The following is a 72,089-nucleotide window of genomic DNA, read 5'->3' on the forward strand; positions in this document are numbered from 1 at the left end:
ACTGGGCTCACACTGCTCTTGGCTGTGATCCTCCCCCCTGTGTCCTTGAGTGCACACACTGGGCTCACACTGCTGCTGGCTGTGATCCTGCACTCTCTGTGTCCATGAGTGCACACACTGGGCTCACACTGCTGCTGGCTGTGATCCTGCACTGTGTGTCCTTGAGTGCACACACTGGGCTCACACTGCTGCTGGCTGTGATCCTGCACTGTGTGTCCTTGAGATCACACACTGGCCTGTAACCCTCCACAGTGTGTCCTTGAGTGCACACACTGGGCTCACACTGCTGTTGGCCGTTATCCTGCACTGTGTGATCTTGAGAGCACACACTAGGCTCACACTGCTGCTGACTGTGATCTTGCACTGTTTGTCTTTGAGTGCACACACTGGTCTCTGATCCTGCACTGTGCCCTTGAGTGCACATACTGGGCTCACATTCCTACTGGTTGTGATCCTGCACTGTTTGTCTTTGAGTGCACACACGGGCCTCTGATCCTGCGCTGTGCCCTTGACTGCACGCACTGGGCTCGCACTGCTGCTGGCCCTGATCCTGCACCGTGTCCTTGAGTGCACACACTGTGCACACACTGCTGCTGGTTGTGATCCTGCACTCTATGTGTCCTTGAGTGCACACACTGTGCTCACACTGCTGCTGGCTGTGATCCTGCACTGTGTGTCCTTGAGTGCACACACTGTGCTCACACTGCTCCTGGCCCTGATCCTGCACTGTCTGTCCTTGAGTGCACACACTGGGCTCACACTGCTGCTGGCTGTGATCTTGCACTCTGTCTCCTTGAGTGCACACACTGGGCTCACACTGCTGCTGGCCCTGATCCTGCACTGTGTGTGTCCTTGAGTGCACACACTGGGCTCACAATGCTGCTGGTTGTGATCCTGCACTCTCTGTGTCCTTGAGTGCACACACTGTGCTAACACTGCTCTTGGCTGTGATCCTGCCCCCTGTGTCCTTGAGTGGACACACTGGGCTCACAATGCTGCTGGCTGTGATCTTGCACTCTGTCTCCTTGAGTGCACACACTGGGCTCACACTGCTGCTGGCCCTGATCCTGCACTCTCTGTGTCCATGAGTGCACACACTGGGCTCACACAGCGGCTGGCTTTGATCCTGCACTGTGTGTCCTTGAGTGCACACACGGTGCTCACACTGCTGCTGGCTGTGATCCTGCACTGTGTGTCCTTGAGTGCACACACAGTGGTCACACTGCTGCTGGCTGTGATCCTGCACTGTGTGTCCTTGAGTGCACACACTAGACTTTGACCCTGCATCGTGTGTCCTTGAGTGCACACACCGGACTCCCACTGATGCTGACCCTGATCCTGCACTGTGTGTCCTTGAGTACCCACACTGGTCTCACACTGCTGCTGGCCGTTATCCTGCTCTGTGTGTTCCTGAGTGCACATACTGGGCTCACACTTCTGCTGGCTGTGACACTGAACCATGTGTCCTTGAGAGCACAAACTGGCCTCTGATACTGTACCATGTGTCATTGTGTGTACACACTGGGCTTGCACTGCTGCTGGCCCTGACCCTGCACTATGGAGTACATTTACTATTATTTGATTCAACCAAAGCTGCTGTAATGCCTGAATGGGAGAGAGCTGGACAGGGGTAAGTGTACTGAAGTCTGGTGTTCTATCTCTCTCCCTAATGCTTTTTAGGTGCCTTTTGTCAAACACACACTATAATGCAAGGCTGTCTGGCTGATTTCTAGCATAGGTGTTGTTCTTGAGGGATACCCTTCCCACATAAAAACTATTTCATGACACACTTTATAACTTTTCCCACTTTGTAGCAGTTCTGTATAATGCGGTGCACATCAAAAGTTCGAAAGGTTTTTAGACATTTAAACAATGATCCAACGGTAAGACTGCCTCGAGGAGGTATAAGTTTGTGTCAGAAATGGGCATCCAGCAATGTTAGTCGATAGGGATTTGCATCAAAACCTACTGGTGGGTGCACACGAACACCCGCAGAGCATTAGTTTGCTTTATTTTAGGACTAATTCCAAAGATAGAAACGATCTTGCATCATTTCAGGTGAACCTGCCCGGTGCAAAGTCTGCTTGTGTTTAAATGCTTGCACTGGGCTCACACTGCTGCTGGGGATGATCCTGCACTGTGTGTCCTTGAGTGCACACACTGGGCTCACCCTGCTGCTGGGGATGATCCTGCACTGTGTGTCCTTGAGTGCACACACTAGGCTCACACTGCTGCTGGGGATGATCCTGCACTGTGTGTCCTTGAGTGCACACACTAGGCTCACACTGCTGCTGGGGATGATCCTGCACTGTGTGTCTTTGAGTGCACACACTGGGCTCACCCTGCTGCTGGGGATGATCCTGCACAGCTGCCGTCACTGGCAATGACTTAGATCTCAGTCTATTTATGTTGGTGATTAGTGACACACCTAAAACCTCATGCCAGCTCATTTGTTGTTTATTTCATAATGATGCTTGGGTCACTGCTCCCCCCCCCCATCCACCCTGAAGTGTTCTCTTTCACAATGCCTACAGTGTCCCGCTGGCTGCATCCATCCGGTGTCATTAGTACATTTACACATTAAAAACCATCCTCCAGGCATTGCCACTCCTGACGAGCACAACCAATCAATAGCTTCAACACAATTTCATAAACTGGCAAATAAGTGAGTGCACTTTTAGCCTTTAACAAGCATTCAGGCTGTCATTGAAGAAGCAAAAAATGAGAGGAAAAGATTTCTAAAAGATGGTTCCTCCCACTGAAAGGAATGCATGAATTCTGCTTTTTATGAAAATGTGGATTCTCGGTTGAAAACATTTTGGCACACTAGTGTCTGTTGACAGTCCAGAGTGTGCTAAATTATTTTATTTGCATTTACGTACGTATACAAACTTTTACATCCAGGGCCTGTAAATTCAAAGCCATCAGTGGGCCTGCAGTCTACTTTTATTTCATACAGTTTCACTCTTGAGATGGGCCATTCATAGTCCATATGGCAGGGTGCGTTGTAATTGAAAGGATGGACATGTACTTTTAAGTTTTACATATCCTGGTAGTGAAAATCTCCTAAATTCATTTTTCACTACTGTGAGGCCTACCTCTTCGACAGGATAACCTTGGTTACTTAAGTACATTTCATAAGTGAAAACTTTTGCTTGGGAACAGGTAGAAATGTCATGATTGGTGTCTAAAGAATTAGTAATTTAAAATCCTCTTTAATGATAAAGTTGAATTTATGTCACAATTCTGGAAATACCACTTTTAGAAAGTTGGTATTTTCTTGTTTTAAACCATTTGGAGCTGTGGCCTATATCCTGGGTCACACCAGTAGGGGTAGGATAGGTGGCAGTTACCCTTGTGTATTTGCCATGACCTACAGTGCTCACGCCCATCCTGAGCCAACGCTTGCTCCCATTGCAAGATGGCCACCATTAACGAGCCTCCTGTGATGCTTGTGTAGTCTCGCAAGATTGCGCTAACTCTTTGTGGCCATCTTGAATCCCGCCATTATATAAAGGCTCCTGCCCAGTCTCCCTTGGCTACCCCAACAAGTTCTGAAGAAGAGGACAGCAAGTAGGAAACCCGCTTTGGGTGCTATCTTTTCTTTATTGAGTATGATACGCTTCCATTGCTGGATTGTTAACTGAGTGCTGGAACTTAGGGAGTCATTCAAAGGAACAAAGGCTGTGAATGCAACAGCTACTTCTTCCTATGATTCAGGTACTAACTTAAGAGCCAATTCAAAGACAAGGAAATCATATCTGAGTTATTGTGTGACTTTTACACCGGTATAGGCTGGGTTCAAACAAGACAATAGACATTCATGTGAGAACTTGCGTGTGTGACGTTATCACTGAGAGCTTGAGTAAAATGTTATAACACTGCACCTTGATTACTGTATTACGACTGCTCCTTGTATTTAGGTTTCTAGATGCTGTAAAATAACTGAGAACACTCCTGAGATGCCATGAGACTCATGAGATTCAGATTGATTGAATATAAAGGTGAGAAAAATACATATATTTGATGACCTCCCAGACACCACTGCTAGAACTATGCATATTGGTACTGAATTGGAGCTGCTACGAGATGTGTGTATTTGTGAGTATATTCTCTTTCAGGTATCCACCCCCACAGTACCCTCCCTAATTCCCTTCCCCCGCCTGGCCACCCTGATACTCAGTGCTGTTCCTAGTCAGAGTCGGAGATGGCGGAAGGAGGGCTTCTGGGAGGTTCTGATCCTGAGGATCCAAATTTCTGACAGTATTCCTCCCAGGCAGTGGTCCATAGGAGGACTGGGTGCTGTCAGGATGGGCGGGGTGAAGCTGTCACCTACCACACTTGCATTTCAAAGTGGTGCCTCATCACATCCACAAAGGACTTCACACTAGTCTATTGTCACCCCAGACATCCTGGGTCCAGGGCAGGGAGGAAGAGAGTTCCAGAACTATCTGTGTGAGGGTGGCGGGAACACAAGAGGTTTGTCCTACTTCAAATCTGGTACCAGGTGTAAGTATTGGACCCTGACACCCACTCTCTGTACACTCCTTATCATGTGTTACCACAGAATATGGACTGCCCTGCTGCTGCCAGAGGACTGCCCTGGTGTCTGAAAAGGAATACTGGACCTGCTCCCATCGTCCCAGGCTACCTGAGTGACTCCCAGGGTCAGTTGGCTGACCTCCTGCCTGAACTACAGAGACACAACAAGCTCCAGAGGTCACTCTGCAGCTGCACAGCAGACCTGCTGCAATTGGCCCTGCCGGAACCTGCAGCTGGGCTGCCTGAACCCTGCTGGTCTCTGCACGAGTGAGTCCCTGATCCCCAAGAGGTGCCACCCCAGGCCCTGGGCCCTTTGTTGGCATCAAAGTGCACTCCTCTAGACACAAAGGAGAAATCCAAAAGTTTTGGGCTCTTCACAAACACAAATGGGCCCATTTGTGCTGAGATCTTGCATCCCGCGCTGAACAGCCGTGCAAAGCTCCAGTGAACCAGACTCTTTGCTTTACAGAAACAGTTAGTGACGACTGGCAATGTGAGTTCTGCACTTTGTGCAACAGCATCACCAACCCGTGGTGACCATCAAATGAAGCTCCGGCAACAAACATTCCCTACGGCAGACAGTAGCAACACCCGGCCTGCTCTTTGTGCTACAGTGACAACCATCCATGACACTCGCTTTGCACCTCTCGGCTTCCTTCACTGGGAACTGGACTCTTCATGCCGGACATTAAGAAGGTAACTTTTCCAGCAGGACTAATAAGGTCTCTGAATCCGGCATGCATTACATCGCTATCGGTATGAACTTGTGACTTTCCCCTGGTCTACCACAACCAAATAACCACGAGTGGTGCTTTGTGCTTTTAGCTGCTATATTTACCTAAATATTTGGAATTGCAGAGCTCTAGTTCCACTGGATTGGATTTTTGTTATTTTGATTTCAAACTATTTATTCAATTGTGCTGTTGGTGTTTTTTTCTTGTGTTATGTTTTCACCTTATTGCTGTTTGTTTGCTGCATAAATACTTTACACATTGCCTCCAAGTTAAGGGGAACTGCTTTTGTGCCGTGCTACCTGAGGGTTAAGCACTGGTTGATTTAGGGACTTTTGTGGGTCACCCTGATGAAGACTGTGGTTGTTGCTTGAGTGGGGCCCTCCCTCCCTCAACTAGAAAACAATATTTCTCACAAAGTGTAATGCAAAATTACCTAAATTATGCTACATTGCGCAACATATTGGAAATTTCACCAGGGCCTGCTCCATATGACATACTGAGTCAGTGAGCAACAGTCCATGGACCTGATCCGTTCCTCTGTGGGGTGTGGGAGGAGCGCTATTGACCTCCAATATTTTGCAATATCCTTTGAAGTGAGCAGCAGTCCCAAACCCACAAGAGTCTGCTCACAATGTGTGTATCCTTCCTCCATTATACCCAGGAGCAGCATCTTGAGGGAAAGATGTATTTACCTGTCAAGTTTTGCAACAAAACTTTGAATTCCAGGACGAGTGCTGTTGGATGACATTGCAATCCTGTGTCATATGTAGAAAATCACCGACTTGTAGTGCGCATTCAAGGGGGTTTGGGAGAGGCCTCTTCCCCACTTTCACAGGTGTACAATTGTTCTCCTTGGTACACCTCTGTCGGGTAGGCACACCATTTTGATGCAAACCCAGGTTTACACGTCTCTGTTAATCTGGGTTGGGGTAAAAATCCATGGGTGGATGTAGGGAAACGCTCATGGTCCACCCAACGCAAACTAATGCAAGGCAGCACTGTGTGCTGCTTTGCGTGACTTTGGATTTACTGAACCATGCAAAGCTACACAGATCAAATTTGTGTGGCTTAGTAAATGTCAAAGTAAATTTGCATCAGTACTGCACCACAAAAGTGACACAACCCCAAAGCAAAACCTTATTAAATCTAGGCCTAAATTTGGAGGTGGAGCTTTATACTGGGTTGGTCAGGAGTCTGACCTCAAGTTCTGGTATTTCCCTGGATGAGTAGCTCACACTGACGCGTTGGTGTCGCCTGCGTGGGCAGGGATATCTTAGGGAGTGCGTAACGCGCCTTGAGACCTGATAGCACTGCACGCAGCTGATGACGCGTCCTCTCACCCTGTGATGCGCTATCAGCTTTTTGGCGGGAGGTTCACAGACTCCCACTGTAGGAAGTGTCATAGCACAACAAAGGACCTCCTCCCTCACCCCACATTTTATTTCTCATTTTACCTTTGTCCTGGGGAATGTCCTGAGAACATCCTTCCCAGGGATTCATTTGCGTTTTTTAAAAGACAATACCACAATCCTGACTTGCAGATTTTTTTCTGGCCAATGCCAATGCTTTTTACTAAGTTTTTCTTCTTAAACCCTCTCCTGCAGTGGTTGGAATGCACCTTTTTCTGTGTTTGGAGATCAGAGTCACAGAAGAGGCAGAATGGTGATCGCTCAGAGTCCTGGGTCCTCCCTCCTAATTCAGCAACCAGCTTGGACAGACTTCCACCTCGCCAGACTTTGTTCGAATCCATTTTCCTTCGTGTAAGATTGTGAAATAATGGTTAAATCTCCATGTACCACCAATTGTAAGTCTGCATTTTCTTACACAAACATATATATAGCATTTAAAAACTAATTACACCAGTTATTTGGTATCGCAGAAATCCCAAGTTGAGCCCGCACCGTCTTTTCACATTCTCTTCTGTAGAACGTGATTTCAATGCTGTGTGCATGTTGTGTGTCTGTGTAAAGTGCACTGTGACCAGCGAGGGTGTCCTCGCGCTGCAGCACCAGCCTGGGTATAAGGCACCTCAAGTTTAAGATACTGCTGACAAATAGTTATATAAATGACACGGACACCCCGTGCAGTAAGATTCACGTCACCCCAAGGGACATATTCATGAGCGGGTCTGGGTCGTGTTTGCACCATGCAACATGGTACATGTGTGTCGCAAACCTTGAAGGCGATTTATAAACCACGTAAGGCCACTGTGCATGGCCCAAGTGGCCCGAGTTGCGTTATAAATCTGCAGTAAAGCAACGCAGCGGAAATCATTGCGCTGTGTTACTCTTCTCCGCGAAGGCATTAAATGAGCATTGCGGTGGGTGTTCCCACGCAACTCCCATGGATTTTGATGCAAGAACTGATAAGCCTGGGAATGCACCAAAATGTACCGCCTTCCCAGGGGAGGCACAACGAGGGCAAATATTTTGATTTCTCCTCATTTGTCCTCTTTCTGTGTGTGTTGCATACTGCAGCACCCATAGAGAGAGGAATATACTTCAAGGTCTTGTTTTGTGAAGGAAGGTGTCTCTTCCTGAACAAAAACTATCCTGCATGCAATGGAGAGACCCTTGCACCATGGCGCAAGCGTGCCTGCATTGGCGCCAGGCAGCCAAATGTGTGACATTGCATGGGAAAGGCAGGAATGCACAGTATCAACTTCGAGATGGCGCATTCCTGCTCTTCCCTTGTCACGCAGTGCAGCGAAGGAGGGTGACTTGCTGCACTAATTGTTTTTCTCAAGAATATGCCCCCAAATATGTAACTAAGACATCCCCTTGAGAACGATGGCGCTTGTGCAGCAGGTGCATTAACCCAGGAAGCTGCTTTACTAGCTAGTTACACACGGCTCAGTGCGACAACCTCCTGAGCTGCCTCATTGGGATTGCAGACTGTAACCTGTAGGTGGCGCAGTTTCCGTGACATTTCCACATAGAGGCCTGCGTCCAGCTCTTTTCATACAGCACAAGGAGACCCCAAGGCTTGGATGGATTTCAGGGTTCAGCATGATTGTTTATTTTTCAGATTATGATGCACCCTGCCTCAATCTGGCACTAGTGGTGGCCTCGTCTCTCCTGAGCCACTCACATATGCAGAATCTTTACCCCCGCATGTTGCACCACCTTTGCACTGTTAGGATTGATGTCAAAGGTCACACGCACAACCTCCTCTTCTCACAGACAGATCTGCCTCTCGCCACAGACCTCGGTTCAAGAACACCTTGTCTGAATTCACAAGTCCACAGTCCACCAACCCTCCCAGCATGGGGTCTCAGGGATTGTGTTGCCCCATTAGAATTAAGACAAATTGTGTAATATCTCGTGTGGCCCAAAGTGATCACTGCAGCCTTAAACCTTCCCCTCAAACAGCACCTCCTGGTCCTAGGAGTGAAGTCACGTTTACCAGTTCTACCCCCTGGAGAAAACACGGCTGGTCACCATTACCAGTTCTACCCACCCTCCACTGGTGCCCCAGAGCAGAGAAGGCTGGTCACCATTACCAGTTCTACTCACCCTCCACTGGTGACCTGCAGGACAGAGGGCTGGTCACTCTTACCAGTTCTACCCACCCTCCACAAGTGTCCATGGGGAAAGGCAGCTGATTGCTATGACCAGTTCTACCCACCCTCCACTGCTGCCCTAGAGGAGAGGGCGCTGTCCACTATTACCAGTTCTACCCACCCTCCACTGGTGTCCTGAAGGAAAGAGGGCTGGTAACTATTACCAGTTCTACCCACCCTCCACTGGTGCCCTAGAGCAGAGAAGGCTGGTCACCATTACCAGTTCTACCCACCCTCCACTGGTGCCCTAGAAGAGAGAGGGCTGGTCACCATTGCCGGTTCTACCCACCCTCCACTGCTGCCCTAGGGGAGAGGGGGCTGTCCACTATTACCAGTTCTACCCACCCTCCACTGGTGTCCTGAAGGAAAGAGGGCTGGTAACTATTACCAGTTCTACCCACCCTCCACAAGTGTCCATGGGGAAAGGCAGCTGATTGCTATTACCAGTTCTATCCACCCTCCACTGGTGACGTAGAGGAGAGAGGACTGGTCACCATTAGCAGTTCTACCCACCCTCCACTGGTGTCCTAGCAGAAAGAGGACCGGTCACTATTACCAGTTCTACCCCACGCTCCACTGATGCCCTAGAGGAGAGAGGGCTGGTCACTATTACCAGTGTTACCCACCCATCACTGCTGCCCTAGAGGAGAGAGGACTGGTCACTATTACCAGGTCTACACACCCTTCACTGGTGACCTGCAGGGCAAAGGGCTGTTCACTATTACCCGTTATACACACATCACTGCTGCCCTAGAGGAGAGAGGACTGGTCACTATTACCGGTGCTACCCACCCACCACTGCTGCCCTAGAGGAGAGAGGACTGGTCCCTATTACCAGGTCTACCCACCCTCCACTGGTGTCCTGGAGGAAAGAGGGTTGGGCACGATTACAAATTCTACCCACCGTCTACTGGTGTCCTACAGGAGAGAAGGCTGGTCACCATTACCAGTTCTACTCACCCTCCACTGGTGACCTGCAGGACAGAGGGCTGGTCACTCTTACCAGTTCTACCCACCCTCCACAAGTGTCCATGGGGAAAGGCAGCTGATTGCTATGACCAGTTCTACCCACCCTCCACTGCTGCCCTAGAGGAGAGGGGGCTGTCCACTATTACCAGTTCTACCCACCCTCCACTGGTGTCCTGAAGGAAAGAGGGCTGGTAACTATTACCAGTTCTACCCACCCTCCATTGGTGCCCTAGAGCAGAGAAGGCTGGTCACCATTACCAGTTCTACTCACCCTCCACTGGTGACCTGCAGGACAGAGGGCTGGTCACTCTTACCAGTTCTACCCACCCTCCACAAGTGTCCATGGGGAAAGGCAGCTGATTGCTATTACCAGTTCTACCCACCCTCCACTGCTGCCTTAGAGGAGAGGGGGATGTCCACTATTACCAGTTCTACCCACCCTCCACTGGTGTCCTGAAGGAAAGAGGGCTGGTAACTATTACCAGTTCTACCCACCCTCCACTGGTGCCCTAGAGCAGAGAAGGCTGGTCACCATTAACAGTTCTACCCACCCTCCACTGGTGTCCTGAAGGAAAGATGGCTGGTAACTATTACCAGTTCTACCCACCCTCCACAAGTGTCCATGGGGAAAGGCAGCTGATTGCTATTACCAGTTCTATCCACCCTCCACTGGTGACGTAGAGGAGAGAGGACTGGTCACCATTACCAGTTCTACCCACCCTCCACTGGTGTCCTAGCAGAAAGAGGACCAGTCACTATTACCAGTTCTACCCCACGCTCCACTGATGTCCTAGAGGACAAAGGGCTGGTCACTATTACCAGTTCTACCCACCCTCCACTGCTGCCCTAGAGGAGAGAGGGCTGGTCACTATTACCAGTGTTACCCACCCATCACTGCTGCCCTAGAGGAGAGAGGACTGGTCACTATTACCAGGTCTACACACCCTTCACTGGTGACCTGCAGGGCAAAGGGCTGGTCACTATTACCCGTTATACACACATCACTGCTGACCTAGAGGAGAGAGGACTGGTCACTATTACCGGTGCTACCCACCCACCACTGCTGCCCTAGAGGAGAGAGGACTGGTCCCTATTACCAGGTCTAACCACCCTCCACTGGTGTCCTGGAGGAAAGAGTGCTGGTCACTATTGCCAGTTGTACCCACCCTCCAGTGCTGCCCTAGAAGAAAGAGGATTGGGCACGATTACAAATTCTACCCACCCTCCACTGGTGTCCTACAGGAGAGACGGCTGGTCACCATTGCAACATCTACCCACCCTCCACTGCTTGACCTACAGGAGAGAAGGCTGGTCACCATTACAAGTTCTATCCACCCTCCACTGGTGTCCTGGCAGAAAGAAGGCCGCTCACTATTACCAGTTCTACCAACCCTCCTCTGATGTCCTAGAGGAGAAAGGGCTGGTCACTATTACTAGTTCTACCCACTCTCCACTGATGTCCTAGAAGAGAGAGGGCTGGCCACCATTACCAGTTCTGCCCGCCCTTCACTGGTGTCCTGGCAGAAAGAGTACTGGTCATTATTACCAGTTTTACCCACGCTCCACTGGTGTCCTAGAGGAGAGAGGGCTGGTCACCATTACCAGTTCTCCCCACCCATCACTGCTTCCCTAGAGGAGAGAGGACTGGTCACTATTACCAGGTCTACACACCCTTCACTGGTGACCTGCAGGGCAAAGGGCTGGTCACTATTACCAGTTCTACCCACCCTCCACTGGTGTCCTGAAGGAAAGAGGGCTGGTAACTATTACCAGTTCTACCCACCCTCCACAAGTATCCATGGGGAAAGGCAGCTGATTGCTATTACCAGTTCTACCCACCCTCCACTGGTGTCCTAGAGGAAAGAGGACTGGTCACCATTACCAGTTCTACCCACCCTCCACTGGTGTCCTAGCAGAAAGAGGACCGGTCACTATTACCAGTTCTACCCCACCCTCCACTGATGTCCTAGAGGACAGAGGGCTGGTCACTATTACCAGTTCTACCCACCCACCACTGCTGCCCTAGAGGAGAGAGGACTGGTCCCTATTACCAGGTCTAACCACCCTCCACTGGTGTCCTGGAGGAAAGAGTGCTGGTCACTATTGCCAGTTGTACCCACCCTCCAGTGCTGCCCTAGAAGAAAGAGGATTGGGCACGATTACAAATTCTACCCACCCTCCACTGGTGTCCTACAGGAGAGACGGCTGGTCACCATTGCAACATCTACCCACCCTCCACTGCTTGACCTACAGGAGAGAAGGCTGGTCACCATTACAAGTTCTATCCACCCTCCACTGGTGTCCTGGCAGAAAGAAGGCTGCTCACTATTACCAGTTCTACCAACCCTCCTCTGATGTCCTAGAGGAGAAAGGGCTGGTCACTATTACTAGTTCTACCCACTCTCCACTGATGTCCTAGAAGAGAGAGGGCTGGCCACCATTACCAGTTCTGCCCGCCCTTCCCTGGTGTCCTGGCAGAAAGTGTACTGGTCATTATTACCAGTTTTACCCACGCTCCACTGGTGTCCTAGAGGAGAGAGGGCTGGTTACCATTACCAGTTCTCCCCACCCATCACTGCTTCCCTAGAGGAGAGAGGACTGGTCACTATTACCAGGTCTACACACCCTTCACTGGTGACCTGCAGGGCAAAGGGCTGGTCACTATTACCAGTTCTACCCACCCTCCACTGGTGTCCTGAAGGAAAGAGGGCTGGTAACTATTACCAGTTCTACCCACCCTCCACAAGTATCCATGGGGAAAGGCAGCTGATTGCTATTACCAGTTCTACCCACCCTCCACTGGTGTCCTAGAGGAAAGAGGACTGGTCACCATTACCAGTTCTACCCACCCTCCACTGGTGTCCTAGCAGAAAGAGGACCGGTCACTATTACCAGTTCTACCCCACCCTCCACTGATGTCCTAGAGGACAGAGGGCTGGTCACTATTACCAGTTCTACCCACCCTCCACTGCTGCCCTAGAGGAGGGAGGGCTGGTCACTATTACCAGTGTTACCCACCCATCACTGCTGCCCTAGAGGAGAGAGGACTGGTCACTATTACCAGGTCTACACACCCTTCACTGGTGACCTGCAGGGCAAAGGGCTGGTCACTATTACCAGTTATACACACATCACTGCTGCCCTAGAGGAGAGAGGACTGGTCACTATTACCGGTGCTACCCACCCACCACTGCTGCCCTAGAGGAGAGAGGACTGGTCCCTATTACCAGGTCTACCCACCCTCCACTGGTGTCCTGGAGGAAAGAGGGTTGGGCATGATTACAGATTCTACCCACCCTCTACTGGTGTCCTACAGGAGAGAAGGCTGGTCACCATTGCAAGATCTACCCACCCTCCACTGGTGTCCTACAGGAGAGAAGGCTGGTCACCATTACAAGTTCTACCCACCCTCCACTGGTGTCCTGGCAGAAAGTTGGCCGCTCACTATTACCAGTTCTACCCACCCTCCACTAATGTCCTAAAGGAGAAAGGGCTGGTCACTAATACAAGTTCTACCCACTCTCCACTGATGTCCTAGAGGAGAGAGGGCTGGTCACCATTACCAGGTCTACCCACCCTTCACTGGTGTCCTGGCAGAAAGAGTACTGGTCATTATTACCAGTTCTACCTACCCGCCACTGGTGTCCTAGAGGAGAGAGGGCTGGTCACCATTACCAGTAATAGCCACCCTTTACTGATGCCCTAGAGGACAGAGGAGTAGTCACCATTACCAGTTATACCCACCCTCCACTGCTGCCTTAGAGGAGAGGGGGGTGCTCACTATTACCAGTTCTACCCTTTCTTCACTGGTATCCTAGAGGAGAGAGGGCTGGTCACTATTGCCATTTATACCCACCCTCCACTTCTGCCCTAGAGGAGAGAGGGCTGGTCACTATTACCAGTTCTACCCACCCTTCACTGGTGACCTGCAGTACAGAGGGCTGGTCACTCTTACCACTTCTACCCACCGTCCACTGCTGCCCTAGAGGAGAGAGGGCTATCCACTGTTGCCAATTCTATCTGCTCTCCACTGATGTCCTGGAGGACAGAGGGCATTACCAGTTCTACCCACAGTCCACTGCTGCCCTAGAGGAGAGAGGGCTGTCCACACTTACCAGTTCCACCCACCCTCCAGTGGTGGCCTTGTGAATGTTCCTCTCACACACACATCCCCTGGTCCTGGGGGAAAGAAGGCTGGTCACTCTTACCAGTTCTGCCCCCTCCACCGGTGTCCTCTTGAAGCAACCATTGTCCCTCCCCACCCACACAGCCACGAACCTGCAGCAAATCTGGAGCCTAAAGTGAAACCTGGAAAGAGCTCGAAGTACAGGAACAAAACGTGAAAAGTGTGTCTGAACTGAGAAACGGAAAACACCTTAACAAGAATGAGCCCAGGATACGTGGCGGGTTTCCAGAGACAAGACACTGGATCCCAAACATGTCACTTCTTCACAAAATGCCTAAAATGTGTTTCCTTCCTCCCCCTTCAACCAATCAATTAACCAAGTATTCTTACAGCGCGGCAACTCACCTGTGAGGGTCTCGAGGTGCTGGAATTGCTAACTGCTTTGTGGTGATCTGTCCATTCGAAAAAGCCCGCTGTGCTTGCAGTACCCCCATAATAAGTGTTTGATGATGACACCGCCCCTCCACCTCTGTAAACCGTGCCCCTCCCTTTTGAGGGCAGGTCTGCCCCTCACCCTGGCCTTGGACCTGCTGATTGATCTGCTGGTCACATACTAGAATCAACCAGATCTACAGCATTGACGGATCTAGAAATCCATCCAGTGATTGGTGTCTGACCTCATGGTCACAGGTCCAAAACCTGGTGGATCCACTCAGCGTTTCGGCTTTCAGAGGTTGATAAAATGAGTACCACTGAGGTGGGTAACATAAACAGAACTAGCAGCTATAAAGAACCTGAGTGGCAACTGTGTTTTGCACTCTATGTTTTAGAGCAAGATGTGCCTTTGCACCAACAGTTGATGAGAGGATGTATTTAGTGCTAAAATATAGTGATAAATGATGGATTTTCAGTTTGTGTAATTTTGCTGGAATTTTACACACTACCCACAACTAGAGTCATACAAAAATAAACTACAGCAAAAAAGGAATTGTCGAAACTTCAAGAGAACTAGAAATGTAAATAGGTTTGTGAAGCACAAAATCATCACCGACTGGATGCGGCAACTCCTAAAGCAGAAGGAAAACAGACAAGAGGATCTGGGAAAACAGGAATTGTTACAAACCCATAAAGGTAATCCCTTTAAAAATAAGCAATGCTGTCACAATGCCAAGGCTTGCCTCTGAGGCAAGTAACAGCCTTGTTCCCAAAATACCACCCCAGTGCTCATTAAATGATCAGGTGGAACTGCATTTATTAACTGCATTGTGACCGAGGCCCTATCTCTGAACCAACCCTATGTATTGTATGTTTGTGTAGCGCTACTTGGCCTCTAACCCTTGCTTCCAGGCGCTCCTTAGCTGGTGTTTGTTGAAGGTCTTGGAGGCCTATGAAAGTGCTTGGAAGCTGGTGATCTATGATAGCACCTTTCAGGAGGCTTTGAACATCTGAAACATCTGGCTGTAGGATTGGGGCCCACATGTCTAAGGTGTATCACCCTAATCTGTTTTTGGTATTTTAAGGGAACTATAACTGAGGACACGTAGGGGCATATTTATACTCCGTTTGCGCCGAATTTGCGTCGTTTTTTTCGACGCAAATTCGACGCAAAACTAACTCCATATTTATACTTTGGCGTTAGACGCGTCTAGCGCCAAAGTTCATGGAGTTAGCGTCATTTTTTTGCGTGAACACCTTCCTTGCGTTAATGATATGCAAGGTAGGCGTTCCCGTCTTAAAAAATGACTGTGATGCATATGCGTCGTATTTATACTCCCGGGCAAAAATGACGCCCGGGAGTGGGCGGGACTAAAAAACCCGCATTTGCGCTGGATTTTAGCGCCTGGGTCAGGGCAGGCGTTAAGGGACCTGTGGGCTCAGAATGAGCCCAGAGGTGCCCTCCCAAGCCCCCAGGGACACCCCCGCCACCCTTGCCCACCCCAGGAGGACACCCAAGGATGGAGGGACCCATCCCAGGGAAGAAAAGGTAAGTTGTGGTAAGTATTTTTTTAAAAAAAAATTCTGGCATAGGGGGGCCTGATTTGTGCCCCCCTACATGCCACTATGCCCAATGACCATGCCCAGGGGACAGAAGTCCCCTGGGCATGGCCATTGGGCAAGGGGGCATGACTCCTGTCTTTGCTAAGACAGGAGTCATGTTAATGGCATCTGGGCGCCCCAAAAAAATGACGCAAATCGGGTTAAGACGATTTTTTTGCCTCAGCCTGACTTGCCCCATTTTTGGATGCCCAAACGCCATTTTTCCCTACGCCGGCGCTGCCTGGTGTACGTGGTTTTTTTTCACGCACACCAGGCAGCGCCGGTCAGCTAACGCCGGCTAGCGCCATTCAATAAATACGGCGCCCGCATGGCGCTTCAGAATGGCGTTAGCCGGCGCTAATTTTTTTGGCGCAAAACTGCGTTAGCGCAGTTTTGTGTCAAAAAGTATAAATATGGGCCGTAGTATTTGCCTCAATGTATTCATTTCACATTTCACTTCCTTCAGCACCTTATTGACCTTTGGATGATGGTCAGCTGCTTCCTAAACATGTGGTCCATGTTCATTGGCCACCAGCAGACCTGTGTGTGGTCCACGTTCATTGGCCACAGCAGGCCTGGGTGTGATCCACGTTCATTGGCCACAGTAGACCTGTGTGTGGTCTAAGTTCTTTGGCCACAGCAGACCTGTGTTTGCTCCACGTTCATTGGCCCCCAGCCAACCTGTGTGTGCTCCACGTTCATTGGCCCCCAGCAGACCTGTGTGTGATCTAAGTTCTTTGGCCACAGCAGACCTGTGTGTGATCCATGCTCAGTGGCCATCAGCAGACCTGTGTGTGCTCCATGTTCATTGTCTACCAGCAGACCTGTGTGTGGTCCACATTCATTGGCTACCAGCAGACCGGCCTGTGGTCCATGTTCATTGGTCACAGCAGACCCATGTGTAGTCGACGTTCATTGGCCACCAGCAGAACTGTGTGTGGTCCATGTTCATTGGCCACCAGAAGACCTGTGTGTGGCCCACTTTCATTGGCCACAGCAGACCTGTGTGTGGTCTAAGTTCTTTGGTCACAGCAGACCTGTGTGTGCTCCACATTCATTGGCCACCAGCAGACCTGTGTGCGCTCCATGTTCATTGGCCGCCAGGAGACCTGACCTGTGTGTGATCTACGTTCATTGGTCACCAGAAGACCTGTGTGTGGTCTATGTTCTTTGGCCACAGCAGGCCTGTGTGTCGTCCACATTTGTTGGCCACCAGAAGACCTGTCTGTGGTCAATGTTCATTGGAAACAGCAAACCTGTGTGTGGTCCACGTTCACTGGCCACAGCAAACCTGTGTGTGGTCCATATTCATTGGCCACCAGCAGACCTGTGTTTGGTCCATGTTCATTGTTCACAGCAGACCCATGTGTGGTCCATGTTCATTGGCCACCAGCAGACCTGTGTGTGGTCCACATTCATTGACCACCAGCAGACCTGGGTGTGGCTCATGTTCATTGACCACCAGCAGACCTGTGTGTGGTCCATGTTCATTTGCCACCAACAGGCCTGTGTTTTGTCCACATACATTGGCCACCAGCAGACCTGTGTGTGGTCCACATTCATTGACCACCAGCAGACCTGTGTGTGGTCCATGTTCATTGGTCACAGCAGACCTGTGTGTGGTCCTCATTCATTTGCCACCAGAAGACCTCCCAGTGGCCAATGTTCATTGTCCACCACAAACCTGTGTGTGTTCTACATTCACTGGCCACAGCAAACCTGTGTGTGGTCCATATTCATTGGCCACCAGCAGACCTGTGTTTGGTACATGTTCATTGTTCACAGCAGACCCATGTGTGGTCCACGTTCATTGGCCACCAGCAGACCTGTGTGTGGTCCACATTCATTGGCCCCCAGCAGACTAGTGTGTGGTCCACGTTCATTGGCCACCAGCAGACCTGTGTGTGGTTCATGTTCATTAGCCACCAGCAGACCTGTGTGTGTGGTCCAGATTCTTTGACCACCAGCAGACCTGTGTGTGGTCCATATTCATTGGTCACAGCAAACCTGTGTGTGGTCCATGTTCATTGGCCACCAGAAGACCTCCCTGTGGTCCACATTCATGGGCTATCAACAGAGCTGGGTGTGGTCCACGTTCATTGGCTACAGCAGACCTGTATGTGGTCCATGTTCATTGGCCACAAGAAGCTGCAGCCACTCCAAAGTGTGGTTCTCACTGAGGTTGCTGCCACCATCAGACCTGTGTGTGGTCCACCTTCTTTGACTTCCAGAAGACCTGTTTGTAGTCCGCATTCATTGGCCACAGCAGACCTGTAAGTGGTCCATGTTTATTGCCCACCAGCAGACCTCTATATGGCCCATGTTTGTGTGGTCCACGTTCAGGGACCACAGCAGTTGCAGTTGTTTCAAAGTGATGTTCTCACTGTGGCTGCTGCCACCAGCAGACCTGTGTGTGGGCCATGTCCATTGGACATAGCAGATCTGTGTGTGGTCCACAACAGACCTGTGTGTGGTCCACGTTCACTGGCCACTGGCAGACCTGTGTGGTCCATGTTCATTTGTCACAGCAGACCTTTATGAGTTCACGTTCACTGACCACCAGCAGACCTGTGTGTTGTCCACATTCATTGGCCACCAGCAGACCTGTGTGTGGTCCACGTTTATTGGACACAGGCAGACTTGTGTGTGGTCCACAGCAGACCTGTGTGTGGTCCACATTCACTGGCCACCAGCAGACCTGTATGTGTTCCACATTCACGGGCCACCGGAAGACCTGTGTGTGGTCCACGTTCATTGGCCACCAGCACACCTGTGTCTGGTCCACATTCACCACCAGCAGACTTGTGTGTGGTCAACGTTCATTGACCACCAGCAGACCTGTGTGTGGTCCACAGTGAGGCAAATGCTTGGACTCTCTGCCTGGCTAGAATGGTCTCCTTGGCCAGTGACACATCTTCAATCACTCTAAAAGCACAGATTCTCACCCCAGCTCTCATCAGGTTGGTCAGGTTGGTTGGAGCTAAGTCATGGTAATGACATTTTCTGGGAATGGTCAAAGTTGAGACTTTTTGCCAAACTTAGGGGCATATTTATGAGTCCCTTACGCTGCTGGAGCATAACTTTTTGTGAAACTCTGGCAGCACAAACTACAAAATCATATCTATTAGGCCACACAAAGCTACTTTTCATGGCTTTTCATGGCCTCATAGATATGGAGTAAGGCAAGGCAGCTCAAGCCACTACATTGCCTTATGTGTCAGGGGGGCATTCCATGGGCGTTACAGTGGGTGTTCCCATGCAACACACATGGATTTTGACAGATCTCCAGATTTAAAAAAACATGTAAACCTGTGACAGTGCCAAAATCTTACGTCTCCTGAGGTGAGTGTAACAAGGATTTCTCCTTGTTTTTTCCTCTTTCTATCATAGCTGCAATCTGAGGATACATAGAGAGAGGAAAAGGTCTCAGTGGATTGTTTTCATGCAGGAAGGTGTCCTTTCCTGGACAAAAACAATCCTGCGTGCAGTGGAGGCACCCTTGCACCGACGATGCTGCCCTCCGTGCCCTCAACACCGGCAGCTCTCCCGCCTGCCTTCAAGCCTCCCTGCAGACCACCCGCGGACCCTTGTCGTGCCGGAACTCAACCTTTACCAGCCTCCACGCCAACGACACACCCACCAAGGTAGGACGCAACCATCTCAGATGTATCCTCCTCAACACCCGCTCCGTCCACATGCACGTAGTAGAGCTATGGAATCTACTGGACTCAGCCTCCCCAGACGTCGCCTTCCTGACCGATACTGGATGAACCCCTCCTCAGCGCCTGACATCGCCATAGCCATCCTGGATGGCTACAAGATCAGCTGCAGGGACCGCTCCAACAAACCAAGAGGAGGCATCGCCAGCATCAACAAGAACACCCTCAGGATCACGACCAACACTGAAGACACCCTGAGCACCGCCAAACTCCTGCACTTCCAAATCCACACTGACCCAAACACCACCCTTCGAGGGACTCTCGTCTACAGGCCCCCCGGCCCACAACAGCAGTTCAGCGACTCCATTACTGACATCATCAGCATGAACGCTCTCGCATCCACTGACTACATACTCTTCGGAGACTTAAAATTCCACCTCAAGAACACCAACGACAACAACACCACCACCCTGCTCAACAACCTCTCCAACCTCGGCCTCAAACAGCTCGTCACAACACCAACCCACTCCGCAGGATACACTCGCGACCCTATTTTCTCCGCCAGCAATGACGTCTCTTTCAGCCACACCACCGAACTCCACTGGACAGACACCACTGCATCCACTTCTCTTTCAAGAAACCTGCAACACATCACCACCCACAACGGATCACCCACCGCAGTTGGAACAAGGTCACCGAAGACCAACTTATCGCGACCCTCTCCCGGAACCCACCCATCGACACCACCAACACTGATGCAGCTGCCTGCAACTTCAGGCAATGGGTCAACACCTGTGCCAATACTCTCGCCCCAATCAAGAATCCCTCCAATAGATGCACTGACAGAAAGGCCTTCTGGTTTACCGCCGTCCTCCACGAATCTATACTGCAAAGACTCGAAAGAAAGTGGCGCTAAGAACAGACTCTGGACAACCACACAGCCTTCAAAAATGCCATCCGCTGACACCACCAACTCATCTTAGCCGCCAAAAGAACTGCCTTCAAAGACCAAATCCACAACAACACACACAGCCACAAGGAGCTCTTCAACATCGTGAAGGAACTCTCTAACCCTGGCTCCAACATCAACGACTTCCCGCCATCCCAAGACCTCTGTGACTCCCTAGCCTCTTACTTCCACCACAAGATTGCAGACATCCACGACAGCTTCAGCACCCAGACCTCCCCGGCAACCACCAACACCACAGACTCACCTCCGACCAACATCCTGCTCTCCTGGACCCCTGTCAACGACAACACCACCATCAAAATCATTAACACCATCCACTCCGGCTCTCCATCTGACACCTGCCCTCACCACATCTTCAACAAAGCAAGCTCCGTCATCGCACCCCAACTACAGAAGATCACCAATAGCTCCTTTGAGTCCGCCACCTTCCCCGAGAGCTGGAAGCACGCCGAGATCAACTCCCTCCTCAAAAAAAACCAAGGCGGACCCAAAGGACCTCATGAACTTCCGGCCTATCTCCCTGCTCCGCTTAAGGCTGTCAGCAGAAAACTAACCCGCTTTCTAGAGGAGAACCGCACCCTTGACCCTTCCCAAGCTGGATTCCGCAGCAACCAGAGCACCGAAACCACCCTCATTGCCGCCAAAGACGACATCAGAACCATACTGGACAGCGGCAAAACCACGACCCTCATCCTCCTGGACCTCTCGGCCGCGTTCGACACATCTGCCACCACACCCTACGCTCACACCTCAGCAATGCTGGAATCCGCAACAGAGCCCTGGACTGGGTCACCTCCTTTCTCACCGGCAGAACCCAGAGAGTCCGCCTCCCCCCATTCCGCTCAGAGGCCACCGAAATCATCTGCGGTGTACCCCAGGGTTTGTGCCTCAGCCCGACCCTCTTCAACGTCTACATGGCCCCGCTTGCTAACATTGCCTGATCCCACAACCTCAACATCATCTCATAATACACTGACCACACCCAGCTGATCCTCTCCCTCACCATGACTCCCTCAAGACCTACCTCCACGAAGGAATGAAGGCCATCGCCGAATGGATGAAGAGCAGCTGCCTCAAACTCAATTCGGACAAGATGGAAGTCCTTATCTTCGGCTCCACCCCCTCCACATGGGATGACTGCTGGAGGCCTGCCACTCTCGGAACCGCTCCAGCTCCCACCAACCACGCACACAACCTAAGATTCATCTTGGACCCTTCACTAACCATGAGCCAGCAAGTCAACGCCATCTCCTCCTCCTGCTTCAACACCCCCTGCATGCTCCGAAAGATCTACAAATGGATCCCCACCGAAACCAGAAGAACAGTCACCCAAGCCCTCGTAAGCAGCAAACTGGACTAAGGCAATGCCCTCTATGCAGAAACCACGACCAAACTCCAGAAGAGGCTGCAACGCATCCAGAACGCCTCTGCACGCCTCATCCTGGACATACCCACCACTGCCATATCACAGACCACCTGAAAAACCTGCACTGGCTCCCAGTCAACAAGAGAATCACCTTCAAATTCCTCACCCACACTCACAAAGCACTGCACAACACCGGACCAGAATACCTCAACAAACGACTCTCCTTCTACACCCCGGCATCTCCGCTCCGCTGACCTCGCCCTCGCAACCGTCCCATGCATCCACAGAACTAAAACAGGCAGTAGATCATTTTCACACCTCGCCACCAAAATGTGGAATGCTCTTCCCACCCACCTGCGCCAGACCAAAGACCTCCTTACCTTCAGGAAACTTCTCAAGACCTGGCTGTTCGAGCAGTAGCAGCACTACCCCCTCCCACATTCTCCCCCTCCCCTCCTCAGCACCTTCAGACCCTCACGGTGAGTAGTGCGCTTTACAAATCCCTGATTGATTGATTGATGGTGCGAGGGGGCCTGCATTGGCGCTAGGCAGCCAAAACGAAGCTAGCTCGGGGGGAAGGACAGGAGGGCACCATATGAGATACATATGGTGAATTCCTGCCCTTTCACTTTGTCATAGCACAGCGCACAGCGCAGCAAAGTGACTTGATGGCCTGCACACGCCAAATCCCCACAAATTAGAACCTCAGTGTATTTTTAAAGCAAACATGTCTGTGCTGACCCCTGACCAGGCATCTGCCCATCAGTAGCCCAGGGCCTCTGAATGTCCATCTGCAGGGGCCTGAGGCAGGTGCTGTCTAAGCCCAGATCTCGAGGGAGGGTGGTTGGTGCCAGGATGTGTTTGAAAACAGTGGCTAGCACAATGATGGGGCTCCCATACAGGTGAGGGTAAAGCCCCCCGAGACTCCCACATCAGGCAATACTTCTCATGCGTTGGGGTGCATGGAGGGCCCTTGAAAGGTGGGGACTCCTGGTGCCACATGGGTGCAGTGACAAGCTGGGGGATGAGAGGCCCTCTGGACTCCGCCCCCTCCTCTCTACTCCTTTTTTTCATCTATCTCAGGATATGTGTTCTCTTTCAGAGACCTGCTCTCAAGGCTGCTGGTGGAGGGTTTCAGGGGCGTGAGCCAGATGTCTGCTCTTCCACCAGCTGGAATACAGGGGGCGCTGGTGCCATCCCGCCCGGGCTCACTTTTGGGACTCAAATGCTTCAGCGGTTGGACGGGCCCTGCTGTCCATTAAGGGGCATCTTTTGTCCTTGGGTTGGTAAGTTTGCTCATTCTTTGTTTGGCCTCTAGCAGGGGGTGCTGGGATGGGAGGTGCTATTGCGTATTTTGTATTCCTTTCTCCGTTGTATATGGGTTTTCATTACAGAATGAGATCTGTGTGTGTGTAGGGTGGGGGCAGAGACGTTTGGGCAGAGTTTAACAACCTCCCTCTCCCTCAAGACATAGGGGGTCATTTTGACCTCGGCGGTCTTTTTTAAAGACCGCCGAGGGACCGCCGTGCTGAAGACCGCCAGTGGTGGCGGTTTTCCGCTCGGCGTATTATGACTGTTGGCAGCTCTCCGTCCTTTTTCGGACGGAGAGCCGCCAACAGCCATACTGGCGGGCGGCGGGGAAGTGGAGGTTGCTCCACCTCCACGTCAACAGAACACCGCCCACTGAATCATGTCCTGTGATTTAGCGTGGCGGTGTTCTGTTGACGGTGTGGTGTCGGCAGAGCAGCCCCATGGATCCCGTCCCCTCCCGGAGGATCGACGGACCAGGTAAGTCCATCGTCTGTTAGGGGAGGGGGGTGGGGGGTGTTGTGTGTTGTGTGCGTGCATGGGGGTGTGCGTGTGTGTATGTAGAGGGGGTGTGTGAGTGCGTGTATGCTTGCGGGGGTGTTGTGTGTTTGTGAATGAGTGCGTGTATTTCTGTGGGTATGTCTGTATGGATGTGTGCATGTATGTTTGAATGTGGGTGTGCGTGTCTGACTGTGTGTGGATGTTGGCATGTATGTCGGTGTGTGTGCGTGTATGTGTGTTGGTGGTGCCTGCGTGCGTGTCGTGTGTGATTGAGTGATGTGATGTTGTGGGTCGGGGTGGGGAGGGGGGTCCTGCCACCTTTGGGGGGGGTGGCAGGGGTGGTGGGGGGTGTAGGGGAAGGAGTCGGGTGGGGGTGGGGGGTGGGGGAGACCCCTATCAGTGTCAGGGAAGGAATTCCCTGGCACTGATAGTGCTTACCGCCATGGATTTCATGGCGGTTCCAAACCGCAAGAAATTCATGGCGGTCAGCCGGGTCCAAATACCGCCGGCGGTATAGTGATGACCGCCAGGCTGGAGACCCAGGTCTCCAGCCCAGCGGTCGTCTTTGCCCTGGTGGGCGGAACGGAGAAGCGGCGGATGACCATGGCGGTAACCACCATGGTCATAATTGCCAAAAAAGACCGCCAGCCTGTTGGTGATCTTACCACCGATTCTCCGCCGTCTGCCAGGGTCGTAATGACCCCCATAGTGTCCATCTTATCTACAGATGTGGCCACTGCCAGGCTCGAGGACCCACCCTCCAACTCACCCAAAGGGTGCTGGAACCGGTTAACAGGTGTTTATGTTGCCCAGTTCACAGCTACTCATCTTATCGACGTGGAGAGGATGAAAGGCTGAGGAGTCCCAAGGTGGCGACCACAGATCGCTGCAGTGAGTGTGTTGCAGACTGAGCCATCAGACCTGCACTCTGAAAGATTAAGAGACACTATGCAATACCACACAGTTGTTTTTTGTACACAAGTGAGTACCCTGTACCACTGAAGTTTACCGGGTGTGCTGGTGCCATACTTCAATAGCCTTAACTACACACCTGGGCCCATATTTATGGGAAAATGACGGAGCGTGGCGTTGCACCAAAATTGGCAGCCTCGCACTCCGTCATTTTCACAATGCAGGGATGCGCCATATTTAAGTGAATACGGCACACCCATGTGTTGCCCCCTGTGCTGGTGCTAAATTTAGCTGCCATCGCCAACGCAGGCATCCTTGCAACATCGTAAAAGGAAGTCTGCGTTGAGAGCTGTGATTGCTTATGTGCGGGAAGGTGTCCCTTCCCGCACATAAACAATCACTAATGGCGCTTTGGCACTTCCATGTGTGCTGCAGAACGCAACACACACAGAAGTGCCAAAGCATCATTTTCAAATGATTGTTTATGTGCAGGAAGGGCCACCTTCCTACATATAAACAATCATTTCTGACATTTGCTCTTTCTATGCGTGCTGCAGAATGCAACACGCATAGAAAGAAGCAAAAAACAAGGAGGAATAAAAGTATTCCTCCTCATTGAGCCCTGCTAACCCCACTCCTGGGGTGGCGGTAGATTTTGGCGCTGCCTCAGGTTTACGAAATCTTGAAAATCCGAGGCAGCGTCAAATGCAATGGGTGTTGCTGTGGCACGCCCACAGCAACACCCATTGCACACCCCTCTTATGCAGATAACTGCGTCAGAGGGCCCATATTTACAAGGAGGTGTAATGCCACAAAAAGTGGCGTTACACCTCCTTGTAAATATGGAGCAGAGGTTAGCGCCACCGGAGCATCACGTAAAGCGACTCTTCAGTGGCACTAGGGACTCATAAATGTGCCCCTTACTGATCATCGGTCAAAACAAGCACTTTCCTTTTCACTGTCGATGATATCAATATTTAAATCTACAATGGAATCGCAATATTTGATGAGTAAATTATACTATTTTTGTGGAGAACGTGGCTTGCCAGTTAACCAGACGACACAAATCACGAACTTTAATCCTTGTTGATGCTTTAAAGAAACAGGAAAGAGTAACTTGTTAATGAGCTACCAGGTAAACAGTCCTGGGTATGTGCCAGGAGATTGTCTCTCTGAGTATTCCCCAGTGACTGACATATATTAGGGGCAGAAACTGGACACACTGAGCCACAGGGAGGCTACTTTTATTAAAACCTTGTTACTCTCTCCGCATAGTACTCCACCTATCCCTGGGCCTAGGGATGCAGGGTGCTGAACAGGGCACTGAGGTAAGGCCTGTCCTTTAACTGATTACTTTATGGAGTAATGCTGCATTAAGCACTTTTAAACAAGCCCTTCCTAAAATATTGGATTTTCTGTGGATGCAAAGTGCCTTGCTTTGATCACATTAAAACTATGCTTGAATGTCTGGGCGCGTCCCATCTGTGGCCCAACCGGAGCAGACCGCTCGACTGAGACCTCAGTAGAGTCGCTGTTGCTCATTTATTTAAATTAAAATATAAAATAATGACCGGTCAGGAGCCATAACTCGGGCATGGTTGGACATCAGAGGTAATCCTACGCTTGAAAAGGATCGAGCTGAGCTGAAGCCCTGGAGGGCCCAGACATTGTACATGCAATCCAGGAGAGGGACATCACTGCTTCCAAACGGGCATGGGGTGCGTGTCAGACCCAAGGCTGCCCATGTGGGATAGTCTGATACTCATTGTTTACTCTTCTGTCCTCCGTGTCGGAATCTCAGGGACAAATGGCTGCAGCCTCTGGGGTAGAATATTGTTTTCCCAGTTGTTTGGCCCACCTTGAAATCTGACTTCCCCAGAATGAGATGTTTGCTGTTTCTCGCTCTCTGCTGCTGATCTGGAAAGTTACACAAACTACACATTGGTTGAAGGATGAGTAGCAGTAGTTCAAGAGAACCTTGTGGTTTATATATTGTGATGTTATGTATTGTACATGACTGCTTTTTGTAATATAATTTTGTAATGTTCATCCTATCAGTATCTTTTACTCACCTTTGCATATGTTTTATGATTTTGTATCTGCAATAAACTGATTGATTGATGAACTAAGCCAAAAGACTTGCAGCCAAGGCCTGGCCTATTGGCTTTGTTAATGCTTGTCACAGATAGCCTTAGTTTCATCTAATCGGAATGAAACCTTTATACCTGGAGGAAAAGACACACGTCCCTGAAGTTGTGCGATGTCAAGAGCCGTCTCCTTCCAAGATCTTTTGCTGCACAGGAGCCCCAGATGGAGAAAGCCGAGTTCACGCCTCTTCAGCACGTGTTGGCCACAGTCCATGAATGAGAAAACACAGCTGCGAACTGTATCCCTAATGAACACCAGAGGGCAGCAGAGACCGTAGAATGAGCATGAAATGAGCTTTACATCTTCGTGAAGCTGCATCTCTAATGAGCACCAGAGGGCAGCAGAGACCGTAGAATGAGCATGAAATGAGCTTTACATCTACGGGAAGCTGCGTCTCTAATGAACACTAGAGGGCAGCAGAGACCGTAGAATGAGCATGAAATGAGCTTTAACTCCTCGTGACGCTACGTCCCTAATGAACACTAGAGCGCAGCAGAGACTGTAGAATGAACATGAAGTTTTGCATCTAAAACTGCAGCACTAACCAGAGGGATATGGAAAGCCCTCAGGTGATAGTGCCCCCTAAAATCTGCACAACACATGAACATTCAACAATAGGCACCATCTCAAAGCTAACAAATCCTAATGACCACAGACACAGGGGCCTGGCAAGTCTAGGCAGGAAACACTAGAAATGCAGTAACAACAACTAGTCACAGCTGGACACAGTCACTGGCACAGCGGCATACACGCACTGGCACAGGGGCATACAGGCGCTGGCACAGGGGCATACACGCACTGGCACAGAGAGATAGAGACCCTGGCACAGAGGCATACAGGCACTGGCACAGGGGCATACAGGCGCTGGCACAGAGGCATACAGCCACTCACAGAAGGGCATACATTCACTGTCACGGGGGCATACAGACACTGGCACAGGACGATGGAGACACTGGCACAGGAAGATACAGACACTGGCACATGGAGATACTTTCACACAGCAGAATACAGGCACTGTCACGGGGCATACATACAAAGGCACAGAGAGATACAGGCAATCATACAGGGGCATACAAGCACTGGCACAAAGGCATACAGACAGTGGCACAGGGGCATACAGACACTCACAGAGAAGCATACGTTCACTATCACAGGGGCATACAGACACTGGCACAGGAAGATGGAGATACTGGCACAGGGAGATATAGGCACTGGCACAGAGAGATACATTCACACAGGGGGATACAGACACTGTCACAGGGGCATGCAGACACAGTCACAGAGGCATACAGACACTGTCACAGGGGCTTACAGGCACTGTCACAGGGGCATACAGACACCCACACAGGGGCATACATTCACTGTCACAAGGGCATACAGAAGCTGTCACGGGGCAGACAGGCACAGTCTCAAGGTCATACAGACACTGCCACAGGGGCACACAGGCACTGGCACAGGGGCATACAGGCACTGTCACAGGGTCATACAGGCGCTGGCACAGGGGCATACATTCACTGTCACAGGGGCATACAGGCACTGGCACAGAGAGATAGAGACACTGGCACAGAGGCATACAGGCACTGGCACAGGGACATACAGACACTCACAGAGTGGTATACAGGAACTGGCACAGGGGCATACAGGCACTCACAGAGTGGCATACAGGCCCTTTCACAGGGGCATACAGACACTCACAGAGGGGTATACGTTCACTGTCACAGGGGCATAAAAGTGCTGGCACCCGGGCATATAGGTGCTGGCACAGGGCATACAGGCACTCACAGACTGGTATACAGGCACTGGCACAGGGGCATACAGGTGCTGGAACAGGGGCATACATGCACTCACAGAGTGGTATACAGGCACTGGCAAAGGGGCATACAGGCACTCACAGAGTGGCATACAGGCACTGGCACAGGGCATACAGGCGCTGGCACAGGGACATACAGGCACTCACAGAGTGGCATACAGGCACTGGCACAGGGGCATACAGACAGTGTTTTAGTGTCATACAGGCACTGACACAGGGGCAAACATGGACTGGCACATGGGCATACACACAGTGTCTCAGGGTCATACAGTCACTGGCATAGTAGCATATAGGCACTGGCACAGAGGGATAGAGACACTGGCACAGGGCATACAGACACTGGCACAGGGGCACACAGGCACAGTCACAGGGGCATACAGGCACAGTCTCAGGGTCATACAGACACTGCCACAGGGGCACACAGGCACTGGCACAGGGGCATACAGGCTCTGTCACAGGGTCATACAGGCGCTGGCACAGGGGCATACATTCACTGTCACAGGGGCATAAAGGCACTGGCACAGAGAGATAGAGACACTGGCACAGAGGCATACAAGCACTGGCACAGGGACATACAGACACTCACAGAGTGGTATGCAGGAACTGGCACAGGGGCATACAGGCAGTCACAGAGTGGCATACAGGCACTTTCACAGGGGCATACAGACACTCACAGAGGGGCATACGTTCACTGTCACAGGGGCATAAAAGTTCTGGCACCCGGGCATATAGGTGCTGGCAAAGGGCATACAGGCACTCACAGAGTGGTATACAGGCATGGGCACAGGGGCATACAGGTGCTGGAACAGGGGCATACAGGCACTCACAGAGTGGCATACTGGCACTAGCACAGGGGCATACAGGCACTCACAGAGTGGCATACAGGCACTGGCACAGGCATACAGGCGCTGGCACAGGGACATACAGGCACTCACAGAGTGGCATACAGGCACTGGCACAGGGGCATACAGGCACTGGCACAGGGGCATACAGAGAGTGTCTTAGGGTCATACAGGCACTGGCACAGGGGCATACATGGACTGGCACATGGGCATACACACAGTGTCTCAGGGTCACACAGTCACTGGCATAGTGGCATATAGGCACTGGCATAGAGGGATAGAGACACTGGCACAGAGGCATACAGACATTGGCAGAGGGGCATGCAGGTACTGGCACAGGGGCATACAGGCACTCACAGAATGGCATAGAGGCACTGTCACAGAGGCATACTGACACTTACAGAGGGGCATACGTTCACTGTCACAGGGGCACACAAGCACTGGCACAGGGGCATATAGGCACTGGCACAGGGGCATACAGGCGCTGGCATAGGGGCATACAGGCACACACAGAGTGGCATACAGGCGCTGGCACAGACGCATGCAGGCACTGTTACTGGGCCATGGAGACAGTGTCTCAGGGTCATACAGGCACTGGCACAGGGGCATACACGGACTGGCACATGGGCATACAGTGTCTCAGGGTCATACAGGCACTGGCATAGGGGCATAAAGGCACTGGCACAGGGCCCTACAGGACCTCACAGAGGGGCATGCGGGCATTGGCACAGGGACATACAGGCACTTACAGAGGGGCATACAGGCACAGACACAGGGGCATACAGGCATACACACTGGGGCATACAGACACTGTCACAGAGGGATAGAGACACTGGCACAGAGGCATACAGGCAATGGCACACGGGCATACAGGCACTCACAGAGTGGCATATAGGCGCTGGCACAGACGCATACAGGCACTGTTACTGGGCCATGTAGACAGTGTCTCAGGGTCATACAGGCACTGGCACAGGGTCATACACGGACTGGCACATGGGCATACAGTGTCTCAGGGTCATACAGGCACTGGCACAGGGGCAAACATGGACTGGCACATGGGCATACACACAGTGTCTCAGGGTCATACAGTCACTGGCATAGGGGCATATAGGCACTGGCACAGAGGGATAGAGACACTGGCACAGAGGCATACAGACACTGGCACAGGGGCATACAGGCACTGTCACAGGGGCATACAGACACTCACACAGGGGCATACGTTCACTGTCACGAGGGCATACAGAAGCTGTCACGGGGCAGACAGGCACAGTCACAGGGCCATACAGGCACAGTCTCAGGGTCATACAGACACTGCCACAGGGGCACACAGGCACTGGCACAGGGGCATACAGGCACTGTCACAGGGTCATACAGGCGCTGGCACAGGGGCATACATTCACTGTCACAGGGGCATAAAGGCACTGGCACAGAGAGATAGAGACACTGGCACAGAGGCATACAAGCACTGGCACAGGGACATACAGACACTCACAGAGTGGTATGCAGGAACTGGCACAGGGGCATACAGTCACTCACAGAGTGGCATACAGGCACTTTCACAGGGGCATACAGACACTCACAGAGGGGCATACGTTCACTGTCACAGGGGCATAAAAGTGCTGGCACCCGGGCATATAGGTGCTGGCACAGGGCATACAGGCACTCACAGAGTGGTATACAGGCACTGGCACAGGGGCATACAGGTGCTGGAACAGGGGCATACAGGCACTCACAGAGTGGCATACAGGCACAGGCACGGGGCATACAGGCGCTGGCACAGGGACATACAGGCACTCACAGAGTGGCATACAGGCACTGGCACAGGGGCATACAGGCACTGGCACAGGGGCATACAGAGAGTGTCTTAGGGTCATACAGGCACTGTCACAGGGGCATACATGGACTGGCACATGGGCATACACACAGTGTCTCAGGGTCATACAGTCACTGGCATAGTGGCATATAGGCACTGGCATAGAAGGATAGAGACACTGGCACAGAGGCATACAGACATTGGCACAGGGGCATACAGGTACTGGCACAGGGGCATACAGGCACTCACAGAATGGCATAGAGGCACTGTCACAGAGGCATACTGACACTTACAGAGGGGCATACGTTCACTGTCACAGGGGCACACAAGCACTGGCACAGGGGCATATAGGAACTGGCACAGGGGCATACAGGCGCTGGCATAGGGGCATACAGGCACTCACAGAGTGGCATACAGGCGCTGGCACAGACGCATACAGGCACTATTACTGGGCCATGTAGACAGTGTCTCAGGGTCATACAGGCACGGGCACAGGGGCATACACGGACTGGCACATGGGCATACAGTGTCTCAGGGTCATACAGGCACTGGCATAGGGGCATAAAGGCACTGGCACAGGGCCCTACAGGACCTCACAGAGGGGCATGCGGGCATTGGCACAGGGACATACAGGCACTTACAGAGGGGCATACAGGCACAGACACAGGGGCATACAGGCATACACACTGGGGCATACAGACACTGTCACAGAGGGATAGAGACACTGGCACAGAGGCATACAGGCAATGGCACAGGGGCATACAGGCACTCACAGAGTGGCATACAGGCGCTGGCACAGACGCATACAGGCACTGTTACTGGGCCATGTAGACAGTGTCTCAGGGTCATACAGGCACTGGCACATGGTCATACACGGACTGGCACATGGGCATACAGTGTCTCAGGGTCATACAGGCACTGGCATAGGGGCATAAAGGCTCTGGCACAGGGCCCTACAGGCACTCACAGAGGGGCATACAGGCGCTCACAGAGGGGCATACAGGCACTGGAACAGGGGCATACAGGCAGTCTCTCAGGGTCATACAGGCACTGGCACATGGGAATACAGGCACTGGCACAGAGGGATAGAGACACTGGCACAGAGGCATACAGGCACTCACAGAGGGGCATACAGGCACAGACACACAGGCATACAGGCAGTCACAGAAGGGCATACAGGCACTGACACAGGGGCATACAGACACTTTCACAGGACAGACAGGCATTGTCACAGAGGCATACAGGCACAGTCTCAGGGTAATACAGGCACTGGCACAGGGAAATAGAGACACTCGCACAGGGATATGCAGACACTCTCACATGTGAATACAGGCACTGGCACAGGGGAAAACAGACACTGTCACAGGGCTCATAGGCACTGGTACAGGAGCATACAGGCACTGTCACAGAGAGATACAGACAATTATAGAGGGGTATACAGATAAGGGCACATAGAGATATGGATACTGGCACAGGGGGACAGAAACAGTCACAGAGAGATACAGGCACTGACACAAGGGTATACAGGCACTGTCACAGAGAGTTACAGGCACTTACACAAGGGCATACAGGCACTGGCACAGAGAGATACAGACAAGGGCACAGGGAGCTATGGACACTTGGCACAGAGGCATACAGACACTGTCACATGGGCATACAGGCAGTGTCACAGGGGCATACAGGCACTGTCACAGGGAGATACAGACACTTATAGAGGGGCATACAGACAAGGGCACAGGGAGATATGGACACTGTCACAGGGACATGCAGATATTGTCACAAGGGCATACAGGCACTGTCACAGGGGCATACTGGCACTGGCACAAAGAGACACTGGCATGGGGAGATAGAATCACTGGCACAGAGAGATAAAGGTGATGGCACAGAGAGATACAGACTAAAACAGGCAGACAAGGTCACTGGTGCTGTGTGATATGGACACTGGCACAGTAACACACAGACCCTGGCACAGGGAGCTACAGACCCAGGGACAGGCAGATACAGACCCTGGCACAGGGAGCTGAGACCCTGGGACAGGCAGATACAGACCCTGGCACAGGAAGCTGAGACCCTGGGACAGGCAGATAAAGACCCTGGCACAGGGAGCTGCAGACCCTGGGACAGGCGGATACAGACACTGGCACAGGGAGCTACAGACCCTGGGACAGGCAGATACAGACACTGGCATAGGGAGCTGCAGATACAGACACTGGCACAGGGAGCTGCAGACCCTGGGGCAGGCAGATACAGACACTGGCACAGGGAGCTGCAGACCCTGGGACAGGCAGATACAGACCCTGGCACAGGGAGCTGCAGACAATGGGACATGCAGATACAGACACTAGCACAGGGAGCTGCAGACTCTGGGACATGCAGATACAGACACTGGCACAGGGAGCTGCAGACCCTGGGACAAGCAGATACAGACACTGGCACAGGGAGCTGCAGACCCTGGGACAGGCAGATACAGACACTGGAACAGGGAGCTGCAGACCCTGGGACAGGCAGATACAGACTGGCACAGAGAGCTGCAGACCCTGGGACAGGCAGATACAGACCCTGGCACAGGGAGCTGAGACCCTGGGACAGGCAGATACAGACACTGGCACAGGGAGCTGCAGACAATGGGAGAGGAAGATACAGACACTGGCACAGGGAGCTGAGACCCTGGGACAGGCAGATACAGACACTGGCACAGGGAGCTGCAGACTATGGGAGAGGAAGATGCAGACACTTGCACAGGGGCATACAATCAATCAATCAATCAGTCGCATTTATAAAGCGCGCTACTCACCCGTAAGGGTCTCAAGGCGCTGTGGGGGGGGGGGGGGGGTTCAATGCTCGAAGAGCCAGGTCTTGAGCTGCCGTCTGAAGTGAAGGTGGTCTTGTATGGCGCGAAGGTGGCTGGGAAGGGAGTTCCAGGTCTTCGCTGCTAGGTAAGAGAAGGACCTGCCTCCGGCAGTGGCTTTGCGAATGCGTGGTACGGCTGCGAGGGCTTGTCCGGTCGAGCGTAGGGTGCGAGGAGGAGTGTAGAAGGAGATGCGGTGGTTGATGAGTTCTGGTCCGCGGTTGTGCAGGGCTTTGTGTGCGTGGGTGAGGAGTCTGAAGGTTATCCTCTTGTTGACTGGGAGCCAGTGGAGTTTCCTCAGGTGTCCGGAGATGTGGTTGTGGCGGGGTATGTTCAGGATAAGTCGTGCAGCAGCGTTCTGGATTCGTTGTAGTTTCCTCTGTAGCTTGATGGTGATGCCGGCGTACAGAGCGTTCCCATAGTCCAAGCGACTGGTGACGAGGGCGTGGGTGACGGTCTTCCTGGTGTCGGTGGGGATCCAGCGGAAGATCTTGCGGAGCATGCGGAGGGTGTTGAAGCATGCTGAGGTCACCGAGTTGACCTGTCTGGTCATGGAGAGGGAAGAGTCCAGGATGAAACCGAGGTTGCGTGCGTGGTCGGTGGGTTGGGGAGTGCTGCCTAGGGCAGGAGGCCACCAGGAGTCGTCCCAGGCGGTAGGTGTAGGGCCGAGGATGAGGACCTCCGTTTTCTCTGTATTCAGTTTAAGCCGGCTGTCTGTCATCCAGTTCGCTACTTCCTTCATGCCTTCGTGTAGTCTGGTTCTTGCTGAGGTGGGGTCGTTGGTGAGGGATAGGATGAGCTGGGTGTCGTCTGCGTAGGATATGAGGTTGAGTCCGTGTTTGCGTGCGATGTTCGCCAGGGGGGTCATGTAGATGTTGAAGAGGGTGGGGCTGAGGGAGGATCCCTCGGGGACGCCGCAGATGATCTCCGTAGCCGTGGATCTGAAGGGGGGGAGGCGGACTCTCTGAGTTCTTCCGGAGAGGAAGGAGGTGATCCATTCCAGGGCCTTGCCTCTGATGCCGGCGTTGCTTAGGCGACGTATCAGGGTGCGGTGGCAGACCGTGTCGAATGCTGCAGAGAGGTCCAGGAGTATGAGGGACTGGCACAGAGAGATAAAGACAAGGGCACAGGGAGCTATGGACACTTGGCACAGAGGCATACAGACACTGTCACATAGGCATACAGGCAGTGTCACAGGGGCATACAGGCACTGTCACAGGGAGATACAGACAATGGGAGAGGAAGATGCACACAATGGGACAGGCAGATACGGACACTGGCACAGGGAGCTGCACACAATGGGACAGGCAGATAAGGACACTGGCACAGAGAGCTGCAGACCCTGGGACAAGCGGATACAGACACTGGCACAGGGAGCTGCAGGCCCTGGGACAGGCAGACACTGGCACAGGGAGCTGAGACCCTGGGACAGGCGGATACAGACCCTGGCACAGGGAGCTACAGACAATGGGACAGGCGGATGCAGACACTGGCACAGGGAGCTGCAGACCCAGGGACAGGCAGATACAGACACTGGCACAGGGAGCTGCAGACCCTGGGACAAGCAGATACAGACACTGGCACAGAGAGCTGAGACCCTGGGACAGGCAGATACAGAAACTGGCACAGGGAGCTGCAGACAATGGGACAGGCAGATACAGACACTGGCACAGGGAGCTGCAGACCCTGGGACAGGCAGATACAGACACTGGCACAGGGAGCTGCAGACCCTGGGACAGGCAGATACAGACACTGGCACAGGGAGCTGAGACCCTGGGACAGGCGGATGCAGACACTGGCACAGGGAGCTGCAGACCCAGGGACAGGCAGATACAGACACTGGCACAGGGATCTGCAGACAATGGGACAGGAAGATACAGACACTGGCACAGGGAGCTGCAGACCCTGGGACAGGCAGATACAGACTGGCACAGGGAGCTGCAGACAATGGGACAGGCAGATACAGACACTGGCACAGGGAGCTGCAGACCCAGGGACAGGCAGATACAGACACTGGCACAGGGAGCTGCAGACAATGGGACAGGCGGATACAGACACTGGCACAGGGAGCTGCAGACCCTGGGACAGGCAGATACAGACACTGGCACAGGGAGCTGCAGACAATGGGACAGGCAGATACAGACACTGGCACAGGGAGCTGCAGACCCTGGGACATGCAGATACAGACACTGGCACAGGGAGCTGCAGACCCTGGGACAGGCAGATACAGACACTGGCACAGGGAGCTGCAGACCCAGGGACAGGCAGTTACAGACACAGGCACAGGGAGCTGAGGCCCTGGGACAGGCAGATACAGACACTGGCACAGGGAGCTACAGACCCTGGGACAGGCAGATACAGACACTGGCACAGGGAGCTGCAGACAATGGGACATGCAGATACAGACACTGGCACAGGGAGCTGCAGACCCTGGGACAGGCAGATACAGACTGGCACAGGGAGCTGCAGACAATGGGACAGGCAGATACAGACACTGGCACAGGGAGCTGCAGACAATGGGACAGGCAGATACTGACACTGGCACAGGGAGCTGCAGACCATGAGACAGGCAGATACAGACACTGGCACAGGGAGCTGCAGACAATGGGACAGGCGGATACAGACACTGGCACAGGGAGCTGCAGACAATGGGACAGGCAGATACAGACACTGGCACAGGGAGCTACAGACCCTGGGACAGGCAGATACAGACACTGGCACAGGGAGCTGCAGACAATGGGACATGCAGATACAGACACTGGCACAGGGAGCTGCAGACCCTGGGACAGGCGGATACAGACTGGCACAGGGAGCTGCAGACAATGGGACAGGCAGATACAGACACTGGCACAGGGAGCTGCAGACAATGGGACAGGCAGATACTGACACTGGCACAGGGAGCTGCAGACCATGAGACAGGCAGATACAGACACTGGCACAGGGAGCTGCAGACAATGGGACAGGCGGATACAGACACTGGCACAGGGAGCTGCAGACAATGGGACAGGCAGATACAGACACTGGCACAGGGAGCTGCAGACCCTGGGACAGGAGGATGCAGACACTGGCACAGGGAGCTGCAGACCCAGGGACAGGCAGATACAGACACTGGCACAGGGAGCTGCAGACCCTGGGACAAGCAGATACAGACACTGGCACAGGGAGCTGAGACCCTGGGACAGGCAGATACAGAAACTGGCACAGGGAGCTGCAGACAATGGGACAGGCAGATACAGACACTGGCACAGGGAGCTGCAGACCCTAGGACAGGCAGATACCGACACTGGCACAGGGAGCTGCAGACCCTAGGACAGGCAGATACAGACACTGGCACAGGGAGCTGAGACCCTGGGACAGGCGGATGCAGACACTGGCACAGGGAGCTGCAGACCCAGGGACAGGCAGATACAGACACTGGCACAGGGAGCTGCAGACAATGGGACAGGAAGATACAGACAGTGGCACAGGGAGCTGCAGACCCTGGGACAGGCAGATACAGACTGGCTCAGGGAGCTGCAGACAATGGGACAGGCGGATACAGACACTGGCACAGGGAGCTGCAGACCCAGGGACAGGCAGATACAGACACTGGCACAGGGAGCTGCAGACAATGGGACAGGCGGATACAGACACTGGCACAGGGAGCTGCAGACCCTGGGACAAGCAGTGTAGGAGGCTGGCCTTGCCTGTAGTGGGTACCAGAGGTACTTACACCTTGTGCCAGGTCCAGTTATCCCTTATCAGTGTAGAAGAGGTGTTTCTAGCAGCTTAGGCTGATAGAAGGTAGCTATGGCAAAGCAGCTGAGGCTGAACTAGGAGACATGCAAAGCTCCTACTATACCACTGGTGTCATATGCACAATATCATAAGAAAACACAATACACAGATATACTAAAAATAAAGGTACTTTATTTTTATGACAAGATGCCAAAAGTATCTCAGTGAGTACCCTCAGTATGAGGATATGATATATACACAAGATATATGTACACAAACCAAAATTATGCAGTAATAGCAAGAAAAGTAATGCAAGCAATGTAAAGTTACAGTAGATTGCAATAGGAGCACATAGGTATAGGGGCAACACAAACCATATACTCCAAAAGTGGAATGCGAACCACGAATGGACCCCAAACCCATGTGAGCTTGTAGAGAGTTGCTGGGACTGTAAGAAAACAGTTAGGGTTAGAAAAATAGCCCACCCCAAGACCCTGTAAAGTAGGTGTAAAGTGCACCTATAACCCCCAGAGAGCACAGAAGTCGTAATAGGGGGATTCTGCAGGAAGAACAAACACCAGCAATGCAACAACAGTGGATTTCCGAACCTGAATACCTGAGAGACAAGGAGACCAAGTCCAATAGTCGCGATAGTGTCAAGAGTGGGCAGGAGCCCAGGAAATGCCAGCTGAGGGTGCAAGGAAGCTGCCACCTGTTGGAAGAAGCTTGGAGTTCTGCAAGAAAGAACAGGACTAGGAACTTCTCCTTTGGAGGATGTATGTCCCACGTCGCGATGAAGCTTTCAGAGGTGTTCCCACACAGAAACACCACAAACAAGCCTTGCTAGCTGCAAGGGCCATGGTAGAGGTTTTTGGGTGCTGCTGTGGCCCAGGAGGGATCAGGATGTCCCCACTTGGAAGAAGAGACAGAGCGGGTGCCCAGCAACTCAGGAAGCCCTCACAGAAGCAGGCAGCAACCGCAGAAGTACCTGAACAGGCACTTGGAAGAAGAGTAAACCGGAGTCCATGCGAAGTCACAAAAGGGAGTCCCACGATGCCGGAGGACAACTCAGAAGGTTGTGCACTGCAGGAAGGAGTGTCGGGGACGCAGGCTTGGCTGTGCACAAAGGAAATCCTGGAAGAGTGCACAGGAGCCGGAGCAGCTGCAAATCACATGGTACCCAGCAATGCAGTCTAGCATGGGGAGGCAAGGACTTACCTCCACCAAACGTGGACTGAAGAGTCACTGGACTGTGGGAGTCACTTGGACAGAGTTGATGAGTTCCAGGGACCACGCTCGTCATGCTGAGAGGGGACCCAGAGGCTCAGTGATGCAGTCTTTTGGTGCCTGCGGTTGCAGGGGGAAGATTCCGTTGACCCACGGGAGATTTCTTCAGAGCTCCTGGTGCAGAGAGGAGGCAGGCTACCTCCAGAGCATGCACCACCTGGAAACAGTCGAGAAAGCCGGCAGGATGAAGCGATACAAGGTTGCTAGTAGTCATCTTGCTACTTTGTTGCATTTTGCAGGCGTCCTGAGCAGTCAGCGGTCTATCCTTTGGCAGAAGGTGAAGAGGGAGATGCAGAGGAACTCTGATGAGCTCTTGCATTCGTTATTGCATTCGTTATCTGGTGAGATCCCCAAAGCAGAGACCCTAAATAGCCAGAAAAGGAGGTTTGGCTACCTAGGAAGGAGGATTGGCTACCAAGAGAGGTAAGAGCCCATCAGAAGGAGCCTCTGACGTCACCTGCTGGCACTGGCCACTCAGAGCAGTCTAGTGTGCCAGCAACACCTCTATTTCCAAGATGGCAGAGGTCTGGGACACACTGGAGGAGCTCTGGGCACCTCCCCTGGGAGGTGCAGGTCAGGGGAGTGGTCACTCCCCTTTCCTTTATCCAGTTTCGCGCCAGAGCAGGGATGGGGGATCCCTGAACCGGTGTAGACTGGCTTATGCAGAGATTGCCACCATCTGTGCCCATCAAAGCATTTCCAGAGGCTGGGGGAGGGTACTCCTCCCCAGCCTTCACACCTATTTCCAAAGGGAGAGGGTGTTACACCCTCTCTCAGAGAAAGTCCTTTGTTCTGCCTTCCTGGGCCAGGGCTGCCCGGACCGCAGGAGGGCAGAAACCTGTCTGAGGGGTTGGCAGCAGCAGCAGCTGTAGTGGAAACCCCCGAAAGGCAGTTTGGCAGTACCCGGGTTCTGTGCTAGAGACCCGGGGGATCATGTTAGATGGGCATGTTCGGAGTTACCATTGTGATGCTGTACATAGGTAGTGACCTATTTACAGTGCACGCGTGTAATGGTGTCCCCGCACTCACAAAGTCTGGGGAATTTGCCCTGAACGATGTGGGGGCACCTTGGCTAGTGCCAGGGTGCCCACACACTAAGTAACTTTGCACCCAACCTTCACCAGGTGAAGGTTAGACATATAGGTGACTTATAAGTTACTTAAGTGCAGTGGTAAATGGCTGTGAAATAACGTGGACGTTATTTCACTCAGGCTGCAGTGGCAGGCCTGTGTAAGAATTGTCAGAGCTCCCTATGGGTCGCAAAAGAAATGCTGCAGCCCATAGGGATCTCCTGGAACCCCAATACCCTGGGTACCTCAGTACCATATACTAGGGAATTATATGGGTGTACCAGTATGCCAATGTGAATTGGTAAATTTAGTCACTAGCCTGTTAGTGACAAATTTGGAAAGCAGAGAGAGCATAACCACTGAGGTTCTGGTTAGCAGAGCCTCAGTGAGACAGTTAGGCATTACAAAGGGAACACATACGGGGCACATACTTATGAGCACTGGGGCCCTGGCTGGCAGGGTCCCAGTGACACATAGACTAAAACAACATATATACAGTGAAATATGGGGGTAACATGCCTGGCAAGATCGTACTTTCCTACAACAAGATACAGACACTGGCACAGGGAGCTGCAGACACTGGGAGAGGCAGATACAGACACTGGCACAGGGAGCTACAGACCCAGGGACAGGCAGATACAGACACTGGCATAGGGAGCTGCAGACCCTGGGACAGGCAGATACAGACACTGGCATAGGGAGCTGCAGACAATGGGAGAGGAAGATACAGACACTGGCACAGGGAGCTGAGACCCTGGGACAGGCAGATACAGACACTGGCACAGGGAGCTGCAGACAATGGGAGAGGAAGATGCAGACACTTGCACAGGGGCATACAGGCACTGGCACAGAGAGATACAGACAAGGGCACAGGGGGCTATGGACACTTGGCACAGAGGCATACAGACACTGTCACATGGGCATACAGGCAGTGTCACAGGGGCATTCAGGCACTGTCACAGGGAGATACAGACAATGGGAGAGGAAGATGCACACAATGGGACAGGCAGATACGGACACTGGCACAGGGAGCTGCACACAATGGGACAGGCAGATACGGACACTGGCACAGGGAGCTGCAGACCCTGGGACAAGCGGATACAGACACTGGCACAGGGAGCTGCAGGCCCTGGGACAGGCAGACACTGGCACAGGGAGCTGAGACCCTGGGACAGGCGGATACAGACCCTGGCACAGGGAGCTACAGACAATGGGACAGGCGGATGCAGACACTGGCACAGGGAGCTGCAGACCCAGGGACAGGCAGATACAGACACTGGCACAGGGAGCTGCAGACCCTGGGACAAGCAGATACAGACACTGGCACAGGGAGCTGAGACCCTGGGACAGGCAGATACAGAAACTGGCACAGGGAGCTGCAGACAATGGGACAGGCAGATACAGACACTGGCACAGGGAGCTGCAGACCCTGGGACAGGCAGATACAGACACTGGCACAGGGAGCTGAGACCCTGGGACAGGCGGATGCAGACACTGGCACAGGGAGCTGCAGACCCAGGGACAGGCAGATACAGACACTGGCACAGGGATCTGCAGACAATGGGACAGGAAGATACAGACACTGGCACAGGGAGCTGCAGACCCTGGGACAGGCAGATACAGACTGGCACAGGGAGCTGCAGACAATGGGACAGGCGGATACAGACACTGGCACAGGGAGCAGCAGACCCAGGGACAGGCAGATACAGACACTGGCACAGGGAGCTGCAGACAATGGGACAGGCGGATACAGACACTGGCACAGGGAGCTGCAGACAATGGGACAGGCAGATACAGACACTGGCACAGGGAGCTGCAGACCCTGGGCCATGCAGATACAGACACTGGCACAGGGAGCTGCGGACCCTGGGACAGGCAGATACAGACACTGGCACAGGGAGCTGCAGACCCATGGACAGGCAGTTACAGACACAGGCACAGGGAGCTGAGGCCCTGGGACAGGCAGATACAGACACTGGCACAGGGAGCTACAGACCCTGGGACAGGCAGATACAGACACTGGCACAGGGAGCTGCAGACAATGGGACATGCAGATACAGACACTGGCACAGGGAGCTGCAGACCCTGGGACAGGCAGATACAGACTGGCACAGGGAGCTGCAGACAATGGGACAGGCAGATACAGACACTGGCACAGGGAGCTGCAGACAATGGGACAGGCAGATACTGACACTGGCACAGGGAGCTGCAGACCATGAGACAGGCAGATACAGACACTGGCACAGGGAGCTGCAGACAATGGGACAGGCAGATACAGACACTGGCACAGGGAGCTGCAGACAATGGGACAGGCAGATACAGACACTGGCACAGGGAGCTGCAGACCCTGGGACAGGAGGATGCAGACACTGGCACAGGGAGCTGCAGACCCAGGGACAGGCAGATACAGACACTGGCACAGGGAGCTGCAGACCCTGGGACAAGCAGATACAGACACTGGCACAGGGAGCTGAGACCCTGGGACAGGCAGATACAGAAACTGGCACAGGGAGCTGCAGACAATGGGACAGGCAGATACAGACACTGGCACAGGGAGCTGCAGACCCTGGGACAGGCAGATACAGACACTGGCACAGGGAGCTGCAGACCCTAGGACAGGCAGATACAGACACTGGCACAGGGAGCTGAGACCCTGGGACAGGCGGATGCAGACACTGGCACAGGGAGCTGCACACAATGGGACAGGCAGATACGGACACTGGCACAGGGAGCTGCAGACCCTGGGACAAGCGGATACAGACACTGGCACAGGGAGCTGCAGGCCCTGGGACAGGCAGACACTGGCACAGGGAGCTGAGACCCTGGGACAGGCGGATACAGACCCTGGCACAGGGAGCTACAGACAATGGGACAGGCGGATGCAGACACTGGCACAGGGAGCTGCAGACCCAGGGACAGGCAGATACAGACACTGGCACAGGGAACTGGAGACCCTGGGACAAGCAGATACAGACACTGGCACAGGGAGCTGAGACCCTGGGACAGGCAGATACAGAAACTGGCACAGGGAGCTGCAGACAATGGGACAGGCAGATACAGACACTGGCACAGGGAGCTGCAGACCCTGGGACAGGCAGATACAGACACTGGCACAGGGAGCTGAGACCCTGGGACAGGCGGATGCAGACACTGGCACAGGGAGCTGCAGACCCAGGGACAGGCAGATACAGACACTGGCACAGGGATCTGCAGACAATGGGACAGGAAGATACAGACACTGGCACAGGGAGCTGCAGACCCTGGGACAGGCAGATACAGACTGGCACAGGGAGCTGCAGACAATGGGACAGGCGGATACAGACACTGGCACAGGGAGCAGCAGACCCAGGGACAGGCAGATACAGACACTGGCACAGGGAGCTGCAGACAATGGGACAGGCGGATACAGACACTGGCACAGGGAGCTGCAGACAATGGGACAGGCAGATACAGACACTGGCACAGGGAGCTGCAGACCCTGGGACATGCAGATACAGACACTGGCACAGGGAGCTGCGGACCCTGGGACAGGCAGATACAGACACTGGCACAGGGAGCTGCAGACCCATGGACAGGCAGTTACAGACACAGGCACAGGGAGCTGAGGCCCTGGGACAGGCAGATACAGACACTGGCACAGGGAGCTACAGACCCTGGGACAGGCAGATACAGACACTGGCACAGGGAGCTGCAGACAATGGGACATGCAGATACAGACACTGGCACAGGGAGCTGCAGACCCTGGGACAGGCAGATACAGACTGGCACAGGGAGCTGCAGACAATGGGACAGGCAGATACAGACACTGGCACAGGGAGCTGCAGACAATGGGACAGGCAGATACTGACACTGGCACAGGGAGCTGCAGACCATGAGACAGGCAGATACAGACACTGGCACAGGGAGCTGCAGACAATGGGACAGGCAGATACAGACACTGGCACAGGGAGCTGCAGACAATGGGACAGGCAGATACAGACACTGGCACAGGGAGCTGCAGACCCTGGGACAGGAGGATGCAGACACTGGCACAGGGAGCTGCAGACCCAGGGACAGGCAGATACAGACACTGGCACAGGGAGCTGCAGACCCTGGGACAAGCAGATACAGACACTGGCACAGGGAGCTGAGACCCTGGGACAGGCAGATACAGAAACTGGCACAGGGAGCTGCAGACAATGGGACAGGCAGATACAGACACTGGCACAGGGAGCTGCAGACCCTGGGACAGGCAGATACAGACACTGGCACAGGGAGCTGCAGACCCTAGGACAGGCAGATACAGACACTGGCACAGGGAGCTGAGACCCTGGGACAGGCGGATGCAGACACTGGCACAGGGAGCTGCAGACCCAGGGACAGGCAGATACAGACACTGGCACAGGGAGCTGCAGACAATGGGACAGGAAGATACAGACACTGGCACTGGGAGCTGCAGACCCTGGGACAGGCAGATACAGACTGGCTCAGGGAGCTGCAGACAATGGGACAGGCGGATACAGACACTGGCACAGGGAGCTGCCGACCCAGGTTAGCAGAGCCTCAGTGAGACAGTTAGGCATTACAAAGGGAACACATACGGGGCACATACTTATGAGCACTGGGGCCCTGGCTGGCAGGGTCCCAGTGACACATAGACTAAAACAACATATATACAGTGAAATATGGGGGTAACATGCCTGGCAAGATGGTACTTTCCTACAACCAGATACAGACACTGGCACAGGGAGCTGCAGACACTGGGAGAGGCAGATACAGACACTGGCACAGGGAGCTACAGACCCTGGGACAGGCAGATACAGACACTGGCATAGGGAGCTGCAGACCCTAGGACAGGCAGATACAGACACTGGCACAGGGAGCTGCAGACCCTGGGCCAGGCAGATACAGACACTGGCACAGGGAGCTGCAGACCCTGGGACAGGCAGATACAGTCCCTGGCACAGGGAGCTGCAGACAATGGGACATGCAGATACAGACACTAGCACAGGGAGCTGCAGACCCTGGGACATGCAGATACAGACACTGGCACAGGGAGCTGCAGACCCTGGGACAAGCAGATACAGACACTGGCACAGGGAGCTGCAGACCCTGGGACAGGCAGATACAGACACTGGAACTGGGAGCTGCAGACCCTGGGACAGGTAGATACAGACTGGCACAGAGAGCTGCAGACCCTGGGACAGGCAGATACAGACCCTGGCACAGGGAGCTGAGACCCTGGGACAGGCAGATACAGACACTTGCACAGGGAGCTGCAGACAATGGGAGAGGAAGATACAGACGCTGGGACAGGGAGCTGAGACCCTGGGACAGGCAGATACAGACACTGGCACAGGGAGCTGCAGACAATGGGAAAGGAAGATGCAGACACTTGCACAGGGGCATACAGGCACTGGCACAGAGAGATACAGACAAGGGCACAGGGAGCTATGGACACTTGGCACAGAGGCATACAGACACTGTCACATGGGCATACAGGCAGTGTCACAGGGGCATACAGGCACTGTCACAGGGAGATACAGACAATGGGAGAGGAAGATGCAGACACTGGCACAGGGAGCTGCACACAATGGGGCAGACAGATACGGACACTGGCACAGGGAGCTGCAGACCCTGGGACAAGCGGATACAGACCCTGGCACAGGGAGCTGCAGACCCTGGGACAGGCAGATACAGACACTGGCACAGGGAGCTGAGACCCTGGGACAGGCGTATACAGACACTGGCACAGGGAGTTGCAGACCCAGGGACAGGCAGATACAGACCCTTGCACAGGGAGCTGCAGACAATGGGACATGCAGATACAGACCCTGGCACAAGGAGCTGCAGACAATGGGACATGCAGATACAGACACTGGCACAGGGAGCTGCAGACCCTGGGACAGGCAGATACAGACCCTGGCACAGGGAGCTGCAGACAATGGGACAGGCAGATACAGACACTGGCACAGGGAGCTGCAGACCCTGGGACAGGCAGATACAGACACTGGCACAGGGAGCTGCAGACAATGGGACAGGCAGGTACAGACACTGGCACAGGGAGCTGCAGACCCTGGGACAGGCAGATACAGACACTGGCACAGGGAGCTGAGGCCCTGGGACAGGCAGATACAGACACTGGCACAGGGAGCTACAGACCCTGGGACAGGCAGATACAGACACTGGCACAGGGAGCCTCAGACAATGGGACATGCAGATACAGACACTGGCACAGGGAGCTGCAGACCCTGGGACAGGCAGATACAGACTGGCCCAGGGAGTTGCAGTCAATGGGACAGGCAGATACAGACACTGGCACAGGGAGCTGCAGACAATGGGACAGGCAGATACTGACACTGGCACAGGGAGCTGCAGACCCTGAGACAGGCAGATACAGACACTGGCACAGGGAGCTGCAGACAATGGGACAGGCGGATACAGACACTGGCACAGGGAGCTGCAGACAATGGGACAGGCAGATACAGACACTGGCACAGGGAGCTGCAGACCCTGGGACAGGCGGATGCAGACACTGGCACAGGGAGCTGCAGACCCAGGGACAGGCAGATACAGACACTGGCACAGGGAGCTGCTGGCCATGGGACAATCAGATACAGACACTGGCACAGGGAGCTGAGACCCTGGGACAGGCAGATACAGAAACTGGCACAGGGAGCTGCAGACAATGGGACAGGCAGATACAGACACTGGCACAGGGAGCTGCAGACCCTGGGACAGGCAGATACAGACACTGGCACAGGGAGCTGCAGACCCTGGGACAGGCAGATACAGACACTGGCACAGGGAGCTGAGACCCTGGGACAGGCGGATGCAGACACTGGCACAGGGAGCTGCAGACCCAGGGACAGGCAGATACAGACACTGGCACAGGGAGCTGCAGACAATGGGACAGGAAGATACAGACACTGGCACAGGGAGCTGCAGACCCTGGGACAGGCAGATAGAGACTGGCACAGGGAGCTGCAGACAATGGGACAGGCGGATACAGACACTGGCACAGGGAGCTGCAGACCCAGGGACAGGCAGATACAGACACTGGCACAGGGAGCTGCAGACAATGGGATAGGCGGATACAGACACTGGCACAGGGAGCTGCAGACCCTGGGACAAGCAGTGTAGGAGGCTGGCCTGGCTTGTAGTGGGTACTAGAGGTACTTACACCTTGTGCCAGGTCCAGTTATCCCTTATCAGTGTAGAAGAGGTGTTTCTAGCAGCTTAGGCTGATAGAAGGTAGCTATGGCAAAGCAGCTGAGGCTGAACTAGAAGACATGCAAAGCTCCTACTATACCACTGGTGTCAAGTGCACAATATCATAAGAAAACACAATACACAGATATACTAAAAATAAAGGTACTTTATTTTTATGACAAGATGCCAAAAGTATCTCAGTGAGTACCCTCAGTATGAGGATAAGATATATACACAAGATATATGTACACAAACCAAAATTATGCAGTAATAGCAAGAAAAGTAATGCAAGCAATGTAAAGTTACAGTAGATTGCAATAGGAGCACATAGGTATAGGGGCAACACAAACCATATACTCCAAAAGTGGAATGCGAACCACGAATGGACCCCAAACCCATGTGAGCTTGTAGAGGGTTGCTGGGACTGTAAGAAAACAGTGAGGGTTAGAAAAATAGCCCACCCCAAGACCCTGTAAGGTAGGTGTAAAGTGCACCTACAACCCCCAGAGAGCACAGAAGTCGTAATAGGGGGATTCTGCAGGAAGAACAAACACCAGCAATGCAACAACAGTGGATTTCTGGACCTGAATACCTGAAAGACAAGGAGACCAAGTCCAATAGTCGCGACAGTGTCAAGAGTGGGCAGGAGCCCAGGAAATGCCAGCTGAGGGTGCAAGGAAGCTGCCACCTATTGGAAGAAGCTTGGAGTTCTGCAAGAAAGAACAGGACTAGGAACTTCCCCTTTGGAGGATGTATGTCCCACGTCGCGATGAAGCTTTCAGAGGTGTTCCCACACAGAAACACCACAAACAAGCCTTGCTAGCTGCAAGGGTCACGGTAGAGGTTTTTGGGTGCTGCTGTGGCCCAGGAGGGATCAGGATGTCCCCACTTGGAAGAAGAGACAGAGGGGGTGCCCAGCATCTCAGGAAGCCCTCACAGAAGCAGACAGCAACCGCAGAAGTACCTGAACAGGCACTTCGAAGAAGAGTAAACTGGAGTCCATGCGAAGTCACAAAAGGGAGTCCCATGACGCAGGAGGACAACTCAGAAGGTTGTGCACTGCAAGAAGGAGTGTCGGGAACCCAGGCTTGGCTGTGCACAAAGGAAATCCTGGAAGAGTGCACAGGAGCCGGAGCAGCGGCAAATCACATGGTACCCAGCAATGCAGTCTAGCGTGGGGAGGCAAGGACTTACCTCCACCAAACATGGACAGAAGAGTCACTGGACTGTGGGAGTCACTTGGACAGAGTTGCTGAGTTCCAGGGACCACACTCGTCATGCTGAGAGGGGACCCAGAGGCTCAGTGATGCAGTCTTTTGGTGCCTGCGGTTGCAGGGGGAAGATTCAGTTGACCCACGGGAGATTTCTTCAGAGCTCCTGGTGCAGAGAGGAGGCAGGCTACCCCCAGAGCATGCACCACCTGGAAACAGTCGAGAAAGCCGGCAGGATGAAGCGATACAAGGTTGCTAGTAGTCATCTTGCTACTTTGTTGCATTTTTGCAGGCGTCCTGAGCAGTCAGCGGTCTATCCTTTGGCAGAAGGTGAAGAGGGAGATGCAGAGGAACTCTGATGAGCTCTTGCATTCGTTATGGCATTCGTTATCTGGTGAGATCCCCAAAGCAGAGACCCTAAATAGCCAGAAAAGGAGGTTTGGCTACCTAGGAAGGAGGATTGGCTACCAAGAGAGGTAAGAGCCCATCAGAAGGAGCCTCTGACGTCACCTGCTGGCACTGGCCACTCAGAGCAGTCCAGTGTGCCAGCAACACCTCTGTTTCCAAGATGGCAGAGGTCTGGGACACACTGGAGGAGCTCTGGGCACCTCCCCTGGGAGGTGCAGGTCAGGGGAGTGGTCACTCCCCTTTCCTTTGTCCAGTTTCGCGCCAGAGCAGGGATGGGGGATCCCTGAACCGGTGTAGACTGGCTTATGCAGAGATGGGCACCATCTGTGCCCATCAAAGCATTTCCAGAGGCTGGGGGAGGGTACTCCTCCCCAGCCTTCACACCTATTTCCAAAGGGAGAGGGTGTTACACCCTCTCTCAGAGGAAGTCCTTTGTTCTGCCTTCCTGGGCCAGGGCTGCCCGGATCGCAGGAGGGCAGAAACCTGTCTGAGGGGTTGGCAGCAGCTGCAGTGGAGACCCCCGAAAGGCAGTTTGGCAGTACCCGGGTTCTGTGCTAGAGACCCGGGGGATCATGTTAGATGGCCATGTTCGGAGTTACCATTGTGATGCTGTACATAGGTAGTGACCTATGTACAGTGCACGCGTGTAATGGTGTCCCCGCACTCACAAAGTCCGGGGAATTTGCCCTGAACGATGTGGGGGCACCTTGGCTAGTGCCAGGGTGCCCACACACTAAGTAACTTTGCACCCAACCTTCACCAGGTGAAGGTTAGACATATAGGTGACTTATAAGTTACTTAAGTGCAGTGGTAAATGGCTGTGAAATAACGTGGACGTTATTTCACTCAGGCTGCAGTGGCAGGCCTGTGTAAGATTTGTCAGAGCTCCCTATGGGTCGCAAAAGAAATGCTGCAGCCCATAGGGATCTCCTGGAACCCCAATACCCTGGGTACCTCAGTACCATATACTAGGGAATTATATGGGTGTACCAGTATGCCAATGTGAATTGGTAAATTTAGTCACTAGCCTGTTAGTGACAAATTTGGAAAGCAGAGAGAGCATAACCACTGAGGTTCTGGTTAGCAGAGCCTCAGTGAGACAGTTAGGCATCACAAAGGGAACACATACGGGGCACATACTTATGAGCACTGGGGCCCTGGCTGGCAGGGTCCCAGTGACACATAGACTAAAACAACATATATACAGTGAAATATGGGGGTAACATGCCAGGCAAGATGGTACTTTCCTACAACCAGATACAGACACTGGCACAGGGAGCTGCAGACACTGGGAGAGGCAGATACAGACACTGGCACAGGGAGCTGCAGACAATGTGACAGGCAGATACAGACACTGGCACAGGGCATACAGGCAGTGTCACAGGGGCATACAGACACTGGCACAGGGATCGCAGACTCTTGGTCAGGAAGATTCAGACACTGGCACAGGGAGCTGCAGACAATGGGACAGGCAGATACAGACACTGGCACCGGGAGCTGCAGACCCTGGGACAGGCAGATAAGGCCCAGGGAGACATATGCCCTGGCAAAGAGCGATAGGGACACTGGCACAGGGAGGTCTGGACACTATCACAGGATAACCAAACACTCACATCAAAACACAGGTACTGGCTCAGGGAGAACCAAAGACGGGCACATGGAGACCAAGGCACTGCAAAGGGAGCTAGATCACTGGGACACAGGCACACATGGGTGGCACGGGGGCTGTAGACCAGGCCACAAGGACCCTCGGTGTTGAACATGAAAGAAACAACTCTGTGAACTCACCATCAGAAGCGGAAACGCCTGAGATTACACCATCATGCCACACTGCGTAATTGACTTGCTGTTCTGGTAAAAACTCTCTTTTGGGAGCTTGGGAACAACATGAACAAACAGAACGTGAGGGGCTGTAGTGTAAAAAGGCAGGACCGCATTTCGCCTAATTTTGTGGCATTTTTGGACATTATGCATATTTTCTATGAAGTAAATAACAGAAACTCTGCCCACAGTTAGTTTAAATGGAAGCAATAACTATTCACAAATACAAGTACCCAGGTGGCTCTGCTGTGCGTCATGGTCACCGATCTGCGTGTGGATGGGAGGCGACCATGACCAGACCCTTCCAGAAGGTCCACGTTGCATCAGCAGCTTGCTCATTCCTCATTCTTGCAGACGACAGTGCTTATTTGCATTTCACTGTCCTCCAATCAGGCAGCTCACACAGCACTAGCAAACAGGAGAAATGAACCCAGTTATGCCGTAGGCAGTGAAACACCTATCTAATATAGGAACGCACTGACAGTGGGACAAGGAAACACCTGTCCAGGATAGAAGGGCATCTGCAGTGGGACAAGGAGACACCTGTCCAGGATAGAAAGGCACCGACAGTGGGACAAGGAGACACCTGTCCAGGATAGGAAGGCATCTACAGTGGGACAAGGAGACACCTTTCCAGGATAGGAAGGCACCGACAGTGGGACAAGGAGACACCTGTCCAGGATAGGAAGGCACCGACAGTGGGACAAGGAGACACCTGTCCAGGATAGGAGGGCACTGACAATGGGACAAGGAGACACATGTCCAGGATAGACAGGCATCTACAGTGGGACAAGGAAACAACTGTCCAGGATAGGAAGTCACTGGCAGTGGGACACGGAGACACAGGTCCAGAATATCAAGGCACCGACAGAGGGACAAGGAGACACCGGTCCAGGATAGGAAGGCACCAACAGTGGGACAAGGAGACACCAGTCCAGGGTAGGAAGGCACTGACAGTGGGACAAGGAGACACTAGTCCAGGATATGAAGGCATCTACAGTGGGACAAGGAGATACTTCTCCAGGAAATGAAGGCACCGACAGTGGGACAAGGAAACACCTGTCCAGGATAGGAAGGCACTGACAGTGGGACGAGGAGACACCTGTCCAGGATAGCAAGGCACCAACAGTGAGACAAGGAGACACCGGTCCAGGATAGGAAGGCACCGACAGTGGGACAAGGAAACACCTATGTAGGTTAGGAAGGCACCGACACTGGGACAAGGAGATACCTGTCCAGGATAGAAAGGCACCAACAGTGGGACAAGGAGACACCTGTCCGGGATAGGAAGGCATCGACAGAGGGACAAGGAAACACCTATGTAGGATAGGAAGGCACCAACAGTGGGACAAGGAGACACCGGTCCAGGATAGGAAGGCACCGACAGTGGGACAAGGAAACATCTATGTAGGATAGGAAGGCACCGACACTGGGACAAGGAGATACCTGTCCGGGATAGGAAAGCATCGACAGAGGAACAAGGAGACACCTGTCTGGGATAGGAAGGCATCTACAGTGGGACAAGGAGACACCTGTCCAGGATAGGAAGGCATCTTCAGTGGGACAAGGAAACACTTATCTAGGTTAGGAAGGCACTGGCATGGGACAAGGAGACACCTGTCCATTGGGACGAATAAACATTGACAAAGGACAGGAAGGCACTGACATTGGGACAAGGAGACATTGACAAAGCACAGGAAGGCACCAACATTCTCTTTTACCAAAATACCCAAGCTCTCCGAACTAAACAAATGAATGAACCTCATTCAATGTACAACCAACAACTCAGGACTGCCATAGATAGATTCAAAAGCAAGACTCCTATTTTAACAAAAATACACTAAATAACATCATTTAACTTCCCTAAGACACAAACACTCATACATTATGAACTTGTAAATAATATCACAGCTAATTAGAAAATGTGAATCTGAATTAGGAAATAATTCAAAAGTCAAAAATAAAAATTAGATTAGATTTGTAATCAAAATTGGCTAAAAATATATAAATGTACAATGCAAAATAATCAACATTAATTCACCTAAAAACGCTTTTCTACCACCACAAAAATATAATGACACCATAAATATTATATATAAAGACAACATATATATATGTTGTCTTTACCCAGGGAGCCTGCTTCACTCTGCAATTTGTTCTTCGAGCAATCCCAGGAAATGGCACAAATCCCGGACGACTTATTGCTTTTTTATAAAGAATTTATTGTTTCATAACAATGAAAGTACAAAGTGCGTGGTGCCACCAGAAAAAATGGCCTACGCGTTTCAGCAGAAGCCTGTGACTGGGCCATCCCATAGTGAAGTGCAAAACATATATTTAAAGGAGCACACTTCTTTTGTCTATACCTCCTCCATAAAGGTACATTCACATCAAAAGGACCATGATGTCATGTGTAACTTTCCTTTTTCCCAAATCCTCACAACATTTACAGGGTCTCTCAATGCAGTATTTTTATAACTTTTTCAATAGGGTACTTCCCTTCGGAAATATTTTCACAAATTTACAAGTGGACTTGTTCACTTAAAAAATGGCTATCTTTATCCACTTAGAGTGTTCCCTTACTTCAAAAAATATGATTCTTAAGTAATTTATGAAGCACCTTTTGGCTCTTCTTCTCTAATGTATTTACAAAAATTCATCACAATATTTCTGTTTTGTAAAAGTGCCTTTCAGTCGATAAAGTTCTTTTTTGGGGGAGCATATATCTCGGCAATTTTTACTCATCATCATCAAACAGACTTTATTCGACTTTCAGCAAGTCAAAAAAAGCATCAAATATTGACACATTTGTATATATAAACATAATAAATAGGTAAAAGTAATAAGATAAATAATAAGGTAGAAAAGTAATAGTGCACATCCTTAATTCATTCAAATACAGGTATATAAGACCTTAATAAATTTAAACCAGTGCAGAGACGAATTTCCTTGCAATTATTTCCAATAAAATTAGTCCAGTGCACCCATAGACTTCTTTACAGTCAATACTATGCATAGAAAATTTGCTAAAATTCCACACATTTCAATAGAGGATAAAATCTGTAGGCTAAAATACGCGTCATGACACTGACGCAAATTGGTCGATCTTAAAAAAGGCAATAAAAAACGTTTTCTTTGTGTATCATAAAATTTACAGAAGAGGACCACGTCGGAAAGGTTACTAGCCGATGGAAGGTATCTAAACGTGATCTTATGAGGACAAATCGGTGTCGAGGGTTTACCACACTTGCTAAATAAGGCTGGACAGCATCCATAGACAAGATTAGTTGGTTGAACATGACAGTAGATTTTTTTGATTCGGCTTGCCATCTCTGTTCTTCCAAGTGCTTCAATGTCAAGGCCCTCAGTTCTCTCCTGGTTATTTTTTCCAGTGATTGTGGATTTAGGTAATAGTCTTTGCAACCCATATTTAAAAAAAAAGTCATAATGTATCTCAACCAGGGAACTCTAAGCGAGTGTGTTAGCATTATACAGTCGGATAAAATGGCCTTGTTTAGTCCAGTGTGCTCGGAGGTCCACACTTTGTGCCATAGTAGTAATGGCTGTATCTTTATCAGATCAGCTACAAAGGGGACCCCAAGTTCCGCGTGACTAATGTATGATGATGTGCTATTTGGTACCATTAGCAAGTATCTGAGGAAGTCATTCTCCGCTGTCTGAATCGCATTGCAGTTGGTATACCCCCAAATACATGCTCCATAAATAGCAGCCAGAATGAACTTAGCTTTATAGATCTTTTCCAAATTTGGCGGGGTAATCCCCCCCTAGCTTTTTAGAAAAGATATTCAAGGCCGCCGGTGTTTTAATGATCTGATCTTTTTTTGTTTTCACACAATGTGCCCAAGTGCCCTGTTTATCAAACATTATACCCAAATATGAGAAAGTAGGAGCTATCTTCACCTTGACCTCGTGAATAGTAGTGTTATAGGTCTTGCTCAGTTTCCTGCCACAGTTCATTATAAAAGTGTTTGAGCGGTTGACTGTAAGTCCCAGGTCTGTCATGAAATTTATACAGGTGGTTAGGAGTTTTTGAAGGGCTAGCGGTGTCCTAGCCATGAGTACTGCATCGTCTGCGTAAAGGATGCGGGGACAGGGCGGTTGCCTATTTGGGGAAGGTCTTTACATTTCCTTATCAGTTCACTTTCTAGATTATTTATATATAATGAGAATAAGAGTGGAGCAAGAACGCAGCCTTGGCGCACCCCTCTGTGTATGCCAAAGGGCCCGGTACATTCCCCTCTCATCCCATACCTTACTCTTGCTCTGCACCCTGTATACAAATCCCTTATAAAATGAACTATTGTTGGTTCAACCCCCATTCTTGTTAAGATGTCCCATAGCTTCTTGTGTAAAACGCAGTCAAATGCTGAGGATAAATCTATAAAGGCCAGGTACAAACTACCCTCTCTGATCTTTGTATACTTCCCCACTAAAATGCTTAAATTCAGGCCCTGTTCCACTGTACCTAGTCCTGTGCGGAAGCCATACTGCACTGAGGATAAAATATTGTTTCCTTCCACCCATGTTTGGAGTCTATTTAAAATTATTCTCCCCGCTAATTTAGCTGATGTGTCGAGCAGAGAGATTGGCCTGTAGCAAGCTGGATTAAGGCGGTCACCTTTTTTGTATATAGGTATAATAATAGAGTCTCGCCATGTCGATGGAGGGCCTTGTGTACAAAAAGCCCTCAATACCTGCGTCAATAAAGGGCCCCATAGGTGCGTATTAGCTTTGTATAAATCGGCTGGAACGCCATCGGGGCCCGGCGCTTTCCCCGCTTTGCTTGTATTTATGGCTTCCACTACCTCCTCTAGGCTAAACTGAGGTGTTACTGCTAGGTGTGGGTCTTCCTAGGAGTCTGGGGCCTTTAAAAGGTCCGGAAGGACTCTGTCATTAGGTTGGCAATATATCTTAGAGAAATACATGATCCAATCCTCTTCCGAAATTGCAATTTCCATTCTAGGGATATCGCTGTTACCTAGAACAGGAGTATTTATTGTTTTCCAGAAGAGGATGTTGTCTTTCACGAGGCTAGCTTTATGTAGGTTGTCCCATAACTTCCCTCTCAAAGCAGATTTCCTCTTTTTTATGGCTGTCTTGTATGCCTGTCTGCAAATACATATTTCAGTCGGGCATCTTGTAGGGGCACTTAGGGCTTTTTTTAGTCTCGTATGATCTTTTGTACAATCATGGTCAAACCAACCGTTTTCCCTTTCTTTTTCCCCTGCCCTTCCCGGCCTGATCGTAAGGGCTTCTTTCATGCCTTGCGTTATCTGGAGGAAAGCACTTAAGCATTTTCTTGGAGCCGTATCCTCACTAAGGCAATCAAGGAACGCTTGGTTGTGTTCATATAATAGATGTTTCAATAATGCCTGTGGGTCAGTCCGAGACCATCTCAGTGTGTAACCATTACCCGGGGCTAGTGCAATATCAATTACCGTCGTGACCTTTCCGGCTTTAGCCTGTGAGACAGGAGTTAGTGAGAGTTCCAGACTCTGAGGGAAATGACCGCTTGTTGCGATATCATGAATTATGTAGTTAGTAAAGTAATGTGCAAAATGGGTTGACATTAGAATATAGTCAATCACTGTGTCGGCGCCCCTTCCATTAAAGGTTGGTTTAAACTGTAGTTCTTTAAAAAGTAATTCATTTACAAAAGACAGGTTGTGTTTTTGGGCCACTGAATTCATTACGTCTCCTTGGATGGTATGTGAAAAATGAGGCCTTGGGCCGATATCTTCAGTGTCCCAACCGCACACCTTTCCCGTAGGTTCCTTACAGAGATGAACATTAAAATCACCCCCCCATATAATGAAAGTCTTGCGTCTATTACCTGCGCATATTTTCTCTAAGTCCTCTCCCATCTCTGTTAGAATTTTAAGAACTTCTCTTGGTAGTGCATTATTGTAAAAATTTATAACTATTAACTGTATATTCTGATCCAGATTGCACTCTATCATTTGGTAATGGGGTTTCGTGATTTGCATTTTTAAGTTGTGTAACCACATCTTATTGGAAATATATATGCATGGACCTCCTTTTGGCCTGCCATGTTTGGTCTGTACAGCTGGTGTATGAAATGTCTTCTAACCGTTTATATGAGCAGGATTTAATAACCAAATCTCCTGAAGGCATATACAAGGGAAATCATCAATGAAGTTCACCCAAAGCTCATTAATTATCTTGTTAGTTAGGCCTGCCACATTCCAGTAAAGTATAACTATTTCCATATACTGGTGGGGTTGAGAACGCACCTTCTCTGTGATTGGTGAGGGTAGTCCGTCATCTAAGGTGTAGGTTGTTGGTGAGGAGAGATTTCTCTGATTCAGGTGGATATCTATGATATTCCTATCAGGTACCGCTGAACGCAATGCGTCTCCCCTATTCATGGTAGGCCCTTCTATATTTACGTCCGGGGCCACTTCATGAGGAGAATCGTTCTTGTTCATACTGAGTCAATCCAAGTCTTCTAGCGTTGTAAGAGATTGAAATCTATTGCTGAGAAGAATGGGGTCCGGACTATTTAATGCTTGTTCATTTACAGATTGTAAGTTCCTGGAGTTACACCCCAAGGATCTTGGATAAAAAAAAACAGGGGTAGTAGGGAGATTCCTTGATAGGTGACTTGTCTAACGCCTAGTTTGTGAATGATACTGTGCACTAAATCTGGGGTGTTAAATGACCTTTCATTTGGTCCTTCCACACAGTCTCCTTCCACTACTTTCTCCCTACTTCCTATCCACTTGACTCTTCTAACCATTTTTATATCGTCAAAAAGAAGCCCCACCCCTCCGGTTCCTATCCAGTTCAGGGCCTTATTCCTCAATGCCGGCCACGTTTCCCGATATTGGTCACCTATGGGAGGAACATTTGCCAGGACCATGACGTATGGAGTTGCCTCCAGGGGAAGATGTAGAAAGTCACTTGGTGAATATATAGGCTTCGGAGGTCTTGTTCCGCTACATTGAGTCCTTCCTATGTCTATTTGGGGGTGATTTGTCTTGGTTAATGATGGGATATTAGATGATGTTATATCTAATTTGTGATTAGCAATTGGTGCTGGTGGGGATGATTGTGATCTGATCGAAGGCTTATAGGTCAGATGTAAATGACTAATACTTGGTGGTATGAGTGGTAACTGTGGTTTAGTCAGGATCTTTAGAATCAAATGTGAATCATCAACCCTGTCTTGGAGGGTGAGTTGGGTTTTACGCTCAGAATTTGGGATCAACAATGTTATGCTGGAGTCTTGTTTTGGATCGTGTAAAGCCTCTGGGTGTAAGGACTTTATAATTCGTACACCTGCCTCGACCTTGCTCTCCACCGCTTTTAAGCGCTCCAGCAAGGAATCCAGTGTAGCCCCAATTGATGATTTCATACTATTTATTAAGTCATAGAGGTTAACAAGGAGGGTTTGAGTCGTATCTACTGGATTAGTTGGGAGTTTCTTTTGTGATGATTTCTTTGGGGGCTTTCTATCAAGTATAGGTACCAAGTTGTTCTTAGGAGATTTTTTAGAGGTGTTAACTGCCATCTCTGCCGCCGGCTTCCTTCGGCGTTTAGCTGCGGGTGAGAGGTCGTCTAGTGTAAGAATTGAATCTGAGGTATTTTGAATGCATCCATTTTTATCTATTACATCTCTGTTCTGTATGTCATTATTGCACTGAATAGAGTCATCGATTAGCACCACATTCTTTGGTGATTGAGTAGTGTGTTCTTTGGATGTCAGCATTTTTCACTCTCCGTTGGCAATTTGTTTGTCTATCATCCCCATTGCCCCTGAGATGTATTTTAATATGGATGTACTATCTTTTAATTTGGGGGATGACTCAATGTTGAATGCTTCCTTTTCCCCATATTTTATGTAATGTCACTCTAGTTCCAGTGTAGGGGGATGAGGATATATGAGGATGAGGATATATGGGGTATGCTACTTAATTAAATTGCCCGCACCAAGCTAGCGCCACCCCAGTTGAATTAGTTAAATGACTTAGCCAAAAGTGAAGTGCAAAAGCAGAGACACTTTACCAATAAATAACAATCTGCTCGGGAATAGAATCAAATGTAGGAGATAAAAAGAAAAAAGAAAAAGTTGTCACTTGTGTATCCAGCGTTTAGTGGCTCCTAGGATGTTCCTAGAGTTGGTGTCCTGCCAGGGGCCAAAAACAGGTTCCAAAATTTTCCAGAAGAACCACAGTCTGGTCCAAAGTAGATGAAGGTTCTTTTTGTCCTCTCAAATCCAATTAGTATTTTCTTTTTTGACCGGGGGCCCGCAAGGAGAGGATGAAAGAGGGAGGGCCAAGCCCAGCCTCTTCCTGGCGATGACGGGCAAAGGACGGGCCAGCCCTTGGCCCAGGTTTTGCCCGGGCGCTGCCCGCGCACGTCCAGCGAGGCGGGAGTGCTCCTTTCAATTTATGGGAGCCTCCCGTGAGCAGCAACCAATAAAGCGCGACCCGCGATGCGGGTGCGCGTAGCAGAAACAGGAAGGGGCTCCTCCCTGCCCCTGGCAGCAAAGTAAACAGGTCCCGCGAGGCGGGAGTGCTCCTTTCAATTTATGGGAGCCTCCCGTGAGCAGCAGCCAATAAAGCGCGACCCGCGATGCGGGTGCGCGTAGCAGAAACAGGAAGGGGCTCCTCCCTGCCCCTGGCAGCAAAGTAAACAGGTCCCGCGAGGCGGGAGTGCTCCTTTCAGTTTATGGGAGCCTCCCGTGAGCAGTAGCCAATCAAGCGCGACCCACGATGCGGGCGCGCGTAGCAGAAACAGGAAGGGGCTCCTCCCTGCCCCCGGCAGCAAAGTAAGCAGGTCCCCAATTTTTACTCAATAAATGGCCAATTTTCATCATGAAATATTGGTCTTGCTGATGTCTTTTCATAATTTTAACTCATTAATAACATCAAAATGGCGTATTTAACATAGTCTCTTATTTTTATGTTTTCACAAGTTTCCACTCTTCAATAATATGCCTTTTAACCTATAAAGCGCATTATTTTTTTGATAAAGTGCATTTCTTTGGGCGCATTTCTCCCCATACTTTAACCTATGGATCGCTTAGTCTCATAATTCACTCTATATTCGCATAATTTTAACTCATTAGTAGCGTTAAATGGCATATTTAACTTATTCACTTATTTTTTTGATATATTTTTACACGTTTCCACTCCTTCGATAACGTGTTTGCATAATTTGTAAAGGCACATAAGTCATTGGCTCACATAACTAAATTACAATCCTGGTAAAGTACCCAAGACTTCCTCCACCTTCCAATCAACAGTTATCTTCATAAGAGAGGCCATAATCTGATTTCCTTACATTTCCCATAGAATACCCCCAGTTTATCCTGCATTGATTGTCCATATGTTGAGAAAGGCCATTATTGGCTCCTCAAGGGGGACCACGTGACCCCTGCAGCCCCCACATCATATTTCATTAAAGACCCAAGGAGGTGGCAGTACTTGAGCAGCGGGGTGGGGCAAGCATCCCCCTGCATTATTTTGATTAACTGCCCTGGGGAGGTGGCAGTCCCCGGGGCTGCACGGGGGAAACATCCTGAACAATGCAGCCCAAGCCACAAGGACATTTAAAATGCAAGCGGAACAACGCTTGCATCAACCACAACTGGCTTGTTCTCTGCCTAAACCATGCATGTGCTTAAACCATGTATATGCGTAGTTATGGCAGAGAGCCATCTAGTGGTGTGAAAGGGCGGGCAGAGGAAAAGCAAGGATCGGGAGAGGACGCAGTGAGGTAAGTGGGCCTGAGGCAGGGTTTGGGGGGTAACCTTTAGGGGTGGGTGTGGATTTAGGGCCTAGGTTGGGTGGGGGGTCGTGTAGTTTGTTTTTTAGGTGTGGTGAAGGTTTTAGGAAGCGCGGGGGAAGGGCGGAGAAAAGAGCAGGAAGGATTGGGAGAGGAAGTGGTAAGCTAAGTGGGGCTGGAGCAAGGTTTGGAGGTAGTTTTTAGTGGGTGGTAGTGGATTTAGGGCTTAGGGTGGGTGGGGGAGTCAGGCTAGTTTTGCTTTTAGGGGTGGGTGACGATTTTAGGGCTCCAGGTGGATTGTGGGGGTCAGAGTAGTTTTTTTTAAACAAGGGGTAGGGTTTTGGGGGGGTCAGGTAATTTTTTTTACAGGGTCGGGAAGGGGCTGGGGTCATGTTTTGGTGGGGAGTTTGGGGGAGATGGTAGTTTTAGGCCTCAGAGTGGATCGGTTCTGGGGCCAGTTTTTGGGGAGGGAGAGTTTTTAGGGGTGGGGGAAGGTTTTGGGGCTCAGGCCATATAGGGGTGTTGGGGTGGAGGTTTAATGGCTCAGGGTGGGTGGGGGGCTGGGGATATAGGCCCATATTTATACTTTTTGACACAAACCAGCGCCATTTTTTGACGCACAACCCCATTGAAATGACTCCTGTCTTAGCAAAGACAGGAGCCATTTCCCCTGGACATTGCCATTGGGCACAGTGGCATGTAAGGGGGCCCAAGTTAGCCCCCCCCATGCCACTTTAAAAAAACAATATATTCATACTTACCTCTACTTACCTGTACTTACCTGGGATGGGTCCCCCCATACATGGGTGTCCTCCAGGGGTGGTCGAGGGTGTCAGGGGGTCTCCCTGGGTGCAGGGAAGGGCACCTGTGGACTGCTTCCTTGGTCGGAGACAATGGGAATGAGCCCACATGTTCCTTAACGCCTGCCCTGACCCAAGCATTACAAAATGGTGCGCATCCGGCTGTGCGCCATTTTGAAAGGCCCACCCCCTCCTGTGCATTAAAATTACGCACGAGGATAAATAAGGCGCAGATGCCTTAAAGTCATTTTTTGCAAGGGAATGCCTACCTTGCATTTCATTAGCGCAAGGTAGGTTTTCACGTCCAAAAAATGACGCAAACTCCATAACTTTGGCAGTGGACGGGTTCAACAGCAAAGTATAAATATGGAGTTAAGTTTGTGCCGATTTTGCACCAAAATAAATGACGCAAATCCGGCGCTAACAGAGCATGGTTATGCCCCATAGTTTTGTTTTTTTGTAAACAGAGGCCATGGATTTGGGGGAGAGGTTTTTAGGGTTAGGGGTAGTTTTAGGTCTCAGGGAGGGGGGGATCGGGGTAGTTTTTTAGGTTAAGAGGAGTGTAGGAAAGTACCATCTTTCTTGGCATCTTACCCCCATTTTTACCTGTATGTCAGTATGTTTTTGCCTGTCTCACTGGGATCCTGCTGGTCAGGACCCCAGTGTTCATAGTTTGTGGCCTAATGTGTGTGTTGTCAGTAGTGATTACCTGTATCACTGAGGCGCTGCTAACCAGAACCGCACTGCTTATGCTTTCTCTGCTTCCAAATTTGTCGCTATGGGCTAGTGACTTAATTTACCAATTCCAATTGGCCCACTGGACCCCCCTTTTAAGTCCCTAGTATATGGTACCTAGGTACCCAGGGCATTGGGTTCCCAGGAGATACATATGGGCTGCAGCATTTCTTTTGCTACCCGTAAGGAGCTCAGACAAACCCTTTCACAGGACTGCCACTGCAGCCTGTATGAAATAGGGCCTACACTATTTCACAGCCATTTTCACTGCACTTTAGTAAGGATACATCACCTATTGTCTAACCTTCATTTACTGAAGGCTAAGTGTAAAGTTGCTAAGTGTGAGGGCACCCTTGCACTAGCAAAGGTGCCCCAAGCTGTCCAAACGGCATTACATGCATGCACTACATATTGGTCAATATCTATAAGTAGCTTCACAATGATAACTCCGAATATGGCCATGTAAGGTGTCTAAGATCATAGAATTGTCCCCCTATTCCAAATATGGTATTGGGGAGCCAATTCTATGCATCCTGGGGGCTCCACTATTGACCCCCAGCCACAAGGTCTACTTCGACTCTACAACTTCAGCTCCAGCCAGCAACTGCAACAGTTTCCATGGTATGCAAGCTCTGGGGACTCCCTGTCTTCACCCTTCACAAGAAGGACCAAAGAAATCTCCTGTGGAGTGACAGAGTCACTTTCCTGCTACAGCAGGCACCTTCTAAGATGACGACCGGTTCTCTTGGACTCCTCTCCTGGCGACGAGCATGATCCTTGGAACACAGTTGGCGGACCCCTTCGACACAGACTGGCCTAAGGTCCTGCTGTCCAAATTTGGAGGAGGTAAGAGCTTGCCTTCCTGTTTGCGACAGTACCCCTGTGCACTGCGTCATCTTCACCTTCTGAGGCCTCTGTGCACTATTTGCAAGAATCCTTTGTGCACAGCCTGGACCAGGTCCACAGCACTCTATCCTGTGATGCTCAACTCTCTGAGTTGTTCTCCGACGGCGTGGGACCTTCTTTTGTAGTGCTGCTGTAACTGCAATTTGCACCTTCTTTGTCCCCATGTCCTGGGACCTCCGTGGGTGCTGCATGGTCGTCTGTGGGTTCTCTCTAGGTTCCTCTCTGCCTCCTCTGTCTGAGTTGGGGCCCCATGGTCCCTCCAGGGTCCAGGCAGCGCCATTTTGACGCAATTTGCGACATTGCTTGAACCAAGGCTTGTTGGATGAATCCAGCGCTGCAACTAACCTGCATCCAACATCTCCTTGTGGGACATCCTTTGAATCATGCAGGAACCCGCAGCCATCTTCTTTGGTGCTCTTCTGCAGACTTATTTCAACCGGAGAATCCTCTTTTGCACCACCTTCTAGGTTGGCAGGGGCTCCTGTCCTTCCTGGAATCTTCTGAGACTTCTGTACTTGGTCTCCTCTCTTCACAGATCTTCAGGTCCAGGAATCCACCATTTGTTGCTTGCAGTCTTGCTTGGTTCTTGCAATAACTCTAATCATGACTTGTAGTGTGTCCTAAGGAAACTTGCATTACTTTACTCCTACTTTCCTGGGCTCTGGGGTGGGGTATTTTACTCACCCTTGTGGTTTTCTTACACTCCCAGCAATTTTCTCCACACTGCACTTGTCTAGGGGGGAATTTGTGATTCTCATTCCACTTTCTTTGTATATGGTTTGTGTTGCCCCTAGACCTATTTCTTCCTATTATTCTATGGTAGTTTCTATTGTTTGCACTATCCTATGACTATTTACTTACCTGATTTTGGTGTCTACTGTATATATTGTGTATAATACTTAACTCCAGAAGGAGTATTGCCTCTAAGTTATTTTTGGCCTTGTGTCACTAAAATAAAGTACCTTCATTTTTGGTCACACTGAGTATTGTCTTTTATTGTGTATAAGTACTGTGGCCCATATTTATACTTTTTGACGCAAAACTGCGCTAACGCTAAATTGCTAATTGCTAAAAAAAACGACGCAATTCCGGCGCAAACAGAGTATAAATATGCCCCTGTGTAACTATAGTGGTATTGCAGGAGCTTTGCATGTCTCCTAGTTCAGCCTAAGCTGCTCTGCGACAGCTACCTCTATAAGCCTAAGCTGCTAGAACACTACTATGTTTCACTAATAAGGGATAACGGGACCTGGTAGAAGGTGTAGGTACCCAAGGTACTCACTACAAACCAGGCCAGCCTCCTACATTGGTGGCAGCGCTGGGATAAGTACTCGCAATTGCTTTACCACTTTGTGACTACTGCTTTTCACAAGACAAGCTTGCTCCAATACTTAGAGCTATACATAATTGGACCTAGAAGTGATTTCAAACATTCTAAAAAATTCTTTAAAACTTTGCAAAAGTTTTTCAAAGTTTCTGAAAAGTTTTTATTTTCTCTAAAAAGTTAGGCCTACTAGCCTACTAACTTTTTACCCACTTCCCTAAACTCTTTCTTTCAACATTTCTGGTGTAGAGGCTACCCCATGAGTTGTGAAGACAACATATGAAAATGTAAACTTTAAAAGTTTGAGGGGTCTCTGTATTGAAAGGAGTTTAGGGATTGGGGAGAACCCCTGTAGGAAGGTAGCCTCTTTCAAGCCTTGTTACCCCCACTTTCGGCCTGTCTGTGAGTATATGTCAGGGTGTTTTTACTGTCTCACTGGAATCCTGCTAGCCAGGGCCCCAGTGCTCATAGTGGAAACACTATGTTGTCAGTGTGTTTGATATGTGTCACTGGGATCCTGCTAGCCAGGACCCCAGTGCTCATAAGTTTGTGGCCTATATGTGTTCCCTGTGTGGTGCCTAACTGTATCACTGAGGCTCTGCGAACCAGAACCTCAGTGTTTATGCTCTCTCTGCTTTTAACATTTCACTGCAGGCTAGTGACTAATTTTACCTATTCTGATTGGCACACTGGAACACCCTTATAATACCCTAGTATATGGTACCTAGGTACCCAGGGTATTGGGGTTCCAGGAGATCCCTATGGGCTGCAGCATTTCTTTTGCCACCCATAGGGAGCTCCGATAATTCTTACACATTACTATCACTGCAGCCTGAGTGAAATAATGTAAATGTAATTTCACAGCCATTTTACACTGCACTTAAGTAACTTATAAGTCACCTATATGCCTAACCCTCACTTAGTGAAGGTTAGGTGCAAAGTTACTAAGTGTGAGGGCACCCTGGCACTAGCCAAGGTGCCCCCACATTGTTCAGGGCAATTTCCCCGGACTTTGTGAGTGTAGGGACACCATTACACGCGTGAACTACATATAGGTCAATACCTATGTGTAGCTTGACAATGGTAACTCCGAACATGGCCATGTAACATGTCTAGGATCATGGAATTGTCACCCCAATACCATTCTGGTATTGGGGGGACAATTCCATGCATCGCCGGGGCTCCAGCATGGACCCCGGATACTGTCAAACTAGTTCTCTGGGGTTTTCTCTGCAGCTACTGCGGCTGCCAACCCTCAGACAGGTTTCTGCCCCCCTGGGGCCTGGGCAGCCCAGTCCCAGGAAGGCAGAAGAAAGGATTTCCTCTGAGAGAGGGTGTTTCACCCTCTCCTTTTGGAAATAAGTGTAAAGGGCCTGAGAGGAGTAGCCTCTTCTGGCCTCTACAAATGCTTTGAAGGGCACAGATGGTGCCCTCCTTGCCTAAACCAGTCTACACCGGATCAGGGATCCCCCAGCCCCTGCCCTGGTGCGAAACTGGACAAAGGAAAGGGGAGTGACCACTCCCTTGTCCATCACCACCCTACGAGTGGTGCCCAGAGCTCCTCCATTGTGTCCCAGACATCTGCCATCTTGAATGCAGAGGTGTGAGGGCACTATAGAGACCTCTGAGTGGCCAGTGCCAGCAGGTGACGCCAGAGACCCTTCTTGATAGGCTCTTACCTGGTTAGGAAGCCAAACCTCCTCTGAGGGCTATTTAGGGTCTCTCCTGTGGGTTTCTCGTCAGATAACAAATGCAAGAGCTCACCAGAGTTCCTCTGCACTTCCCTCTTCGACTTCTGCCAAGGATCGACCGCTGACTGCCCCAGGACACCTGCAAAACCGCACAAAGTAGCAAGAAGACTACCAGCAACATTGTAGTGCCTAATCCTGCCGGCTTTCTCGACTGTTTCATGGTGGTGCATGCTCTGAGGGCTGTCTGCCTTCACCCTGCACTGGAAGCCAAGAAGAAGTCTCCTGTGGGTTGACGGAATCTTCCCCCTGCTACCGCAAGCACAAATCTTCTGCATCACCTGTCCTCTGGGTCCCCTCTCATCTTGACGAGCATGGTCCCTGGAATACAGGAGCTGGATCAAAGTGACACCCACAGTCCTGGGGACCTTCTGTCCAACTTTGGTGGAGGTAGGTCCTTGAATCCCCACACCAGACAGTAATCCTGTGTACTGCGTGATCTGCAGTTGCAAGGGCTTCTGTGCACTTATGCAAGACTTCCTTTGTGCACAGCACAGCCCAGTTCCCCAGCACTCTGTCCTGCATTGCCCAACTCACTGAGTTGACCTCCGGCTTTGTGGGACCCTCTTTTGTTGTGTTGAGACGACCGCTGTGCTCAGATTTCTTGAATACCTGTTCAAGTGCTTCTGCAGGTGCTGCCTGCTTCTGCATGGGCTCTCTGTGTTGCTGAGCACCCCCTCTGTTTCCTCCTTCAAGGGGCGACCTCCTGGTCCTTCCTGGGTCCTGGCAGTACCCAAAATCCTTCACCGTGACTCTTGCAGCTAGCAAGACTTGTTTGGAGGCTTTCTCGTGGAAACAACTCTGCGTCCTCCAGCATGCCGTGGGACATCTTCTGACCAAAGGAGAAGTTCCTGGCACCTTCCGTTGTTGCGGAATCTTTGGCTTCTTCCACCCGGAGGCAGCCCTTTTGCACCTTCATCCGGGGATTAGTGGGCTCCTGCCCCCACTGGACAATTGTGTGACTCTTAGACTTGATCCCCTTCCTTTGCAGGTCCTCAGGTCCAGGAATCCGTCTTCAGTGCTTTGCAGTCAGTTGTTGTCTTTGCAGAATCCCCTATCTTGACTTTACTGTCTTTCTGGGTTAGTAGGGTAACTTTACTCCTACTTTTCAGGGTCTTGGGGTGGGGTATCTTGGCCATCATTAGTGTTTTCTTACACTGCCAGCGAACCTCTCCACACTATACTAGGCCTGGGGTCCATGCGTGTTTCGCATTCCACTTTTGGAGTATATGGTTTGTGTTGTCCCTAGGCCTATTGTCTCCTATTTTATTCTATTGTGTACTACCATGTTTGCACTACCTTTCTAACTGTTTGCTTACCTGATTTTGGTTTGTGTGTACATTTTGTGTATTTTACTTACCTCCTAAGGGAGTAAATCCTCTGAGATACTTTTGGCACATTGTCACTAAAATAAAGTACCTTTATTTTTAGTAACTCTGAGTATTGTGTTTCTTGTGATATAGTGCTATATGATATAAGTGGTATAGTAGGAGCTTTGCATGTCTCCTAGTTCAGCCTTAGCTGCTCTGCTATAGCTACCTCTATAAGCCTAAGCTGCTAGAACACTACTAATCTACTAATAACGGATAACTGGATCTGGCACAAGGTATAAGTACCATTATGTACCCACTATAAGCCAGGCCAGCCTCCTACAACAGGTCTTCTGATCCAGGAATCCACCATTTGTTGTTTGCAGTCTTGCTTGGTTCTTGCAATATTTCCAATCACGACTTGTAGTGTGTCCTAAGGAAACTTGTAATACTTTACTCCTACGTTCCTGGGCTCTGGGGTGGGGTAATTTACTTACCTTTACTGTATTCTTACTCTCCCAGCGATTCTGTACACACTACATTTGTCTAGGGGGGTATTCGTGATTCACATTCCACTTTGTTAGTATATGGTTTGTTTTGCCCCTAGACCTATTTCTTCCTTTTGCATTCCATGGTATTTTCTATTGTTTGCACTATCCTATCACTAATTACTTACCTGATTTTAGTGTCTAGTGTATATATTGTGTATAATACTTACCTGCAGAAGGAGTATTGCCTCTCAGATATTTTTGTGCTTGTGTCACTAAAATAAACTACCTTTATTTTTGGTAACACTGAGTATTGTCTTTACTTGTGCATAAGTACTGTGTAACTATAAGTGGTATAGTAGGAGCTTTGCATATCTCCTAGTTCAGCCTAAGCTGCTCTGCTATAGCTACCTCCATCAGCCTAAGCTGCTAGAACACTACTACATTCACTAACAAGGGATAACTGGACCTGGTGTAAGGTGTAAGTACCCAAGGTACCCACTACAAACAAGGCCAGCCTCCGACAAGGGGGGGTTGTATAACACAACCACGCATACTGTTTCCACAAATTCCTTTACTAAGCATGCTTTTGCAATGAAATTCGTTGTAAAAGCATGCATGGTAAAGACGCAGATGTAGTTCCGAATACGTTGTTAAGGCATGCTTGCTTCTGACATGTGTGTTTGAGTCATACAACCCTGCGTGGGTGTCGGGCGGCTCCCTGCATAGAAAATTAAAATGCCCCCCGGACCTTGCCTACCTAAGGGCTTGTATAGAACAAGTGTGGGAGCCCACGCTTGTTTTCTTCTTTAATTATTCCCAAATTTGCAACGTTGATGCAAATTCGCTGGAATTTTTTTTAAATATGTTTTTTGCTCTGGGAGGTGGGGGTGTCCCTCTGGGACCCCACAACAGAGCTAAGGGGTCAGGGTGACGTAACTTTTTTTTTGTGGGATTCAGCTGAAGCACCTCCTGCTAGGCTCCTCGCTTGGACTTGGACTTTAAAAAGATAACCTTGGTCTCTGTATCTGGTCCATGCTCCATCCTAGACAGACTGAACTTGTGACTTTGACTCTGTGCAGCATAAGATAACCGCATGTGGCATTTTATGCCTTAAGGTAGGATTTTACTTAGAACTTTAAAATGTTTACTCCTGCTCTACTTATTATTATTTGTTGTTTTGGAGTCATTTTATTTATTCAAATTTACTTGATATTTCTAAATTGGATTTTTCTTGAGTTGTCTAGTTGTTTGAGCACTTCATTACTGCTTGAGTGCTGCATAAATACTTTACACATTGCCTCCAAGTTGCTTGATTGCTTTTGTGCAAGTTACCGGAGGGTTAAGCACCAGCTTATTAAATGCCTTTTATAGATCACCCATGCAGGGATTGTGCTTATTATTTGGGTGAGGCTTCCACCCCTCTCAAGTAATAATCCAATTAGCCACATTGGTATTCAGGGGTGGGATCCAGTACTTGTGTTTGTGCAGTGTCACTCAGTGATTTGTGGAAAACCCAAAATACCTTGTGATAATCTGACATCGGAATTCATTTTTTTAAAAGTCTCCTTTATTTTAAAGTGGCCAGTTTTTTTCTGATTTCTCATGAATTGATTTTCTCTTACATTTCACTTGCACCTATCACTTTGCTAAAATGGAGTTGGATCTCTAGTTTTCATAGCCCGGAGGTGGCAGAAATGAGTAAACTCTTCAAGGAGAGACATTTAACCTTGGAAAGGGACCACAAAAGTTGACTTCAAATAGCATCAGAACCTTTGAGAAGGTCCTCCGGATGCAGGCTTGAGTGAAAGAGCAGTAGGGTGATGACCCTGAGGATGGATAGTGGGATGGAGAAGATAACGGAAGCCAGGTCCCATGCCAGGAGCAGTGTGTTCAAAATCTATCCCATGAAGAATTGGAGGAGAGGAGGTTTCAGAGGGAGTTGAAGCTGCAAATAGCCAAATTGAAACTGGCTGCAGAGAAGAAATGACGCCCAGGCCATGGATGAGACGAAGATGGCTATGGAAGAGAAAAGATTGGCCTTGGAGGTGATGAAGGACTTGCCGGTACATTAAGTGAGACAAAGGGAACTGGATTTAAAAGCCAAACAGCTCTCAACATCCAGCAGCAATGGTGGCAACAATAATCCATTGTCCAATGAAGACAAAATGGTCCACACCCCAGAAATGTGCCTTTCATATTGCTGAACCCATTTGTGTTGACTTTTATGATTATGTGAACTTTACTCCTGCTAAACAGTGGTAAAGTGTTTGTGCTCTCCCTTGAAAACACAGCAAGATTAGTATACACCTGATTGGTGCATTTAATTTACGTATAAGTCCCTAGTAAATGTTACTACATATACCCAGGGTCTCTAAATTAATTGCTCCTTAGTGGGCTGCAGCCGTCCTTGTGCCAAACACTGAGGTAGATTCACAAACATCTCAGGCCTTCCACTTCCGGCGGTAGTGCAGTTTTAAACTGCCAGTTCGACCTGGCAAAATAAACTTTCTGCCAGGACCAAACCTTTCTTATTAGTACTTGAAAGCCACCCCTAAGGTAGGCCCTAAAGGCTCACGGGGCAGGGTGCGTCGAATTTAAAAAGTAGGATGTGTGTTTTATGTTTACATGCCCTGGCAGTGAAACACTTAAGCCATTTTTCACTGTAACAATGCTATCTCTCCCGGAGACTAATGCTCGGTTATCTTATTACGCTTAATATGTGATAACTTCAGTTTTGGAACAGATAGAGAAATGTATTGTAATTGTGCAAGAAAATAACAATTACATGTGGTGAATTGAATCGTAATTTAAAGTCCTGTTTAATCGTAAAGTTGGATTATAAGTTACTATCCACCAAAGCAAAGTTCTGATGGTGACCGGCCCTCTGCGCCAAACAGCAACCAGCCAGCTCTACCACCAACGTGCAGCTCCAGTGACTACGGCTCCTCATGTGAACATTGACCTCCTTGCGGCTTCCGCTAACAAAAAGCTCCTGCTTGGATCGTTGAGCGGACCTGGACTTTGAGAAGGTAAACTCCCCCAGTGGCAACCCTGCTCCCTGTATCCAACCTTTGGTTCAGCACGGTCGGCCAGAACTTCTGGTTTTGTCCAGCATGACCAGACACCCCCCAGTGGAGCTTTGTGCGTTTTGGGGCTATTTTAACATAGAACTTTAAAAATTCATAACCCGGTTAAACATATTAGATTTGTGTCCTTTTGGTGCCATTCTATTTAATGTATTTTACTCTATCTTTTGAAATTGGTTTGGGATTTTTTGTGTTGTGGTTTCATTTTTATTACTGTTTGAGTATTGCATAAACACTTTACACACTGCCTCCAAGTTAAGCCTGACTGCTTTTGCCAAGCTACCAAAGGGTTAAGCACAGTTTAGTTCAGTGACTTTTGCATTTCACTTGGTCAAGGATGTGTATTATTTGAGGGGGGCTTCCACACCTCTCTCAGCTAGAAAACTGCTTACAGTAAGGCACTACGATTCTGCCCTGGCAGATGATTGGGTGTTGTAAACCCAATAACTCAGAAAATGGACATGATGCTGTCGCCTCGTATAAAAGACTCAAGACCATCCTTACGAGCAGTAATTCCAAATGATCAGAAATGGTGGAAAAAGAGTTGGGAGCAGAAGCAGACGGACATCTGTTTGGGGATCATTGTGTTAAAGTTAATTCTGCACATTGAAATCATTCACTTCACTGGGGCTTGTAAATATTAGTATTTACCATGAGGCATGTGGTGCCCATGGCACAGCTGGTATCTCCTCCTCCCTGTGGATGCACCCACCTTCATTCCATAACATCGCGTGCCACCACCCAATGCGCTTGGCATTGCAGGATAATGATGGGGAGGCGGCGAGCTCAGCATTCCTTCCTGTCAGGCCCTCCCTCTGAATCACCCTCCCTGCAGCCAGCAGCCACCCCTTGTCATCAGCAGAGGATCCTGCCAGGAGCTGCATGCAGCCTGCAGAACACATGATCCATGATGTCATGAGAGCAGAGCCGCCCAACTGATGTGCAATCAATCAATCAATCAGGAACTTGTATAGCGCACTACTCACCCGTGAGGGTCTCAAGGCGCAAGATTCCTGGACTGACTGTTAAAATGTAGGCGCTGTGATGGATTGGCTGAGTTTTG

The sequence above is a fragment of the Pleurodeles waltl genome, chromosome 11 (assembly GCF_031143425.1).
Source record: "Pleurodeles waltl isolate 20211129_DDA chromosome 11, aPleWal1.hap1.20221129, whole genome shotgun sequence".
Taxonomy (NCBI): Eukaryota; Metazoa; Chordata; class Amphibia; order Caudata; family Salamandridae; genus Pleurodeles; species Pleurodeles waltl.